General features: G+C 46.8%; 15 protein-coding genes across 15 annotated transcripts; 9 read left to right on the top strand and 6 right to left on the bottom strand.

The window, feature by feature from the left end:
• The first annotated feature begins 3,731 nt into the window (after positions 1–3,731).
• On the top strand, positions 3,732–5,143 carry HD556DRAFT_403317 (terpenoid synthase). The gene is made up of 6 exons (XM_041310512.1): positions 3,732–3,955; positions 4,012–4,050; positions 4,109–4,283; positions 4,336–4,618; positions 4,669–4,934; positions 4,993–5,143. The coding sequence occupies exons 1-6, from the start codon at positions 3,784–3,786 to the stop codon at positions 5,096–5,098; spliced, it is 1,041 nt and encodes a 346-aa protein (XP_041160833.1). The 5' UTR covers positions 3,732–3,783; the 3' UTR covers positions 5,099–5,143.
• Positions 5,144–15,446: 10,303 nt separating this feature from the next.
• On the bottom strand, positions 15,447–16,935 carry HD556DRAFT_1307805 (uncharacterized protein; the record flags this gene model as incomplete). Its single annotated transcript, XM_041300060.1, has 4 exons — positions 15,447–15,806; positions 15,857–16,472; positions 16,524–16,597; positions 16,648–16,935. The coding sequence occupies 4 exons, from the start codon at positions 16,933–16,935 to the stop codon at positions 15,447–15,449; spliced, it is 1,338 nt and encodes a 445-aa protein (XP_041160832.1).
• Positions 16,936–18,008: 1,073 nt separating this feature from the next.
• HD556DRAFT_1307804 (uncharacterized protein) lies at positions 18,009–18,560 on the bottom strand (the record flags this gene model as incomplete). The annotated part of the gene is made up of 2 exons (XM_041300059.1): positions 18,009–18,407; positions 18,456–18,560. The coding sequence occupies 2 exons, from the start codon at positions 18,558–18,560 to the stop codon at positions 18,009–18,011; spliced, it is 504 nt and encodes a 167-aa protein (XP_041160831.1).
• A 1,457-nt stretch (positions 18,561–20,017) lies between these two features.
• HD556DRAFT_1236415 (uncharacterized protein) lies at positions 20,018–20,731 on the top strand (the record flags this gene model as incomplete). Its single annotated transcript, XM_041297822.1, has 1 exon — positions 20,018–20,731. A coding segment is annotated over one exon (714 nt), but the record flags the coding sequence as incomplete, so codon positions are not given.
• Positions 20,732–21,416: 685 nt separating this feature from the next.
• On the top strand, positions 21,417–23,950 carry HD556DRAFT_1442566 (uncharacterized protein; the record flags this gene model as incomplete). The annotated part of the gene is made up of 11 exons (XM_041306469.1): positions 21,417–21,444; positions 21,498–21,536; positions 22,274–22,377; positions 22,431–22,549; positions 22,604–22,738; positions 22,798–22,909; positions 22,966–23,159; positions 23,211–23,349; positions 23,400–23,594; positions 23,651–23,805; positions 23,857–23,950. The coding sequence occupies 11 exons, from the start codon at positions 21,417–21,419 to the stop codon at positions 23,948–23,950; spliced, it is 1,314 nt and encodes a 437-aa protein (XP_041160829.1).
• A 3,883-nt stretch (positions 23,951–27,833) lies between these two features.
• On the bottom strand, positions 27,834–29,183 carry HD556DRAFT_1367113 (uncharacterized protein). Its single transcript, XM_041302831.1, has 4 exons — positions 28,664–29,183; positions 28,424–28,615; positions 28,279–28,375; positions 27,834–28,221 (listed from the first exon to the last, which is right to left on the bottom strand). Exons 1-4 carry the CDS (start codon positions 28,937–28,939, stop codon positions 28,043–28,045), a joined length of 744 nt encoding a protein of 247 aa, XP_041160828.1. The 5' UTR covers positions 28,940–29,183; the 3' UTR covers positions 27,834–28,042.
• A 1,150-nt stretch (positions 29,184–30,333) lies between these two features.
• Positions 30,334–31,457, bottom strand: HD556DRAFT_1367108 (uncharacterized protein; the record flags this gene model as incomplete). The annotated part of the gene is made up of 5 exons (XM_041302830.1): positions 30,334–30,493; positions 30,562–30,730; positions 30,786–30,882; positions 30,940–31,131; positions 31,185–31,457. 4 exons carry the CDS (start codon positions 31,455–31,457, stop codon positions 30,564–30,566), a joined length of 729 nt encoding a protein of 242 aa, XP_041160827.1. The 3' UTR covers positions 30,334–30,493; positions 30,562–30,563.
• Positions 31,458–36,725: 5,268 nt separating this feature from the next.
• Positions 36,726–37,959, top strand: HD556DRAFT_403081 (WD40-repeat-containing domain protein). Its single transcript, XM_041310511.1, has 3 exons — positions 36,726–36,827; positions 37,086–37,688; positions 37,746–37,959. Exons 2-3 carry the CDS (start codon positions 37,093–37,095, stop codon positions 37,750–37,752), a joined length of 603 nt encoding a protein of 200 aa, XP_041160826.1. The 5' UTR covers positions 36,726–36,827; positions 37,086–37,092; the 3' UTR covers positions 37,753–37,959.
• Positions 37,960–39,415: 1,456 nt separating this feature from the next.
• HD556DRAFT_1236346 (uncharacterized protein) lies at positions 39,416–41,150 on the top strand (the record flags this gene model as incomplete). The annotated part of the gene is made up of 3 exons (XM_041297818.1): positions 39,416–39,731; positions 40,143–40,545; positions 40,604–41,150. The coding sequence occupies 3 exons, from the start codon at positions 39,416–39,418 to the stop codon at positions 41,148–41,150; spliced, it is 1,266 nt and encodes a 421-aa protein (XP_041160825.1).
• Positions 41,151–45,543: 4,393 nt separating this feature from the next.
• Positions 45,544–47,328, top strand: HD556DRAFT_402633 (uncharacterized protein). The gene is made up of 6 exons (XM_041310510.1): positions 45,544–45,687; positions 45,754–45,923; positions 45,977–46,149; positions 46,209–46,722; positions 46,783–46,821; positions 46,873–47,328. Exons 2-6 carry the CDS (start codon positions 45,840–45,842, stop codon positions 46,885–46,887), a joined length of 825 nt encoding a protein of 274 aa, XP_041160824.1. The 5' UTR covers positions 45,544–45,687; positions 45,754–45,839; the 3' UTR covers positions 46,888–47,328.
• Positions 47,329–52,822: 5,494 nt separating this feature from the next.
• On the top strand, positions 52,823–54,502 carry HD556DRAFT_402315 (uncharacterized protein). The gene is made up of 4 exons (XM_041310509.1): positions 52,823–53,223; positions 53,277–53,449; positions 53,508–54,121; positions 54,173–54,502. The coding sequence occupies exons 1-3, from the start codon at positions 53,140–53,142 to the stop codon at positions 54,046–54,048; spliced, it is 798 nt and encodes a 265-aa protein (XP_041160823.1). The 5' UTR covers positions 52,823–53,139; the 3' UTR covers positions 54,049–54,121; positions 54,173–54,502.
• Positions 54,503–55,821: 1,319 nt separating this feature from the next.
• HD556DRAFT_402279 (uncharacterized protein) lies at positions 55,822–57,176 on the top strand. Its single transcript, XM_041310508.1, has 4 exons — positions 55,822–55,993; positions 56,047–56,219; positions 56,278–56,782; positions 56,838–57,176. Exons 1-4 carry the CDS (start codon positions 55,910–55,912, stop codon positions 56,910–56,912), a joined length of 837 nt encoding a protein of 278 aa, XP_041160822.1. The 5' UTR covers positions 55,822–55,909; the 3' UTR covers positions 56,913–57,176.
• A 1,377-nt stretch (positions 57,177–58,553) lies between these two features.
• On the bottom strand, positions 58,554–60,190 carry HD556DRAFT_402272 (uncharacterized protein). Its single transcript, XM_041310507.1, has 4 exons — positions 59,810–60,190; positions 59,494–59,755; positions 59,173–59,432; positions 58,554–59,126 (listed from the first exon to the last, which is right to left on the bottom strand). The coding sequence occupies exons 1-4, from the start codon at positions 59,933–59,935 to the stop codon at positions 58,653–58,655; spliced, it is 1,122 nt and encodes a 373-aa protein (XP_041160821.1). The 5' UTR covers positions 59,936–60,190; the 3' UTR covers positions 58,554–58,652.
• Positions 60,191–60,520: 330 nt separating this feature from the next.
• Positions 60,521–60,984, top strand: HD556DRAFT_402267 (uncharacterized protein). The gene is made up of 3 exons (XM_041310506.1): positions 60,521–60,637; positions 60,696–60,807; positions 60,873–60,984. Exons 1-3 carry the CDS (start codon positions 60,562–60,564, stop codon positions 60,901–60,903), a joined length of 219 nt encoding a protein of 72 aa, XP_041160820.1. The 5' UTR covers positions 60,521–60,561; the 3' UTR covers positions 60,904–60,984.
• HD556DRAFT_1366987 (uncharacterized protein) lies at positions 60,671–61,292 on the bottom strand. Its single transcript, XM_041302829.1, has 2 exons — positions 60,873–61,292; positions 60,671–60,807 (listed from the first exon to the last, which is right to left on the bottom strand). The coding sequence occupies exon 1, from the start codon at positions 61,276–61,278 to the stop codon at positions 61,066–61,068; it is 213 nt and encodes a 70-aa protein (XP_041160819.1). The 5' UTR covers positions 61,279–61,292; the 3' UTR covers positions 60,671–60,807; positions 60,873–61,065.
• Between the last annotated feature and the right edge of the window lie 5,351 nt (positions 61,293–66,643).

The following is a 66,643-nucleotide window of genomic DNA, read 5'->3' as shown; positions in this document are numbered from 1 at the left end:
ATGCGTTCCATTCGACAATCATCAGACAGAAGCGAAGAGCCATATAGAAATCCCAACTGCAAATCGGGTAGACATCGATATAGTGAACCGTAAAAGAAAGACGCGTCGATCCAGTATGAACATGGGTAAAAGCAGGTCAGAAGGGCAGCGTATGGAACCATCAAGCTTTCGGGCGTTGCCGGTGGCGTACCTTCTTCCTTCCGCGCACACTCAGGCTTGATGATAATGATATTCGGTATTCATAGGAGAGCACCACAGCTACAAAACTTCAACTACGAGTATGGACTAGGGATTGGGTGTACTCCAAGAACCATAGATAATATCAAACCACGGTTGCCATTGGAGCACGTTGTGACCACTTTCATATTCATAGACCAGACTCACCTGTTTCGTTTGCCCTCGGAAGGCTCAGGAATGCCAAAGCGAAATGTGGCATCACAACCGCCCCCTCCCAGAAGTCAAGTTCTTGAACTAACCGGGTTACCAACACACCTGAAAACCGTCACACGGCTAAGTGAATGTAGGGAATACGTTCAGGCCTGAAGCGACTGGACAGTAAAGGAAGCCGTCTCCTCAGTAGCATTAAACCTTCGCAGCAGGAGCGCGCTTCTGTTCGCATGTGCGTGCATCTGTTCTTCTATGACCGAATGTCATAGGTTCTGCCTAAACTCCGGTCGTGCAGACAGATGATCGACTCACCAAATTGTCATCATCCTTGAAAACCGCTCCATCGCAAGCGGAGCCCTCAAGCTCGAAGTGCTGAATAGGAAATGCAGTGTAACCGACAGCATGACCTACTAGGTGCGCCCTTTTGTGTGTCCAGCTCTGTACAAGTAAATGAGTGAAGGATGTTCAGATCAGGACCAACTCAGCGAGTGTACTAAATGTAAGGGATAGGTTCCGCCTAAACGCCCGCCGCCCAGGATCACACGCAAGGCAAACAATCCGTTCTACCAAGTCTACAATACTGAACATCAACTGTGGCGTGGCGACAGTATAAAAGCAAGTCATCTTTCTACCGTCCACTCCAGTTCAAAGTGACTATTCGAGCACGTCAGCAGTTCACACTACCAGACACAAACAATGCATCTCTCCTTCCTCACAGTTATTGATGCTTTGGCTGCATCTATCTGCGCATGTCAAGGTGCGCTCGAGGGTTGCGCAACAATAAATGACTGCTGTACGGGGTTGGCCTGCTCGACAGTTGTGAGTAGGAATAGTTTGCTTTGCATCAAGTTTTCACCAGGTGACTCACCTTCTGCGCCTTGTAATATCAGGTCGGGGGCGCTAACAGAGTCTGCTCAACCTAGTGAGTCGAGTGTCCACTTCCGCATCAGTGTGTCGTGGTTTCGCTTTCGCATCGGTGATGCTCGAACGATAAGTAGTAAGGTGTAATCCCGGCACTCATGGTTGGTGTCTTTGGCTTCGCGACGCAGGCGAATACTGGTGATCCTACATCTCCCTGTGATTATCCATTGCTATTCCAGACTCGTTTTACAATGGCACTGTAACGAGAAACACGTGTCGCGCGGTGTACACCCAGGTGCTTTTCACTGCGGTGCTCAAACACCTAATCTTTAGAGTCATTCCCACTGTCAATTGTTGGCGCTGCCATCATTATGTCCTTTGCGCCCTCGCTCTTCATCTTTCCAACCCTCTTTGCAAGCGGTCGATTTTTCGTATCTGCCCACTTGTGCCCACCCGCGCCTTGGTCAATGTATTTTAAGGCTACAACATAACACTCTGACACTGTGATACACCTACGAGCGGTCTTTGTGGTTGTGCGCAGCTGCGACACTCGAAGCTCCAAGTCAATGGCGCCAGCCTACATACCAGTGCACCAACTAGATTCGTGTATTTTCATCCAAATCCTCAAACTGTTCATGACAAAAAACGAGCAAGACACAAATTAACATGGTAAGTAATGAGGAGGCAACAAGAGACGGGGGAAGAACCACGTGGGCAGCCTTATGCCTGAATGTTGGAACCGAACTTCTAAGGAAGAGTCTGGGGTCTTTAAGTTGTGAGTGCGAATAATGTTGATACCCTATTTGCTCAGGGATTGAAGGAACCGAGAAAGGTCTGAGTGACTGTACCAAAAACAGTCATACCACCGCGTTCAGATTTAGACTATGAGGTTTAGCCTATCGGCTATCTAAATGTCTAAAAATGATTGGTAATACCCCCTCGGAGGTTCAACACCCCGGTCGTGTCTGGCGCTGGACGTCATCGACTTGCCAAAGTACAATGGCACAAGCAACAAGTATGGTGGTCTGCGTGAATCTTATAGCCAGCTAAAATCGAACTTCCTGGATGGTCTGGTCCGCCATTAGCCTGTTAGGTGTGATACAGTGACTGTACTAAGACCGTGTTGTGTTCAGGAAAGATCCGCGTAAGTGTTAACATTCTCACTAGATCTAAGATCGCATAGCCTACCTGTACTGACGTGTGCCGGTACCGTTCACTCGCAACCTCAGTATAGTAGATTCATTTTTCCATTATTTTCTGTCCAGTTTTCGTATGTATATATATCAAGATTTATAACAAAGACAGTCTCAAACTGAGATATCTCTGGTTTAGTGGATGCAGAAGGTGAAGCCGCATCACTGGAAGCAAGTCTATTGTCTACTGAGTACTCGCAGCGTACAGTGTTTATGGTCTCCAAGACGTTGTAAGACTGTATTACTGACCACTGATAAGAATATTGGGGGCCATTTTTGAGCTTCTAACCGAGCTTAGGCACTACATACTCGTAAGTGATTAGCTCAGGTGGTCCGGGGATTGTCGACTTGTCGATCGCGGAGGACAGTGATCATGAGGTACAGAAGTCAAGAAGCCTCTATTAATTCGCGTAGTATCGATGGTGATCAAGATATAACAATATTTCGGAGGAGAGTATCGATTAGCGTGAGACAACTCGCTCCAGTGAATATTGTACAATGTCAACAATGTATGTAGCAAGTACTGACCAGCGGCGTACATCTGCCGACAGATCACAGAATATACCGGCGAATCCCGATTACTAATACTAGCATGGAGCCGACAAAGCTCGAGGCTCGATTACTAACGCATATTCTAAATGGTGTAGAAAGACACCCATTCCCTGCTTCTCGCATATTGTTTCGTGATTGCAACTTGAAGGAGCTGAGTCGACTCTAACTTATACTGTGTATGCCTCCTACTAGTACTACTATAGACCGCATTTTTTCTGAATTTTGGATTTTCAGATAGAAGAATTTGGTCATTTCGAAGCGAACTCAGTCCACATCGAGTTTATGTATACAACTCGCCTGGATGTGTTTTAAAACTACAAGGGTTATCAGGTAGGTACCACGAGTCCGGACAGCATGTTAACAGGGGGTCTCACAAGACATCGACAATATTGTAGGTATTGTTTACTATAGCACCTAGGGCCTCGGGGCCCCGCCGGATAATAAATAAGGATTAAAAAAAATGACAACATTTTAGGATTGTCAAACTCAAAGCATCAAGGCCTCAGGCTCGAGCTCCGGCGAAACCTGTCGCCGCCTTAGACCGCCACTGGTTACGGATGATTGTTTGCCGACCAGATGGAACCGACCAAGAACATTCTCCATAATTGCAATATTTGGAGGTCAAAGACTTATCAATTTACTTATCGGCGGCGGTGGAATGCAGGTAGGGCCAAATTTCTGTCCTCACATTGTATAAAAGAGACGCTATGTGACATGCCATCTATCCTCAGCCCCCCCCCCCCCCCCACAACTCATAAGCTCTATTACTGATCATCAGAAATAAGAGGTCATGTATGCTCGCCCAAAGACGATTTACCTCCCGGATACCATGACCAACTGGCCATGGCCTCGCGCAGTCAACCCTCATTACGAAGCTGTGAAAATCGAAACTGGTGCTTGGTTTCATAGTTTCGAAACTTTGGATCCAGAGTTATTGAAAGCGTTCGACAAGTATGATTTAGGTTGGAGCTATTCACGATGTTACCTCTGAAGATCGTTGACGCGTATCGTTTTATAGCTTACGCGGTAGCACTGGCTCATCCCACTGTATCAGGAGGTTAGTATCCAACCCCTGGCACACACTACTGAGCCTTGACTTTATTCTTGCCGAGTAGAACATCTTCGAGTCGGTTGCGAAGTACTGGATGTGCAACTCGTTGTAGACGAGGTCACCGATAGAAGCACTGCAGCAGGTGCCAAAGGAATAGTAGACATCGTCATCGATGCCTTACACAATCCTTATAAGATACGACCAGAGGGTGAGTACATCGTTGGAGAAATGATGCGACAGTAAGTACCCTCTGCCGGTGCTTGTTTGAGCATGATTCTGAATTTTGTGTAGATGTTCGGCTCGTGCGATGCAGACCATAAGCACGACTTGTTACCCCCGCTTCATTGATAGCTTTACAACATACCTTCGTGCAGTAGCCGTCGAAGCTATTGACCGCGAACAAGGACATTGTCTCGGTATCGATGACCATTTCAAATATCGACGGGAGACAGGTGGCATGTTACCTTGGTTCGCACTATGTGGAATGGAGATGAATCTCCCTGATGAAGTGTATCACCATCCCGCCGTCGTGGATATGCTTGAATGTGCTGCAGATTTGATTACAGTCGACAATGTAAAGTTGTACTAAAGACCTGGTTTCGAGTATGCTGATGATTTTAATAGGATATGGTCTCGTACAATAAAGAACAAGCGGACGGGACCGACTATAATTCGTTGATAACCGTTGTCATGGTAGAGTTTGGCCTCGACATAGGCAGTGCGATGGGCTGGGCAGCCGCCTATCACACCAAACTCAAGACAAGGTTTATCAATGGTCTTGCGAACATCCCTTCATGGGGCCCTTCCATCGACATCCTAGTCAAGGAGTACCTTGATGGAGTAGGAAACTGGGTGCGAGCAAATTATTGCTGGAGTTTCGACGATCAAAGGTCCTAAGAATTTCCTAATGATATATTGAATGGTCATTTACGATGAATTATTTTGCAGGTATTTTGGCACAATGGCTGCGGAGATACAGGAAAGTAGGCTCGTCCAATTATGGCCAAAGGTCCACAGCAAAGCCGGCATCCTGGGTGGCGAAGGACCATACTGATTGCCGCTGCGGTCAGTAGCGGTTTTTTTGTATTTGTTTCAATCCATTTCCCCTAGATGCATCTGTTAGCTGCCATTTGTCTACATGTTCCTATGTTGTCTCATGATATTGCCTCTCCGAATCCGTTCGTTTGTTATGTCCTTCGTCTACTGTAAATAGCAGAAATGTATTACAACGGTACTCACGCACCAAGCCCCCCACTAGAGCGTATTTCTCTCCTGTTATAGAATTTATGTGTCTTGTAGCTTGAAGCGAACGTCGCATTATCAGCAAAAAAACCCAAGTGCTTCCTAGACCTGATCGATGATCCCTGGATCCGATCGGGCTGAAGGTATCGTAACAGCATTCACACACCAAGCCCCCGACCAGAGCGAATTTCTCTCCTATTATCGAATTTATTTTTGAAACGAACGTCGACTGTGGATTATCACTGCTTTCGTTATTCCACGGTTTTCACCTAGGGGGGCCGCCTACGCATTTGAAGGAACTGGCTGATGGGGAATGGAAATTGACGCTCTACAGGAACTTCCGTTATGACTGTGAGCCTGTGAATGAAGAGGAAAGTTTAACGACGAATAGATGAGATGCCCAGGTAGCACTACCGTGAAGGAGCGCGTTACGATATATGCAAGGAAGACTGCTGTGTTCGCATGCAAGAATCTCTCGCTCTTTATCTCTGCAAGTTCATCAGCACTGCCAGCGGTAAGACATTAAGAAACCACGACGCCTTCAACAACTGCGATATATCGGGATTCGTAGATGCACTCAAAAGTGTGAATTCATCTAAGGTTGACGGGTCAAATTTTCAAATATCGTCTGAGTCTCGGGTTCGACGTAACTTCATGTGGCTGTGCATTAAGGTTTTTTTGCTTATGTAAAGCTGAGCTGGATTTCGCGAACGCACACCTCTTGCAAACATATACTCTTTTTGCTGCCAAAGCTGCATTTGTCACATCCCCTATCTCTGGGAGTTGTCTAGCACTTCCTGTCCAGCGAGCGGCACGTTCCAGGCCCTATCCAATTGCATGGTTTTGCTGTTCTGGGAGTTTCCGGCTATCCTAGTATGTCGAGGACAGCCTGAAACTCAAATAAGGCGACGGCGCTCAGAAATTGACACTGTAGTAGTAAGCTGATTACATCCAGTTCAAATTCCCTTCTTTGCACGCCCTGTTTCATGGTCCATCCGAATCTTGAGCAGACCAACGAGATCACGAGATTGCATTGGCAAGCAGCCCATTCCAGATGGTTTACTCAACTCGTCACGCAACACGCGGATGGCCGGGATCTTCAAGTTCAACCAGCTCTCAAATTTACGCGCACGTAGATCAGGTTCGGTGTAGTGCATCCTTGTCCTCAGTGAACTGATGCCTGTCGTCATATCAACTATAGGTATGTGAAAGGACTTAAAGCCGTTGTTGTTCAACATCAGTATCCAGAGCAATTACGGCAAACGTTGACCGGAAAAGCTCATCCTTTTGTCTTTTAGTTCCACCAGAAACTTCATCGGTATCCACAGCTAGCCTGACGAGCCTGAGGGCCTCGAGTTCTTCCGCCCTATCTCCTTCATCCACATCTCCATCCTGTTCACTGCCAAAGTCAAGCCTACGAGTATGCTAATGGAGACTAAAGACTGGGTGTGTACGCACTGCGCTAAAATAACGATAAATAGTCCAATAATATCAAAACGCGGTCGCCATCGGAGGTCCGCACGGCACATTACGACTACTTTCGCATCGATAGACCAGGTTTCACTCACCTATTTCGTTTGTCCTCGGAGCTGTGGCAAGCCTGAGGAATGCTGAAGCAAAGTGTGTCATCACAACCGCTCCCCAAGAAACTGCGCCAGAACTCGGGTTCGACCAACCTGGTCTTAAAACCGTCATATAGCCAAGCGAATGCAGGGAAGGCGGGAGTAAGCCCCTTGCGAATAGGTCTATGTCCATCATAGGGTCCTCAACCCCAACGGGCAATAAACTCGATTTTTTTTCAAAAAGTAGGGAATACGTTCAAGCTGGAAGCGACTAAATAGTAGAGGAAGTCTCCTCGGTAGCATTGGACAAGCAACCTTGGCAGCAGGAGCGCACTTCTATTTGTCCTGTTGCGCACAAAATATGTGCGTGCATCAGTTCTTCTACGTTAATAACCGAATGCCATATGTTCTGCCTAAACTCTCGTCGTGCAGACTGATCGGTTCACCAAATTACCAACATTGGCTGAGGGGAGCTCTCAAGCTCGAAGTGCTGAATAGTAAAGGAGAGACACGGTGACACAAGTACCCGAATAGCGTGACCTAGGTGCGTAATCTTATTTGAGCTCTACAAGTAAGTGAATGAAGATTCGGATCAGGAGTCATCAACTCAGCGATTACGCAATGAATGGAGGGGATAGGTTCTGCCTAAATATCCTCTGCCCAGGATCACACGCAAGGCAAACAACCCGTTTTACCAAGTCCACAGTACTGAGCTTCGGCTGTAGCGACAGTATAAAAACAAGTCATCTTCCTATCGTCCACCCCATCTCAAGAAGACTATTCGAGCAATTCATACCACCTCACACAAACAATGCGTTTCTCTTTCCTCGCCGTTATTGTTGCTTTGGCGGCATCTATCATGTCTGTCAGTGCATGTCAAAGTGCGTTCCAGAGTTGCAGAGTCAAAAGTGACTGCTGTGCAGGCTTGAACTGCGTGACACTTGTGAGTAGTAGTTTGCTTTGCATCGAATTTTCACCTGATGACTCGCCTTGTAATATCAGCTCGCGGGTAACAGACAGTGCTCAAGCTAGTGAGCGAAGTGTCCACTTTCGCATTAGTAAGTCATGGTTCCGCTTTTGCTTCGGTGCTGTTATTGATCGAACGATGCGTAGGATTTTGCTGATATCAATAAATCGGTAGATACGATATCGAGTTCAAGTAGGCATGTAAAGTGAATGAAGTATAAGCAACCCATGTTCTCACAATTATGGTTCATGGGATCATACATAGCCGGACATCGATCTCGTTGATGCACCAGCACTGTGGAAAGCACACTCAAAAGTCAGCCTTCTGTTTTCAAAGTTGTCTTGTTTGAATGTCAAACCATTACACTGAGTTCTACGTACACCAATTTGTTTCAACGAGATCCTTTGTTTTGAGTTCAATAACAAGTTTGTCGTCACTGGAATATTTATCACGCCGAGTTTGTCAACATGCACTGTTAGAGCTCAAATGCTGGTGCGAATGCAGAGCTTAGCTTGAACGTCTGGGATACCACTGATCGATCGTACATGACCAAAATTAAATAGTATCCCTCTTTTCTGAGTCCATTATCTGGGAGGGTACATTTCTGACTTCACTTCCTACCCGTTTATGCGTCAACTTGTACCCAAGTCTGATCATAGCATTTAGATACACTAGTATAGTCCGTTATCTGGGACTGAGTACTGAGATCTGAAAGTAGAGGAGTAAACATCCGTTGGCAGCTGCCCAGGATCACACGTATGCAGGACAAGTCTGTTCTACCAAAGTTTATAACACTAAAAACTATGGCAATAGTATAAAAGCAAATCATCTTCCCGCCTTCTACCCTATCTCAAACAGACCATCCAAGCACCCCAGCAATTCATACCACCTCACAAACAATGCGTTTCTCTTTCCTCACAGTTGCGGTTGCTTTGGCGGCTTCTATCATATCAGTTAGTGCATGTGAAGGTGTGGGCCGGATGTGTGTAACAACAAGTGACTGCTGTAGAGGCGCGACCTGCAAATTTATTGTGAGTAGGAATAGTCTGCTTTGCATCGAATTTTCACCTGACGACTCACCTTTTGCGCCTTGTAATATCAGGGCGGGGGTCCTGAAAGACTCTGCTCAACATAGTGAGCCAAGTGTCCACTTTCGCATGAGTGAGCCATGGTTCCGCTTTTGCACCGGTGATGTTGTTGATCGAACGAAGAGTAGGATACTGCTGGTGAAATGAGTAGATGCAATATTGAGTTCACATAGACATGTTAAGTGAATGAAGTATAACCTGCCGTGGGATCATACATGACCGGATATCGATCTCGCTGATCTAGTACCAGCACTATGGAAAGCAAACGCAGCCTTCTGTTTCAAAGTCGTCTTCCACCAAGTTTGAATCATTGCGCTAAATTCTACATGCACCAAATTGTCGCAACGAGATCCTTTGTACACCAAGTTCAATAACAAAGTTTAGCATGCTATCAATCGCACCGAGTGTATTACACTGTGAAAGCTTAAATGCCGATGCGAATGTGGAGCTTAGCTTGAACGTTTGTAATACCAACGGCCCAACTCTCGTAGATACTCTCTTCCTTCAGTCTGTTATCTGGGTCGGAAGTCTGATCATAGTGTTTATATTTTACACGCACCAAGTTACTGATGTGCATCGAGATCTGTCGTACACCGATATTTGTTGCATCAAGATCCTTTGCTCGAAATGCGTGAGCAGAGACCGAGAAATAACTGAGCGTGAGTGTCCTATCAAGAGTCATCATTGAAATCAAAGCATTATGAAATGAGCGAAATGAAGGGGACAGGTTCTGCCTAAACACCCGCTGCCCAGAATCGCACGCAATGCTGGCCCATTTTGCTGGCACAACACGAAGGGTCAATTTCGCGACAGCATAAAAGCAAGTCATCTTCCTGCCGTCCACCGCACTTCAAAGAAACTATTCGAGCACCACTTCAAGTTCATACCACCACACACAAACAATGCGTTTCCCCTTCTTCGTCGTCGTTGTTACTTTGACGGCATCTATCATGTCTGTCAATGCATGTCTAGGACAATACCTGGATTGCCTGACACAAAATGACTGCTGTGAAGGCTTGAAATGCGGGATGGTAGGAATAGTTTGCTTTGCATCAAATTTTCACTGGATGACTCACCTTTTACGCCTTGCCCTATCAGTTGTTTGGTCGCAACGTTTGCTATGGTAACGATGGTAAGGTGTTTACTGTTGCATTGGTGCTGCTGTTGATCGAACAATACGTACATAGCCTGACGGTGTTGATCGATATATGGGCAGAGGCAATATCGAGTTCAAGTGGACATATCAAGTGCATGAAATATAAGTGATCCTAACATCAATGTTGCCTCGTTTCATCCGTCATTCTCGCTATTGTGGTCACCACTGAAAACCTCATATCGTGATATGACCTTACTTAAGCTACAAAGCTGAATCATCATGCCTGCTGTTGAGATTTTATTGGATAGTCTGACAAGGGTGGATCATTAATTACACTAACGAGAAAATCTCTCCTTCTCGGTGAAGTATTATACTCTCAGAAATACCCTTGTAACACAGGCTCCAAATTTTGTTATTATTATCAAGCGCTACAAAGTCTATCTGCAAGTAAACTCAAACTACAAACGTGAATCATTGTTCTTGCTGTTGAGATAGTATTGGATAGTCTGACAAGGGTGGATCGCTAATTCCACCAATGAGAAAAGCTACCCTTCTCGTCGAAGTATTATATTCCAAGAAATACCATTGTAAGTTGTAACACAAAGTCCAAATTAAGTATGTTCATTCCCGGCGCTCGCTAGTACCTTCAACTTACAGCTATTTGCAAATGGTGGCCCTGTGTAATGTAACGTTCCCCATGCATTAAAATCTATAGTATAGGTTGTCATCGTCATCGCTGTCATCCTCCCCATCCGAGTCTGACTCTTCAGGCTCATCAACGTCCTCGGTACTACTGTTACTATCCTCGCTGACATCACTTTCGTCGTCATCTTCTTCAACATCATCTTCCTCAACATCGCCTTCCTCAACATCGCCTTCCTCCATGTTATTTTCCTCAATGACATCTCCCTCAGCATCTCCATCCTCGATGGCATCTTCCTCGTCGGATGATTCGTCTCCGCAACTGAAAGCGTCATCCCAATATTTGTTGGAATGTTGCTTGATTGCTGAGGAGGTGTACTGAACCTCGTGTCCAACACCAATCCCAGCAAATCGCGCAAACATATCTCGATCTGCAAAACTACAAAGCAAGGTGAGTGTAGGCTGTAGCGTGATGAGGGCCATTTCTCCTTACATATTTACATAAAAGAACTCCCAGTCGTCAGTTTCATGCTGAAGCCTTGCGAGAGAAGGACCGTGTCTGAGGAGAGTATTTGAACGCCCCTCTGAAAACGCTGGAATGAGATGGCAACCACGGATAACGAGTGACGGGTCGAGGAAGCCAAAAGCATTGTCATCAGTCTCAGGGACAAATCCAACTTTAGGTAGGCGAGCTTCTTTAAGGCCCCAGCGATAAGTAGGATCCACCCCAAGCCATCGAACCCAAAGAACTTCTACACTTTGAGACGAACGATTTCGAGCTTGCGATCCAGTATGCAACACCTGTATGCGAAAGGCACGTAATACCTGCGCGTACCAGAAAGGGTGTGCATTCTCGCCCTCTTCCCTCGATAGTGTCATGACCGTGCAATTATGTCCCGGTCGCATGGAGTCTTGGTCACGCCGGACATCGTAGGTAGTGTAGTTGACTTGAAAACGACGTGGTTGCTGGACTCGAGACAGGTTATTGATGAAACGCAGCTCATTCCTCTCGGAATCAGAAAACTGATGCTCATCGCCATCATATTCGAGATCCAGCAAGCGAGATAGAATATGGTTTTTGAGTTTGAGAACGAAGTCCTAGTATATATCTGTATCAGTATCTGTCAAATGAGGTGCGCAAGGGACAAACTCTGACTTTGACTGCCGGATCAGATGAATGGTCACGAAGGAATGTTGCAAGGTTGATGACGTTGACACATGAATCCGATAGGTGGTGGTGAAGTTCTGGAAATGTCTCGACAGGTTCCTCCGAGTCTATTTCAAGGTCCTGCTGCTGCCGCCTGATATGTGTGTGCCGCCTTTCATGTTTTGCTAGTTGCTTCGGAACATCCTGTTTGTTGGTCATTCGGTAAAACTTCTTGATAAGGCGATGTGCGACTTCTCCCTGCGTCCAAAATGAGCTATAATTCACGGATATACACAGTTGAAAATTGTGCTGACCAGTTGGGTACTGTATGAATCGGTGGTGCCAAACGCTCGTATCGATTGCACATAGTCACCGAGAGCATGTAACTTATACGTAAATAGGTTGAATGACTTCGGTCGAGGTCCTGTTCGGTCAGCCGCGTTTGGTCTGGACTGAGATTCAAACCCATCATGTTGTCTCCTGTGACGTGCAGACACCTCACTCGGAAGTTCCATAGTGCGAAAGGCTGAGCAAGTAAATTTGCTGAACCTTCGAAGCTGAGTTCCCAGTCTTCGAAGGGACTGGCCAAACAATTTCAGGGTGTCGTCAGAATGAAGGCGCATCTTCGCAAGGGCATGCCATTCTGCCATGCGAAACAGGAGAACCCTGATGACGTTGTCGTGCTCTTCTGGAAAAAGCCCCTCAAAAGCTGGTATTGCACACTGGAATGAATAAATCGGTCAGAATACATCTGAGTTGTGTGTGAGATGATAGAGACTTACCTGCAGCATATCTTCAAAATGTCGAGCTGCTCGCTGTTTCATTGACGAAACATTCTTGGGGAACCGTCGAATGGAACCTTTCCCAAAGGAAGGTATTAACCGAAACCTGGTGTGCGAAGGCATCAAAGATGAGAATCAATCAGAACCAAAAGAACACCGTACCTTTCATTGAGGATGACAATCTTCCGCGGGTCAACTGCAAAGAGTAGCCGCATCAAATGTGTCATTACCGCTTTCAATATTCCGAGTTCAAATTCATGCAGCAAATCAACCACAAGGGTGGGAAAAAGATTAAAACCAAATGGTGAGAGGCGATCTACAAAGCTATTCTAGAGAAATGTCAGTTCCACATTGCGAGAGCAAGCATCAAACTTACAACAGTAGGCACCAATGAAAGATCTTTTAGAATACTCTCAACTAAGGCTCCCTTGATGGGAGCACCACACATATATATCGCATCACGGGCTTTGGCCACTTTATTGGTAACATATGTGCGTAGCTGGTTCATTCTTTGTGAGACGTCACGCAAAAATCCAACACGGTTGAACATTGACTTTGGAGTCAGACAGCGAGGGCATGGCCGATTCCCTTTATCACGTATGGTTGCTATAAGGACTCTACAAGTATCAACACCCAGTCAGTGTCAAAAAAGAGACGAGGATGAGAGTAGATGTACTTCTCTGGATAGTCTGCTGAATACGTGAATATCCTAGGGAAAACACGCCGATACACCCCATCATAGCACTTAACCACGATGCCGTTCTCATAAGCATGGACAAACTCATCATCCAGGAGGATACGCCACACTGCATGGAACAGCTCCCGCTTGCAATGTGTAAGTATATCGTCGTAGTTCTTCCTCAGCGAAAAGGTGGATATGAAGCTTGTAATTGACTCTGGTAGCTACATGAGATACAAATCAATAACACGTCACTGGTTGACAGACATCTAGAAAGCTTACAGTGGGAATAAAAGCTATTGGGTGGCAAGCACCAGAGTTAGGATCCGAACGAACATATTTTGATAGATTCCCAAAAAAGAGATATATTGGCCATGCTGATGCACGCCCAAACTGAGTTAGGTGGGTGGCATCGGACCAGAACATAAGGCCTGCAATAACTCTCTCCAGTTTGCAACCATCATCCCTTCTTTGTTTCTGTAACTCGTCGTGAGCCTGAAGCCATGCGTCCAAGGTGTAAAGCTCATCGTAAAGTCGTTGCTCTTGCCCTGTGACTGGTGATTTCCAAATACGCTTGAAAGGCGTCAGATGGAACCATTTCGAAGACTGCTCCGAGAATGCAGCTTGTATAACTGCAGTGAGTGGCCGGTAGAAGAGCCCAGAAACTGAGAATACACGCCCATTCCCTCTAGGATTTTTCTCCTTTGACGGCACCATAATCTCCACGTCTGTCTGCTTCCAACCATCTCATTGCAGAATGTCCAAGGTGTCGGCGTGATCTATAGATGTATCAAAATTCTTCATCTGAGTGTTGGGGTCGAAGTGCTCGAAATCATTGACATTGAAATCCTCCGCTTTTATCACGTCATCGACCAGACGTTTGGCCTCTGTCATCGACTTCCGATCGCTTCCTGTCACCAGCCACGACATCAGCCTCCAGACTGACATGTTTTTCCAAGGCCAAGGTGGTGCCGGTGGACGTGAAGGGTCACCTGAGGGCACCTCACCATCCCGTATGCTGCGGTCACTAGTATGGGATTCAGCAGGACGTATGTTGGAGAGTTCATCTGCCGATACAAATGCATCTGGATCATATGAAGGGCGATGACGATATTGGCGGGCAATGCCAAACTTATTGAATAATGTGCAGATAGAGTCGAAAACATGAAGAATTATGCGGGTAGGACGCGAGGTTGGCTGATCCTGAGCAAAAGGTAGTGGTGCTTCTGGAAGTTCATCCCTATATCGCAGTGGGAGTCTCTGCATGCGCCTTGGGCGTGAATTATGATCACAGTCCAGAGTGGTGGAAGGGTCTGGGGGAGGAGAACTAGTCGGATTGTGGCCAATTGAATTGTTGGTGGATGGGGAAGGAGCGATGCTGTTGGATTGATCCAGTATCTGGAAAGTATGGTTGATTGTTGACTGCTCTAAATCGATGCCTGAGGATGAAGCCACTAAGGTCTTGGATACTAATTAGTCTGTTACCCATGGACGATAAAATAAGTATCACGTACCTGGTCTTCATCCGCTATGGAGGGTTTCATTTTCTTAAACACCTTAACGTGCCGGGGGTCTTCACGAGCTCGACGTTTGAAATTCTGGGCTTGTAAATCCACGCGGTGCTTGTAATGGTTGCAAGTCCTACGATGTCGACCGAGCCCCGTGTAGTCAGAGAACTTGCCTGGACAGGGCGGCCCACATTCCCAGCGGTGATGGTCCATCGTCAGAAGACACAAAGTCAGACACAGAAGTATGCAGAGGGTAGATCTAGTAATGTTCATTTCAGGTCGATCATTTCCCAGCAGTTGACCGTCAGGTCAGCAGTGAAGTGGTCAATAATCAAGAACTGTAGGTGTAGTACTAGCAGCACTGCCACTCTATGTAATAGCTCCACTTCTGTAGCGCGTCACTGCAACGTGATATCGACCTCAAATACTATATGTCTACGTACGTCATGTAAAACTCGCAAAGAATGAACTCAGAGTTGTGTCTTGTGTCGATGCCAAAGGCAAAAGGGCTAATACAACTATTGTATCAATTCAAGAAAGCATCGCACACGAGTGCAATGTGATGGTACATCGGGTATCTGAAAATGGTGTGCTAGAGTACAAGATGACGATGAATGCTAATGGTAGGACTGAGTGACAATGAGTATCAAGGTGGGTTTAGCAGCAGGCATCTACCTGTGGGTACTATATTATGGTAAGCTCTGGCCCCGGACAAGTGCAGCAGTGCGAGCACGCGTGCGTGAACGTGTGTTGTTGGCTGGCCCTGCATCAAATGCTTCCTCTGCCGTGCGCTTGGCTGTCCTACTGCGTGCCATCACACTATGCCAATGCTTATAACGATCATGAGCCATTGTCAGACTTGCGAGGGCAAGCTTAGAAAGCATCCCATCCCATCCAAAGGGGAGAGTGACAGGCGCGGCCAGCAAGGCCGAAACGTCAACATTTGGGCTGACCTGTTGGGACAGCTGTGCATACTGTTCCCTCATCCGGGACAGTCCCCTCTCCATCATGAGTGTGACATTGTCCATTGATTTGTTCGGAAATAATTCCTGTTGTAAGTATGGTCAGTCACGAATCGCTTAGTGCCGGTGGGACTTACGCCACATGCTGTGAGATTTTGGTTCTGCGTGTCTATGTCAATTCGCCCATTGACGTCTTGCACCCAGACCTGGAAATGCACGCTTGACATTGCATGCCAGACGTGCCCTTCAACTTCAATTTCAGCAGGTACATCGAGTGATCTTGGTCCAGTGCGGTTGGAAAGGAAGGTGGTGCGGGAGCGAGCATTCTCATCCTTTTGTAGCTTTCGCCACGCATTGCTCATATGCTTGGGTTGGCTGTAGGTGACGCGTTCATTGATCTCGGCCATGAAGAGCAGGATGATATCTGGGAATGCCTCGACCCTGTCCCTGAGCCTCTGCAGTAGATCAGCTCTGGACTGCAATACAGCCACCTCGCCCATGACAGGAGTGCTTAGGATGGGGGGGTCGGTGAGGGCAGTAACCACGTGGAGAACATCAGGGACACATTTCACCGAGTTCCCGTCAATGGTCAAGTTAGTATGGGTGTCTGAGGACAGTAAATTCTTGACCATGAGATCCTGCAAATAATCGTCTAGACGTTCCAATCCTTTGCCGATAACCTTGATTATAGCCTTGTGTACGGGGGATGGCATTTCAATGACAAGGGTATGGGTATTGCAGTTGTATTCCAACCTAGAAGAATTGTATGTTATAACTCGAAAGAAATTATTGGAATATGTTTACCTTGGTCTTGCAGGGTAGTCTTCGATTTTGCAAGATATATAATTGTAGTCCGCTTGAGTGATATTTTGAAATACCTGGCAACGTAATGATTAAGTAAATGATATGTTGAAGCGCACAGACATACCTCGCAATCTGCCTCACCATTCGATTGTGAGACAAATTTAAGCACCTTGTGTCGTGCAGTAATGGGAGCCTTGGTCAAATTTGGATTGACTTCACGGAGGGTGGCTTGAGATGTAGAAGTGTCCTTGGTCGCCGGCTTTCTCCCCCAGCTCGTTGCTAACCTGGTTGGAGGCTGCTTGTATCGTTCGATAACTTTCACTTTGCAAGTAGGCCTGCCCTGGCTGTTGTTTTTAGGGCTATGGGATTGTGAGGAATGACTCCTGATAGTGATTGTGCTGGTCGTGGACATGACGATTGCGATTGGGCTGAAGGCCTATTCAATTACTGGCAGGTAAAGGTGCGTGCGATTATCTAATTGATCTCCATTAGTCAACAAACAAAAACTCCAATCATGACACAACGACGCAGTGCCAATCGGCCAAGACCCGTGGAGTTTGGATCACTTGAATACCCCAGAACCTAGTGATGACTCAGATCAAACTGGTGAGGCTAATACATGACCATATATTGCAGCTTCTTAGTTTACATTAAGCTTAGCGTGAACCATGCGTAAGTTGATCGGAGTTCACTGAGTCGCATTGAGTCCGAGTCACTGCCAAGTCGCATCATGTTGCGCCCTAGGATCGGAGCTTGTAGCATCCTTGGAGCTTGTAGTACCCTAAGCTCTGTTATAAAGATGCCATGGTGAGTACAGCCGCGCATTAAAGTCTGAATCCAAGTCATTGTTCCTCTATAATCACGACCCCATGTCAGTAACTACTATCACTTCAAGCATACTCATCGATGTGGAGATTGAAACCGACCCATCAATTCCATATCCCACTTTGGAAGCTTTTATGGAGCAGCTCAGTAATGATGAGCCGGCGCGGCAATGGCCAGAGTTATTCCTCACCCCTTTGAAACTGATGGGAGTGAAGACTCTAGATGATATGTGCATCGTCTCTCCAGAAAGCCTTCATATATTTTACAACCTGTGCCCTCTGATGATCATGAATTTCTATGTTCATGTCATCGACACAATAAATGCGCTGCAGCCAGAGCCCACATAGAAAGACTCAGAAGGTAAAAAAAGTTCATGCAGGAACTTCGACAAACACTAACCACTCCACGATCACACAGATCAGAGCATAAGACACTGTATATTAAACTGACAGTGCTGCAGGCGGCGGATACTAGTACAGAATGGGTAGATTAGTGCATTCCCAAATGAAATGTATGAAATTATGGTATGGCACGTTCGTGGTGATCAATTGCAGTAGTGTTGCGAGTTGGAATCAGAGATCTAAGATGCGCGAGAGCATCTGGTCCAGAAACATATCTTCAAGCACAGATCCAGGATGGCTGGACGATCGCCCGCAAAAGCTAAGGAAGACGGGCTCTGAACTGGAGTGTGAGAGAGGTGCTTCCAGATTCGAAGAGGAACAAGAAATTCGTTGGGCGTATGAAGGGGGCGACTGCGGTAGATGATGTGCCCCAGCCACTGACGCCAACAGCAGGCGAAATTGTAAGGTCATGGGACGCCAGAGCAAGGGATTCGAGCTTGTTTAGCGAATGAACAGGAAGTTTGTAGATGAAGTGCTTAAGGGGAAGGAATGGATTCTCGTCAGTGTATTCAGGAGGAGGCACGAAGTGGGTCTCTGCATCATGTTCGAACATGATGTACCCGTGGCTGATCTTCTCCGATCGCTCACCTCTGACAGTGCGATACACGAGGACAGACATTACCCAGAACATGCGAAGCAAAACACCGATTCCTGCAACCTTTCAAGCACATCAGAGATAATTTAGCGATACAATACAAGTACTCACCAAGAACGAACGCGACAGCGCGACCCGAGTCCCATAGGCCGAGGGCCATAATGGTGCAGTGAACACGCCCGAGGAGAAATCCTGCTTTCTTGTGCTCCATGTCATGGTTATGGTGGTGAGGTTCAACTTCATGGTGGCGATATATCTGCACCACAGATCAAGACTGAACGCAGACTGTGGAGGACTGATGCTTAAAGGCTAAATCTGTTAGTCATGACTCAACACTTGAGCTTACTAAGCCCAACTTGTCTCAAGATGTAGGTGCACGAATGATATCAAGGGTTAATTAGGTCACTGGGACACTGCTTCAAATACACGTGCTAGGAGAGCAGTTTGCTCTTGGAGTATCATAACGATTTCTTTTCCTAACCCAGCGAGTCTCTCTTTGTCCCCGTTATCGGTGGTACGCCGCTTCTTTGCAGGTGGAAGTTCTACTTGTGAGGAGTTTGTGATATCGCGAGCAAAGTCCCGGCGACTCTGAGCCTTTTCATGCTGAGGTTGATTAGTACTATGCGATAATTTGAGACAAGACCTCAGATGAGACTCACTTGCAGCCTGTTAGATTTGCAGCCAAGTCTCGAGTCGCTTGACAAGGCACGTTTCAAAATTGTCCGTGGAATATTGACAGGAAAATTTTCATGCTGGTAACAAGAACGCTCATGAGTTATTTCGTCACATGGTATTAGGAAATATTACCTCCTGCTCAGCATCTTCTCTCGTGTTGTGCGTTGGTGATTGTGACCTTTGGGAATCCAATGTCTCCTGAGCATCGAGACCTGGTTTCGCTCTTGATTGAGAGCAGGCTTGACTGTATATGTAGTTTCCTTGCAAATCAGCTGATGCTCCTTGACCATTTGCGGGGAAATGCCATCTTTCAGAATCTGGTGAGTCTCTGACTCCGAGGATTTGTGAAGCACTGTCATTGCGACTAGAGCCTCGAGAGCTATGTTCAGAGCTTTTATCAGGATCATAAGGCATTGTGAAAGATATCTGACAATTGATCGCTACCTCATCCTCCAAGTCAGGCTAGTAGTACCTCTTACCACCCTAATGATATCATTCGTGGAGCATCAATTACATTTCCAAGCACATGATTCACGGCGACCTGACTAGCGTAAGTTTTGCATATGCTGTATGGGGAAGAGACGAACAGGTGGTACTCAGGTGGAGCGCGAACGCGAGGTGGACGCGAATTGGTTCTGCGTGATCAGACGTTCTGTTCTTACATATTAGATTTTCCGAACGTGGTAAGCTGTACGTCAACCGTACTCGGATTTGATGAAGTGACACCAAGGCCAACGGGCCCCAGATCGGCCTGAGGATCGTGTCAGACAGTGGCACCTTTCTAACTTGAAATTCCAAACCTGTAACTCGGTCTTGAACACTGCACTGATAATATGCTCCGTTTGCCACACGAGATCGAAAGGACAGTCTTTCAACTTGCAGCAGGCGTCCATCCTGCAAACGATGTGCACTCGTATTTATTGGTCGCCCCCAGAGTTCATGACTGGTAGGCAAAAGTCCTGAGATATGCTGGATTCAGTTGCGACTTACAAGATGGTAATAGGATTGAAGGATTGATGTATCGAACCGTTGTCCTTGCCAGTGAGGCACGAGCATGCCTTTTTGTTGATTCACTTCGTTCTCGACCAGTGTTTGCTTCTGTGAATGTCAAATCTCTCTGTATTCGCGGTATGGTGCAACTCACCACTGCGGTAGAGGTCATACAACTGTGCAGTGGTATTGTTGACCTCGCCCTCTGGATTCTGCCAGAGGGGGATCATGACATGCTGGATCACCTATTGGATGCATTAAACAAGCTACCTTTATCACGGCTGTCTATCCACTTATCGACCGTCTTCCGTAGAACTGACATGCCATTCCTACCATCCATCTCTCTATTCAGCAAAGTCACCCACCTTGACTTGTTGGAAGGTTGGGTGCTTTGGGGCTCCCCAATCGGCATACATTGCCTAACGCAACTTACACATATTTCCCTTCGACTGTTCACTGATCGGACAGCACCAGCCTTGCTGCAAATGATCCTTGCAGATTGCATTCACCTGAAGGTATTGGTTTTGCGTGTAACAGAGGAAGTTGGCAGGGTAGAAAAATGGTTGCAGGAGCACGACGGTCTCGATGATCATCGTATTGTTGTGACGGCCAAGAGCTCTCGTGATACCTGGAATTGCAGAACAAGTGATGGTATGAGTTTGTGGCAGTATGGAGATTATATTGCAAAGTGTCGAGACGCGATACATGAATGTACAATTTAGGCCGAGAATATCTGCAAGGTATATGATCATATGGCATCATATGGTTGACGTTGTACATTTGATTCGTACATATCCCGATTTGGCTGAGGTTTATGACATCTCCGGCATTTGCCGGAATGGTGCACGCAGACGGTGTTCATGGTCACTCCGAGTCCGAGTCGTGAGTCCCCAATAGGCTGTTGCACATTTGACTTGCGTTTTTTCAACTCTAGCTCCTTTTCAAGTATGATCTAACCCACCCTTTGAACAAGTCCACCATACCCCTCGCGCGCAACTCCCTCCGCAAGCTACGCACCATATGACATCCAGACGTACTTAGATACATCGATGTCGTAGAATCCGACTCAGCCATTTGCGTCACGACTGAAAGGGTTCGCCCTCTACCCCTTGCGCTATCCCAATCATCCTCCAATGTTCCACGCGAGCGAGAGGACTGGCTGATTTGGGGGTTACACTGAATTTCAGTCAGAATTGTTCTTCCCGTCTGCGTTCAGGCCTTAATTGCTGACCTTCTGAGCTAGGTTGCTCTTGCTTTTCTCAACGATTCCGCTTCCTCGACCCACGGAAACGTTCGTCCAAATGCTATATTCATCACTCCTTCCCGTAGCAGCTCCTGCACTCGATAGGATAAAGACATTGGCGCAGTCTACTCAACATTGGGATGAAGTCGTTAGGAATGACACAGATGATTGTCACCGAAGAGTTCAAGAAAGGTGAGTGTCCTCCTCGTAATTCTGTCTTTTGTGGTATTCTCAAGATCACATAGGAGCAGACATCGTGGACAATGTTATTGTCGGGACAGCAAGTTGGTCAGAACTTTTCCAGAAAACCGACTTCTTCCATAAGTATCGATAAAACCTTCAAGTTATCGCATCAACTGGCACTGCAGATCTGCAGATCAATTGGTAAGAGTTCCTTCCGATGTACGGCAAGTCTGCAAGTCCGAACGTCCAGGGCAGGAACCGTCGAGTCTCGGATACGGCAGCTGGTCATGAAACTTGAATACGTCGACTCGCATCCTCCTGCATTCTAGACGTGTTCTGCACTGCTATTGCAAACGTGTATCGGACATGCTCTTCAAGTTGTCCCTCACCATCAAGCAGGCTTATACTCTTATACTAGTGTTTATTTCACAGTTGCTCCGCGCTTCAGGCTGGGAATGCCTGACAAATTGGCAACAAAAGGTATAACAGATGTGAGTCTTGCTTCCGATTCGCTCCATCGTTCTGATATTGTTTGCTGCTAGTTGACTTTGTCTCGTTATTGCCCACGACCACCTTTGATGTCAGTGATGAGCCTTTGCATGGACCCACCATGACATTACAATGACGCTACAAGTTCCGCAATGAGATCCAACTCAGAGTTTCGCTTGCGCTCAATACCCCTTTGCTCTGACACCACATTTCCGTTCTTTTCGGAAACGCCACAAGGGTCCATATAACGATATCATGGTCTGCTCCATTCAAACAGAGTGGAGCATTTTATTAATTATTTGACTTTAGTCCCCGCGCGTATCGTAATCTGGCCATGGTTCCATTGCAGTCCTTCCCGTTAGCGGCTCTGATGAGCGTAAATCTTGTTCTACATCCGTAAATCTTGCTCCACATCAATTTCAAATATTGGTGCTTGAAAAGCTTTCATCTTGGGTACGTCAATCACCCTCGTTTTTTCCTTCAAGTTCCTATTACCCATGTCGCAGTCTCCGAGTCCTTCTGACAACAATTCACCTAATGCAACCCATAACGCTCTCAAACGGCGCATTGCTGCTCTAGAAGAGCAAAATGCTGAGCTGCAGGGAGAAAGCCATCGCAACAAAAGGTGTTGTACTAACATGGATTGCTATATGTATCTGACGCAGCTGATGTCCAATAGCCATGGTGATATATATGTCCCCGCTGGCCGAGCCATCCGGCGCCTCGTGAGCTTAACTGACAGGGTTGAGGACCTTATCGGAGAGCACGATCGAAGGAGCGCTCTATGTGATGAAGATGACCAACACACGGAAGAGTGGGTATTATGCTCGAGTACTTCAGTCGGTTGGTTTGATCCTGTTTTCAATATTCTAGGGAGGAACGAACCTATCAGTCATTTCAACAGCTACTTCGCTGGGTTCCATGTGTCCGCAGCCTTATCAACTCTCAAAGTGACGGATATCAGCTCAACGTTGCTTATCAAAAGGTAAGTTGTCCGTCATGCAAGTAGTCACATCAATGTTTAAACCCAATTGAATTCAGCTCAATAAAGGTGCCGATTCAGCACGGGGCGATGATGCTAGTTCTTTGAAGAAAACAGTGGCTTCGTGGCTCAATGAGAGCCGTCCTACCCCCAACCCACCAATCTCTTCAGTCGACAAGTCCGGACGTGGATTTTATCATGATGCGACCGGGGAACTTCTATGTCCTGTGGATTTCCATTGGGCCAATCCAAGGTATGACCTCACTAACCGGCTTACTACACCTCATACTGATTATAGCCATAGAACGAAGGAAGGGATACGAAACTACGAACCTGACTTCCAAGTCACTGCTCATTCATGGCCGGCATTTTTGTATAGTAACGGCAAATATGACCCTGACGACCCAACGAAAGGGCTGTTCAAAAGTGTTTGGCTCGTCAGGGTGGGTATTAGTATCTGCTTTCAAGGTATTGTACTCACCTATTGGCACAGACTTTCAAACATATTTTTACATCCCCCAGCTCTGCTGGGGAGATACGACCTGACGAAGAAGAACCCCTGGGCTACCAGGAATCATCGCACAAGCGGTCTAGGACCTCAGGTGAACGGCGCACCCGGTCCAACATTGCGACAATATTAGGAATGCGCTCAGTTCAACCGCGAGCCATCGCCTATTCAGCAGTCCAAGTAAGTTTAATAAATTTCTTAGACACGATGATAACTGAAGGGACCTGGAATCCCAGTTACGATTTGCCTTATCAAGCTGTGGTGCCTGGCATATCGTTGATGATGAGTTTGATCATCGTCAGTTTTATATCTACATCATCGACTACTTCGAGCATCCACCTACATCTGCCGCCAAAGCTTCCATCGACTCTCTTCTTGTTTGGTGGAACAGGTGAGTGTGTTGTAAGCTTTCTGTTGTTCGTACATTTCTTACACTTTGTAGAAAGGTCTTTGGGGCTCGCAATGTATCTACTTACTTGCCTCAGAATGTAGCGCAATACTCTGTTGCTAACACTTCTGCCAGACGCTGCCAGTGATACGTTTTACTAATGCATGTACTACCTATCTGTATTATCTATGTACACAATAATTTACATTGTGGGATCAGTATAATGGATGCGCAGCTATTCTAAAATAATCAAAATTGAACAGAAACGCAAATGAATGGCATGGATTTAGAGTGACAAACGAAGCTGGAATTGTCACACACGGCACATTGCTGCCATAGCATCGTGTATCCCCCATGTAGACCTAATTGTGTAACATGGCGAGGCTACACAATTGAGACATTGAATGACAGCCAATACATATACCCTGGAGGTGTCTGGGAAACCTTTACTTTTCATCACTGTTTATGAAATATATGTGATTACTGCCTGAGATTGAAATCGTGCATCAGAACGAAGTAAGTGCAAGAGATGCGCCACAGTAAAAATAGTTTGAAACATATATTGAGAGGGCATAAGTTTGGCTACTGATCTATGGTTACTACAGCTTGACTCATGTGACAGATTGCAACAAACGGGCCATCACATTTAGGATTATAATGTAGTATCTATTATCAAATGAATAGACTAGGTGTATCTAATTGCCGCCATATGATATCCACTGCTCCAACAAATGACATACGAAGTCAAAAGTACCGATTCACAGCGAGATGCTACTTACTGGTGAGTCATAACTTTTGGACGTTATACCATAATTGTGTCATATCGAAGACGCCTGTGGCCAAGTTGTGGCTTTACGGATCTGTAGCCAAAATGATATTGCACAGAAGTAAGTCGCTAGTTTCAATATGAATGAAAGGGAAGCTAAATCATCCTCATCACCCTAGTCATTGGCCACAGGACTTAAACGTATAATACTATTTATGAGTTTACAGACTGACGTGCCGTGATTTTACTAATTGTAGGTGTTAGACAGTTTGTAAGGTGAGTATAAGAGTTGGTCGTAAAATTTATGTTTAAGTGGTGGTTATCAACAGTCGACTCATTAGCTAGAACACTTAGCCTGTGGTGTTATTCCTTGTTTTGACCTAATCAAACTCGTCGAAATCAAAAGCATCTCCTGGAGCACTTCAACTTCACCAATGCTCTGAACTTCTTCAGTGCTCTTCATCTTTTCGAGAGCCACAAATTCAGCAGCAACGTCGTCAGCCAGAGATACTTTCTGGACGAGAAAGAAGGCTATTTACATCACGAATCTTGGTCGAGAGCGGAGGTGTGCACGCGAAGGATGCTTCAAGATTCCGTGCAGTCTCAACAACAATGCCGAACTCTTCATGAGTATGCATGTGAGCATGTCTACGGTAGGTGGACTCCCCAGCCTCCACGGTTTTTACGACGCTGTCTTGTCGAAGGTTTGCAGAAATTTGGCCGAGTATTTCAAATGTGTTCAGTCCCAGTAATGGCAGGTTGTGATATCAGGGTCGTAAGCAATTGAACACGCTATTGGCCCCAGGTTCTACCGAAATTTCCGCCATCTTACAGCAATAACGTTTCTGCCAAATCGATCAGAATCGTGCCCAGCATACGCAGGATATAAAAGCTGGCCGTTGTCCTACGGTGTTCCACTATTCTCAGAGATATCATTCGAGATCGCCCTCAGAAGATTCCATATCACCTCGCACAGAAAATGCGTTTCTCCTTCCTCGCCGTTGTTGTTGCTTTGACAACATCTATGTCTGTTGGTGGCAGCGCATGTAGTTCAACAACTTGCAAAGTAGATGATGATTGCTGCGATTTCATGGTTTGCGAAGATAATTACGTGAGTGTGTACAGGTCGCTGTGCAACCAGGATTCAAGCACATGATTGACCTGTGCGCCTTAGCATGGAGGCAAGGACTGCATGTAGGTTCAAATTTGAGCCAGCGACCCGAGCGGCACATCGCGATAGTGAGTCATGTTTCTACTTTCGCTTTGGTATCATTGTTGATGGTGCAATACATAGTTCGGAGTCAATCAGTACAATTGTTTCTGGACAAAGTGGATGTTTGAACTTGTATGAAAGCGACCGTGCCTAGTCTTGCTCGTCGCCCACTAAGCTTGAGTTCGAGAGGCTGTCAAAACAAGCGATCATTGTTGTTAAGATTAATACTATCGGGAGGTCATACGAAGATGGAACGCACTGCGCAGACAATCTTGAATCTGTTCGTCTAACGTTGGCCTCGAGGACTAGCTCATGGCCTCTCTTTGTGTGTGTGATGGAGCCAACGAGACGTCACTTTGTTGCCGATCGTGATTCGTGACAGATCTGGTATATAGTCGACCCCCAAGGTCATATGGGAGCGCGTGTCATGGATGATGAAAAAAGTGCAAAAAGGGGGCAACATTGGGGCAACAAAGATAAAGATAAAGAGGTTTAATATTACTGCAATGTGCATGTGCGGTACTTTCCATCAAGGGGAGAGTGATTCTCTTCATCGAGCGAGTGTTGGATGGAGTGCAAGTGAAAGGACACAACTGAGAGACTGCACCGTCGCGTAGATTGTGTTGTGCTGGGATTGTTTCACCTGCAATTGACTCAGAGGATCGTCACAGCAAAGACCTTGAGTAGGTAGATCTCAGAATTGATTAAAACAGCGACACAAAGCATCCTTCAGGCTCCAGCGTACACCATCTTATTTTAGGGACGTCGTTTTTCATGTTCTAATGAATTCAAATTGTGTTATAAGATCTAAATGATATCTCTGCGAGTCTCGGCTGGATACCCTGGAGTTCTGTCAGGTTCTTCCATCCTCCCTCCGTGTGAGTTCTGCCGTGGACCAGGCACAACCGAGCAAAATGAACGGAGGAAATAGATTCTGCCTAAACATTCGCTGGCAGTTGCCCAAGATCACACGTACGCAAGACAAACCTGTTCTACCAAGTCTATAACACTGAGCGTCAACTATCACGATAGTATATAGCAAGAGTTTGGTGAGGTCAGTTCTGGCCTGCCACACTGACAATGGATTGAATGCGATGACGTGCTTCTGCAGCACTACGTTTTCGAAAAAGCATTCCAGCGGCAGATACCTTCAGCTGAAACAATGCCCAAAACAACGAGAAGACAAGCGACTCTGCCAAACAGGAGTTGAAGATGCAATTGTCATCATTCAGAAGTGCTGGGTTCGTGGAGATAAAAACAGCTCTGCAAGAACACGTTAGTGCGACCAATTTGAATGGATGATCGACTCACCACGGTACTCACTTGACTGAGTTTGGTCAGATATCGACGATGCAGCTCTTCCAAGGTGTTTCTTTCTTTAAAGAGATCGTCAATTAGTGCAGATGACCGCACTGGGTGAATACGAAGCAGCATATGTCATGAAATAAAGGATTCTGGAGCATCCGAGTCCTACTTGCATGGAAATTTGTCGAAAAAGCTCTCATCTGGGGTAGTATGTGGCCGTGATGACCGTGAGTACCCACTAGCAACTCGAGTAGTCTGACTTGGGTTAGTCACGAACAACAGTAAGGTGGTAACCGACTTCTCTGAGCGAGGAACGATTGCGGGAAAATCAAGGCAACCGAAAGAGTTGATGCTGCCTCATGTTGATCGCAATTTGCGCCTGCGACCTGATGGCACAATACCACTTATCTCAGTCATAGCACAGAAAGTTCGAATACACGTGTGACTTACCTCCACCACACGAGCGCTAACAACCCAAGGAGCAATGGCAGATGTGACTGCACAGCACTGCTGCATGGCGATTTTATTACCCAAAGCATCTCTGAAGAGACAGGAAGTTTTTCAGAGAAGACAAACTATGCTCATATCTTGAATGCCTTGTGTACTCGGGAAATGTTCGTGTGAGACTCTGTAAGTACTAGAAAAACGCGCATATGTGTAATTGACACGTACCGTCCAAGTGAGGCTTGATTCTCAGCCCTGAACGCTACATAAAAAGTCAAAGTGGGAGAACCTGTCGTCAATTGGGAGATTTGTGGAAGCGCCAACGCCACTTTCCTGCACAACGGAAGTCGCGCACTAAATCGAATCGAAAACATAGATCTGATCGAGATTACAATGGATATACACGAGTGGAGGGGATGGAAGAGATATGCAACGGAAAGGCATGCTAATACTTAACACGTGGCTGTAATGAAACTCTCAAGGACAGAAATAAGCGAAGCGATAGAAACATCCTATCCTTGATATCCAGATCTATGAGAGTGAACACCCCACCATGCAATCGCCCAAAATTTTCTAAATGGAGGCAAAACCACGAAGGATAGAAATTCCACCAAGACTAGAGCAGCAACGGTGGTGATCGTGAGAATACGAGTCAGGAGTGATTGTGACATGCACCCGGTGATGACAATAGCTGAAAACATAAAAGTATCAGTGCCATCATTGTTCAAGTGAACAGTCAAATGCGCACCCGCTAAGAGCCAACCTAAAGAACTATTGAAGAGCAGAGCTGGGAGAGCTAAATTGAAGAGGTGACAAAAGATCATCCAGCGTCTCTCTTTGAGTTCCTATGTTTCATTTACTGGGAATATGTATTTCAGCAAGGGGTTACTCACGTCCAATGTTTTCGTGCGTTTATATCGTGGTCCCAAGTAGGCAGAGACAAACAACTGCAGGAACAGCCCGAACAAAGCGAAGACGAGCGACTCAGACAAACATGCGTATGGAATGTCCGCAGCATAATTTAGGATAGATAACGGGGCTGCGGTTGAGATGAAGACAGCTGACGTTGTGAGCAGCAGTCCTTGCTGGTAAGGCATTTAGAATTCAGTCAACTCGATGACTATGGCACGTACCACGGTGCTTATGCGGTTAAGGAAGTCAAAATATTCGGCATGATAGTCCTCCCAGCCCTTCGAGGAGTCTCTACTGACTTTCTTCCAGAAAGTTTGAAGGTTCGAGTCTGCCACGAAAATATAGCAAAGGATGATGAAACAGCGCCTTGGTATTGGCGCCAATGGGGGCTCCCATTCAGTTGGCATAGTAATGGGATCTGGCTGTTTTTCGGGTTCTTGTGATTTGGAACATTGCGTAAGACGTGAGTTCTCGCTGTGTGTGATTTCTCTGGACATCTATTGGAGGAGAAGATCAGTAAAAGCCTTAGTAAAAGCCTGTGGTTGAGGTTGGTTAGTATGGTACGCTCTATGAGCCTGCAGGAAAGTGTTGAACGTTGAGGGCCGAGGCTGCGTTATATATATATACATCCACCAGCGTGCCCAACATGTGCACTACTTCAAATGCCAAGGGTAGCATCTAGTGACCTTGGTCACGGTGCACAAAAGCCCTTCATTTGGGTCAACGGGTGCCGAGGAAATGATATCACTTACATAATGAATCGAAGCGTGTTCGAATTCATGAAACATGCCGAGGTTAGGCCGAGGTAATCCTGCCAGTGGTACAGTGCACGATACAGTGATCTGGATCGAGTATAATATATTCCACATTTGCAGTTTCATTGCATCGCCGTAATCACTTGCATGTTCTTCCGAGTCTGGGATCATCGTCATAAATCTAAAATGTGAGGACTTGTGACTCGGGCAAATTCGAACCCGATAACAGGCTGCCATTTGACTTATACATCACATTAGCAACACTGTATGAATTTTGATGGCGTGTTTGATGAGCATGAGCCTGTGAGTAATGAACACGTGCAAACGTAATAAATGGTTAGAAGATGGCTAGGTCGTCACCACGTACTTAATGGCCTTCCTGAACTGGCGAGTGGAGAAATGTTTCAATAACGAGTAACCTCATTCTGGAGACTGGAATGGTGCAGGGTATGCCCAGACTTGTACCAGTGCTTCGCAGACACCACCCAAGTCAGAAATGCTGAAGTTCGATGCAAACATGAAATGCCCAGTTCATACGAGCAAAATGGACAACAGGCTCCAATCACCCATTCATACCAATCATCGTTGACAAAAGCTGCTCGACGCAGGAAGAATTTTACCCTTCATGACTGTTGTATTGACAGCATGCTCGTATTGCTCGCGTGTCCTGTTTGATTCTACGTGCTCTTATCCTCAGCTGACACAGTATTCCCAACCGTTCTTGCCAGGCTGTACTAACCTTATTACCGCTGAGTGTATCCGGTCTTCCATCCTCTAGCCACTTTAGAAGGTACGGGACTATTTGGCATTCTGTCGGATACAACAACCGAGGTCAACGTGCAAACCTTGACATTGCATGTACTTGTTCGACAAGGAACGCATATACAGATAGGAGTGTGCAGCGGTAGAATATGCCACGGACTGGCAGAGGAATCTTTGAGCGCTGTTATGATACGTCAGTGTTTGGTGTCATGCCACGTTTGGGAGAAAGTAAACCGGAGTCCAAGTCCAAAAGTGTCCAGCGATGTGTACGTGCATCGTGGCATCCCATGAATGAGGGGGTATGGCTTGCTCAAGTGGGATGACCATTCACAGTGGAATCACCTGTCGTCAGCTGGGAGCTTGTAGAAGCGTTAGCGCCATTTTCCTGGACAAGAACGAAAGTCATGCGCAACACTGAACCGAAAACGTGAATCTGATCAAGATTATAACAGATATACAGGAGTGAATGGGATATAATAAATATACATCGGGAAGGCATGCTAATACCATGTACATTTGGAGGTCGTAGTACAACTGTCAAAGACAGAGATAAGCGCGCACATCGTAAAGAGGCTGAATAAAGCGATAGAACCGTCCCGTACCCTCAATGTCTGTCATGGTGAACACCCCATAATGACACTGCCCAAAATTTTCGAAATGGAGGTAGAATCACGAAGGACAAAAATTCCACCAAGACAAGAGCAAGGACGGTGATAATTGTGAGAATACGAGTTAGGAGTGATTGTGACATGCACCCGGTGATCACGATCGCTGGAAATATAAAGGTATCAGTGCCATCGGTTCGAACGAACAGTCAAAATCGCACCCGCTAAGAGCCAACCTAAAGAAGCATTAAAGAAAAGAGCTGGGAGAGCTAAATTGAAAAGGTGACAAAAGATCATCCAACGTTTCTCTTTGAGTTCCTAAGTTTCATGGGTACATTCACTGGGAATATGTAGTTTTAACAGGGGGTTACTCACCTCCAATGTTTTTGCGCGTTTATATCGTGGTCCCAAGTAGGCAGAGACAAATAACTGCAGGAACAGCCCGAACAAAGCGAAGACGAGCGACTCAGACAAACATGCGTATGGAATGTCCGCAGCATAATTTAGGATAGATAACGGGGCTGCGGTTGAGATGAAGACAGCTGACGTTGTGAGCAGCAGTCCTTGCTGGTAAGGCATTTAGAATTTGGTCAACCCGATGACCGTATAGTACCACTTACCACGGTGCTTATGCGGTTAAGGAAGTCAAAATATTCGGCATGATAGTCTTTCCAGCCCTTCGAGGAGTCTCTACTGATTCTCTTCCAAAAACTTTCAAGGTTCGAGTCTGCCACAAAAATATAGCAAAGAATAATGAAACAGCGCCTCGCTATTGGTCTCGGTGGGGGCTGCCATTGGGGTGGCATATCCTCGCATGAGTGTTCACCGGTTTCTTGTGATTTGGAATTTTGTATAAGAACTGAGTTCTCGTTATATGTGATTTCTTTGGGCATCTGTCGGAGGAGAAGGAAGGTTAGCCAAAGGCCTGCAGTGGAGGTTGGTTATGCTACGTTCTGTGAGCTTGTGATAATTTGGAAGTGTTGAAGCTGCGTTATATATGCATCTATCGGCATGCCTAATACAAGGTCAAGGGTACATTTGGCGTACCTTGGCGCACAAAAGCCCTTCGTTTAGGATCAAGATGTCGCCCATCGCTAAGGAGAAGGTATTCACATAATGGATCGTTGCAGAAATGAAGCATGTTCATTGTTCACGAAACCTGCTGAGGTAGCTACATGTTATTGATACGATGAAAGGCAACGGGTCTCTATGCAAAATAATTAGCAAGTCTCCATCGAACATTGTAGTTGGGATCGGCACTCACATCTAAATCCGCATGCATACATGTACAGCCTCTTGCCTGCATGTATCAAGATGCGTACAGTTGGAACGTTGGAACCAGAAAAATTAATCACTGCGGGCGGGCGTTGCCGGACACCGGTATTTACTGTGACGGCGTTTGTTTGTAAGGCTTTTAGATGCGGCAGCAGAAGTACATGGAACGTTCGCGCCCATTAATGATAACCAGATATACCAGCCTAGTTTGATTGGGAGAAATTCTAAAGACACAAATGCTCATGTAGGTAGAATGCACTTGTGATAATCAAAACAGAAAACACTGAAACCAGAGACAGGTCATGATGTAATTTAGATGATCGATTGAACATTGCTGTTTTCGGGCAACTCTAACACAGATTTGTCAAAAGCGCGAACGTTCTCAGTGACTATAACTAAATCACTAGGACCTCCATCGTCAATAGCTAGACAAACGGTAAACACGGTCGTTCCTTCAACGTTTCAACTTCCTGGCATCTCATGGAGTTACATAGCGCCTGCTCCAAGCCTGCCCAATGCTTAACGCTAGTCAACACAGTAGCAAATAAGCATCGCCTCCAGGCTTGCGGTCAAGGCCTGACATCATATTTAGACGACGTTGTTACCCACTCTTCTCGTTCAACGCCTACTTCGCCCACACTGATCTTTAACTATTCGCCATGAGCAACATCAGTCAATTAACGGACTCAAGCCCAGTTCCTCCAGACACCACAGCAGTTGCTCGCGGAAGCTCGGTATGTTGCTCATGTGCATCACTTGCCCATCGCACTGTCAAACACTGACTGTGATGCCCCATTTGTCCAGGTCCAACCGCCAAACAAAGTTCATCGGTTTCTGAGCAAGGTCAAGGATGGTGTAACGAAGAAGGTTCCTGTAAGTCGAGCAACCGAGTTGTATTGGGATCAGACTGAGATCATACACAAGCTCTCGAAGAATTTGCGCAGCCGCGACCCCGTTCAGGTAGGTGACATTCCGACGTCTGCTCTCTGTCTAACTTCTACTGGCTACACCGGGCTCAGGATACTTCTGCTGTTGTGCAACAAGGTGCCGATTTCCAATCTGTGAATAAGGCATTTCAGGATGCCGGTCATAGTGCAGATCAGATGAAATCACTTCGGGGACGTGCGAGACCCGTATTGTCCGCAGGCAAAAATGGATCAGCAGCACTCGATTATGTAGACAGTATAGAGACCACTTATCTTCAACCTCTCAGGATATTCGACACTGTGATCGGGACGATAGCAGAGGTATTTTCTCTCTCTTCCTCTTTAGAACTAGACTAACAACGTCCTGCAGGTGCATCCGTATGCAAAGATGGCATTGGGCGTGCTTTCTTGCGCATCAAAAGTACGTTTTCTTGCCGTTATTCGTACTTCCTGCTCACTTATTCTGCACGCAGATAATTCTTGCTCAAGCGGATCGTGACGAAGCGGTAATTGACCTCTACAAGAAGTTGGGTCAAGTGTATGGCTTCATAACGCAAGACGACACGCTTCTCAAGATTTCGTCAATGAAGGACATCTTTGGACAGATCTCTCAGCAGACCATAGAATGCGCCAATTTCATCAGGGACTATTCAGAGAAGAAAAGCTTTTGTGAGTCACCAACAAGTCGTTACACTTGGCAGATTTTCATTCTTATCATAGGGGAGAGACTCGGAAAGAACATCATCTCGGAAACAAACGATACGATACAACAGTATAACAATGTGTTGGATGCGCTCATGCAAAACTTCCGCGATCAAGTCACTCGCGACGTAGCCACCTATATTCACGATACAAGTAAGTATTGTATTTGCTTCTGACTCGCCATCCATTCATACTTCTATAGGCGAAATACTGGAATTCAGTGGTATGGCTTATGCGGAGGCTGCAGGACTAGATACTAGGAAGCGATGCCTGCAAGAGACACGCACTGACATTCTCTCCAACATCATGGGGTGGATCAATGACAGCGGAGACGATGTTCCACGGGTGCTATGGCTATCCGGACCTGCCGGAACGGGTAAATCATCCATTGCTCACACGATCGCCAGCTCGTTCATCGGGGTGGGCGGACTTGGTGCTTGTTACTGCTTCGACCGAAACACGGAGGATCGTCACAAAAAGGTTTTCAGCACTATCGCGCGAGACCTGGCTGACCGTCATCCGGAGATGAGACGAGCGTTAGCGCATGCAGTCAAGAACCAGACTGCGCTCAAGAATACACCGGATGTCGTACAGCAGTGGCAGAAGCTTCTCGTAGAACCGTTAGGGAAGCTTTCTGAGTCACCCGTGGGGCCCGTCGTGATTGTTATCGACGCACTGGACGAAAGTGGCGAGGCAGTGGAGACACGCAGTGACATTCTTCGCATTCTTTCCGGTAAACTTCGAGACCCAACCATCACCCATATCACGAAACTCCCAAAAAACTTCCGGATCTTAGTCACCTCCCGCCCGCTTCGCGACATTCGGAATTCGTTTGCAGGCGCTCAACACATGCGAGAGATTTCTATGGACAACATTCCATTAGAAGTGGCAGAACGCGATATCTGCACCTACGTATCGGAGAAATTAGAAGGGCTTCCAGATTTTGGGAGCAAAGAGTTCACAGCCCTGGCCAAGAAAGCTGATGGTCTTTTCGAGTGGGCACGTCTTGCTTGTAAATACATCGAAGCACCTCCTCCCGGCTCATCTTCGGTTCGGTTCTTCAATGTCATAGTATCGCGCGATCCTGTCGAACGGGAGCACCTGTTGTATGATATGTATGACTTCATTCTCACCCAGATCATGCCAAAGGATAGACACGCAAGCCTCAAGTCTCAGCAAACACAGCTAGCGGCGTTTCGTTCCGTGATGGGACAAATTCTTGGCACAGCCGAACCCCTCCCTTTGAATTCCCTGAATGTCATGCGAAGCCATTTTCGAGATGAAAGCGAGCGTTACAAAGTGGAGGTCATAGTGGAACATATGGGATCCCTCCTTAGCGGCACCACCAACTCATCCACCCCAATCCGACCTCTTCATGCATCCTTTCGCGATTTCCTGACAGATCAATCACACGCTGGAGAGTTCTTCGTCGACGTGCCGAACGTTCAACGTAACCTTGCTTTCGCCTCACTTGGAGTGATGAAAGATGGACTCTCCTTCAATATCTGCGATTTAAAATCATCTTATCTTCCCAACTCTGAAGATCCCGATCTGCAAGAACGAGTTGAAAAGCGCATCCCCCCACATCTATCATATGCCTGTCGATTCTGGCTTTCACACGTACAAGCCACTAAGTTCGATTCAGAACTAGCCACAGAAATAAAATCATTCCTCGACCATGAGCGACTGTTCTTCTGGCTCGAAGTACTCTGCCTCATCAGTGCGCTCAGCGGCGCAGTCCCCGCCCTTCCACATATTGCCAAGTGGTTGAAGGTGAGCACATGGTTATTGAGCGTCAGATCACATGCCCACTAACGCGCAATCGCAATCACAGGGTCACACCGGATATGAAGATGCCTCGTCCGCTGCAATAGACGTGCAGAGATTCATTCAACTCTTCGCCGGCATCATCCTGCACAGCACACCTCATCTCTATGTATCAGCACTTCCATTCTCTCCTCTCAACTCTGCACTATCCAAAACGTTTTCTGCACGGTTTCCGAACTCTCTTCGTGTAGCATCTGGACGTGATATCAACTGGACGGCTGTTCAGACTGTGATCAGAGGACACACTGATTGGGTTAACTCAGTCTCCTTCTCGCCGGATGGGACTCGCATTGCGACTGGATCGTATGATCGCACTGTGCGGTTGTGGGATGCAGCAACAGGGCAGCCAGTAGGCGAGCCCTTGCGGGGGCACACTGCGTCAGTTAGCTCAGTTTCATTCTCGCCGGATGGGACACGTATCGTGTCTGGCTCGTATGACAAGACCGTCCGGTTGTGGGATGTAGCAACGTGGCAGGCCATTGGTGAACCCTTATTGGGGCATACTGAGTCGGTTAACTCGGTTGCGTTCTCACCGAACGGGACTCGCATCGTTTCAGGTTCATACGATGAGACTCTACGGCTATGGGATGCAGTAACGCGGCAGCCAGTTGATGAGCCCTTGAAAGGGCACACTGGTTCGGTCAATTCAGTCTCGTTCTCTTCGGATGGGACACGCATCGTTTCTGGTTCGCACGATCGAACTGTCCGGCTGTGGGATGCAGGAACGGGGAAGCCTGTCGGTGAGCCCTTGCTGGGGCACACTGATTGGGTTATGTCAGTCTCGTTTTCTCTGGATGGAACTCGCATCGTTTCTGGTTCGGAAGATAAGACTGTCCGGCTGTGGGATGTAGCGATGGGGAAGCCTGTCGGTGAGCCCATGGAGGGGCACACTGATCGGGTGAGCTCAGTTTTGTTCTCGCGGGACGGAGGTCGCATTGTGACAGGTTCGCATGATCATACTGTCCGGCTGTGGGATCTAGCAACAGGCAAGCCAGTGGGCGAGCCCTTGGTGGGGCACACTAATTGGGTCAACTCAGTCTCATTCTCTTTGGATGGGACTCGCATCGCGACTGGTTCTGCGGATAACACTATCCGACTGTGGGATGCATCTACAGGGAAGCCAGTTGGTGAGCCCACCAATTCCACTTACATTACCTCAGTCTCGCTATCGCCGGATGGGACCCGCTTCGCCACTGGTTCTCAGGATGGCACTGTCCAGCTGTTGAACGCAGCTACAGGTCGCCCAATTGGCGCGCCCTTGTTGGGGCACACTGATCATGTCCGTTCAGTCTCGTTCTCTCCGGATGGGACTCGCATTGTGACTGGTTCGAAGGATAAGACTGTCCGCCTGTGGGACGTAGGAACGGGGCGGTTAGTGGGTGAGCCCTTGCTGGGGCACACTAGTCAGGTTAACTCAGTCTCGTTCTCTCCGGACGGGACTCGCATCGTCTCTGGTTCGGGCGATAAAACAGTCCGGCTGTGGGATGCAGGAACGGGGAAGCCTGTTGGTGAGCCCTTGGAGGGGCACACTGAGTGGGTTCGGTCAGTCTCATTCTCGCTGGACGGAACTCGCATCACGTCTGGTTCTAAGGATAAGACCGTCCGGTTATGGGACGCAGCGACGGGGCAGTTAGTGGGTGAGCCTTTCCTCGGGCACACTGATGAGGTTTACTCGGTCTCGTTCTCTCTGGACGGGACTCGCATCGTTTCTGGTTCAGAAGATAAGACAGTCCGACTGTGGGATGCAGTAACGGGGAAGCCTATTGGAGACCCCTTGGAGGGGCACACTAGCAGTGTGATGTCGGTCTCGTTCTCACCAGATGGGACTCGCATTGTATCTGGCTCACAAGATACGACTATCCGGCTGTGGGATCTAGCAACAGGCAAGCCAGTCGGTGAGCCCTTGTGGGGGCACACTCGTGTGGTTGACTCAGTATCATTCTCGCGGGATGGGACTCGCATCATTTCTTCTTCATGGGATGGAACTGTCCGAGTATGGCATGCGGTGATTGGGAAGTCACTGCAGGACCATACCGAAGAAGACTATTCACCATCATCCTCACACTGCAGTTGCATCCTGCATCCAACACCGGTCGTCCCCACACCCAACACTGCAAACGACGATTTCATTTCCTTTTCATCAAACCCAACGACACATGCACTGCGCGACACTGCTGAGCTACTCGCGGGCACCTCCTATGACGACCACACATTTGTGCTAGGTGAAGATGGATGGGCGATGGGACCGAATCGTCGTCTCTTGTTCTGGGTACCACCCGCTTCCCGAAAACTATTCTATAATCCTCGGACTGTATTAGTGATACCCAGAGGCGGTGTTGAGCTTGACTTGAGTTGCATGGCACATGGGACACGCTGGCAGCACTGCCGCAAGAAGTGAGTCTCCAGTTTTTTCTGTCCCTCGCAGTTAATCAATTCGATTCTTGTACATAGCTCTTGATTGCGATGATCTCGTTCCTGTAATTAAATTGATTTGTAGAGATATTTGTCGAGTACGATATGGAGTGTACGGTTACATAATATGGAAGTACTACGGCGCTGTTCTTTTTTGATTTTCAACTCTGCGCTCGCTTTCGGTTCTAGACCTTTGCTGTGCTCGCATCTCGATCAATCATACTACTATTCAGTCTATTCTGACCGCTGCTTGGTCTTTTCACACACGAACATTTCTGGTCTAGTAAACATAGCGAGCTCCTTTGACAACCAGTCACGGCTTGCGAGTCTGCCACTCAATGAAACGCTTATTCCTGAATCTCTATTTGCTTCTCACAAATTTCATATTGTAACTTTATGCAAGTTGGCAACATTATCATAGCTCTTCGATGCACAGTTTTCAGCTCCCCACAGCAATCACATGGACCAGACCGCACAAGAATGGTTGATCACTGCCTTATCTTTGACTTTCACCTGTAGGCATCGTGTGCGCTGGATTCGCGAGAAAGCTGTCGCACTAGGCCCACTCCTGGCAATGAAATGTCTTGCAATTCACCCTTCTCTCCCAAGCGCGTTGGTCTCAATCAACGAATACAAGGCTTCCAGTGAGTCTTGTTCTACTACCTGATCACCCTGAATATCGCTGAACTTGTTGACGCTAGATTCGGCTGCCTTTTCACAGAAAGTTCTATCTAGGCTTGTATCGATCACATAGCCAATGGCTCTCAAGACGGCAGGGAATTTCTCAGTCGTCTACATCATCCAGAGTATCATAATCGTTACCTTCTCCGTACGCTACACCCTCTCTGTCTGGTTCGCGCTGATCGCCGCATGCGAGCAGGTATAAAACACCCTTTCATGCCCACAGATACTTTCAACTCCGTGCGCAAGTCACAATTTTTCATCAAGGAGTTTGCAAATGCGTCCTAGGTGATTACGGTGCATTCCGCCCTCAACTATGTTGAGAGCACAATTTATCATCTCCCCACCTTCACCATATTCGTTAATGGCTCTTCCCCCAGGTCCTTGACCGCGTGCAGAACTGCCAGTCGCTGGTCTTACAACCGCTGAAGGAACTGAACTTGCCCAAGATCGTGCTAAGGTATCGAACGTTACATGCACTTTTTTTTTTGGCGAGAATCATGGTGTTGTCGAAGGTGATCACGATGTGAAGTGGAGTATTTAAAGTCGAACGAGTGGAGGGCGAGGAGACTTACATGGGGTTACAAAAATATTTGAGACGAATAGGAGCAAGCGAGGAAGAAATTGAGGTGAGACAATTTGCAATGACTCAGTACTCAGAGTTAACGAGCCTAAATCCAAGGGCTCGTGAACTTATGTTCTCCCTTAGGCAGACTATGTAATAGAGGGAAGACAGTTTGTCCCTTTTATAAATATAAACTTATATGAGTGACTGTTTTCGTTCATACATCATGTAGTCTAAGGCGTCTTTGCTCTACACTCGTATTCGATCATCCCAACTACCGTCCGGGTGCGGCCTTAGCCACTGCTTCATGGATCGCCCGTGGGGAGCGCTCAGCACCGGGCAGTGCAGTCAATGCCGTCATGTATTTCACTGCCATTAGTGTTAATACGGTACAGCATCAGTGACCTGTCCTTAAAGCCTGAGAGAATAGGACAGACGCCATGTCCTCAACTTCACCATCATGATGACCCTCCTTCCCAGCGCAGTTCTCTTATGCGTTCCGTTCGTTTACGCTTCACTCTCCAGTCTCAACAACACCAGTCCCCATATACTCGATGCTAGCAACTGTCCGTCCTGCAACACCAGATCCTTGTGGGACATTCTCTTGAGCTGCGGCTTAACCTTGTTTGCCTGCACATGGACTGCCGTCCATCCTAACATCCCGGGTATGGACGAGGGCAAAATTGCCATTACTTCTCGTCGTCTATTCATCATGGCCATGGCGCTGATCGCCCCAGAACTCATGATTACATGGGCTACGCGGCAGTTTTTCAGCGCTCGTGATGCTGCAAAGGACTTTAGGGACAACGGGGGTATTATAATAGTACGACATGATGCGACCCACGGCGCTGATCGAGTTATACCAGGAAGGACATCTGCGGTGGTTAGTCATGGTCACAGCGTCGATTTCCCCAGAACTCATGATCACATGGGCCACGCGGCAGTTTTTAAATGCCCATGACATCCCTCATGCCGAAGCTGCAGAGGACTTTAATGACGCGTTTAGTGCACACAGTGCCACGACTCTCGGCGATGATCCAGATATATCAGAGAGCCCAACTATTTTAGTCGGTGACGTTTCAGAAGTGGGTAGAAGTTTAGGCGTTCCTGGATATGTAGAGTTTAAACGTCAGTTATATGCTCGGACTCTTCAGTTATGCAGGACTAACATGTAACCAATCCCTTCATAGGATGGACAATAACCCATGGGTTCTTCGCATGGATGGGTGGATTTATGCTCTACGTTGATGGCATGCCGCGAGCTACTCTTACTCCCGATGAACTCCTGGAGTTCGTTCGTAGGGGATCCGTGGACATGCCAGTCATCACAGAGGCAGAGATGGAAGATCGAAGTAAGGGTGATGGACTATCCAAAGGCATCGCTATTCTTCAGTTGGTGTGGTTTGTCGCACAGCTTGTCGCTCGTTACATCCAGAACCTTCCGATAACCCTGCTTGAAATTGACACTCTGGCAGTAGCTGCCTTGACCTGCATTCCTTATGCTTTGTGGTGGAAGAAGCCTAAGGATGTAGGACGTCCTTATATTGTTCATCTGAAAGCAACTGCAGCTCCGCCAGGCCAGTTACGCTATGAGTATGTTGTCAATATCATTGCCTGAAATTATTCTGATTCATCTGCATTCTTACAATAGAAAATTTAGCCATATCTCCAGGTCCTACTATAGGCGGATTAGGGGACATATCATCTATCCCTTTGTCTGTCTCATGGGCATTGCGGTAGATCCTTCCCCCCGTGCTGCCCGTTCTCGTCGTGTGCCATCCCTAGGTGGCTACGACAGAGGCTTTGTTTTTAAGTTTGACCACAACGGGGGCCCACTGACTAGGTATCGTGTTGGTAAGATTGTACTTCTTATTGGATGTTTCAGTGGGATGGTGTTTGGAGGGATACACTGTCTCGGTTGGAATCACTTTTCCACAGCCATGCAGAGCACATTATGGCGCACAACCTCCCTTTTGGTAATATGTGCACCAGTAGTTATTTCGCTTGATACCCTGTCATTCATGCACAGACGGAGGCCTTTGATGATGATATTCGGATTTCTTCCTGGACACATCGCCGCTCTCATATATATAACTGCACGTATTACGCTAATTGTACTCATAATTCTGAGCTTACAATCACTACCTACTGGGGTATACGATACAGTAGCTTGGACTAGGTTTATTCCGCATTTGTAGTTTGGTTTCATTGACTAGTAACAGGGCATGCTAACTTACCTGATGGATCACTGTTGTAATCGGAAGTGAGAGTATGACGTTCGAACAGCCCAAGCTGCCACTTGACTTGAACACGGACGTTTCCATCGAATGTGACTACCATAAAATCTAGCTATATACTCCCATGTAATCTAGGAGTGAAATGTACATGCAAAAAGAATAATACTGGAAAGTTTACGAACACATGTGAGCATCACACCAATCTACTTCCCTTTGGAAAAGTCTGTCAGTATGACCCTGCAGCCACAGCGGTTCGAAAGAAAGTCAGGGGCTTGCGGGCGGGGAAGATATGTGAAGAAGGCATATCTTCTATCAGGGACGAATGCACTCGGCAAGACGTCATCGACGATATCAATATGGTGACGTTTCAAGCACAATAGTCACGCCCATTTTACAACAAATTGAGCCAGGGTGAACATACGCGAAAGCGGCTGTGGTTAGGACGTGGCTGAGTTGTCCCAGCGTAAATTTAGGGACCGGAATGTCGAGGTGTATGCCTGCACTCGGGCCAGTGCTTCAAAAAACACCGCAGTCAGATTCAAACATCAAAAATTAATGCCCTGGTGAGTTCGCTTCTTGTCAAGGTCACTTGTATCGTCAAGGGTACAGTCCAACCCATCAAAATGACTGCAGTCTCAAGAGTCAACAGCTCACCATATTGTACGCTAACTAGTCGTCAAACTCAACATACGCTCGAGTAGCTATATCTACTATAATGTATGATGGGTTTGACGGCCTGACATTCAGAAGCTGTGTCACGAGCTTGATCAGGAGTGGGAAGCATCTACTAAATTACCATCAGCGGATCTGCAGCAATGAAAGATACGAAAACAAACGAGAGCTTCTGAATCGGGAGGGAAATATTGATTACTCGATTAAGTTGCGATTAAGCAAAGGCATGCCTGTCGATGTTGTATGTCACACATAGGTGAACTATCCTGCGATCATGCCATTCGAAATGAAGCGTTCTGTTCACGTACTGGTCTGCCGAGCTTTAACTATGTAGGCTGCCTGTGAGATGTCAAAGAGTGATCATGAGCATTGTATAGTTAACACCTAGCATTTACTTTCAGTGGGGCATAACAATCCACTTTCATTCTTAGACTCTCTTCGTGTTTGAATCGCTCGCTCGGCCCGTCGGGTGGGCGAGAAGTCGTTGTGAAGGATGTTCTTGAATATCTAACGCGCTGTGCAGAGGGATACAGAGATTTGACATACGAGTGTCAGGTTACAAGTGTCGACTATGCTAGAGGCGTCTTCATATTATTTCTCGGGCTATTGTAGTAACTGGATGTTGTAAGTAAGTTTTTGGGATAGGTGGGGAAAGACAAGAGAAGACAACAAATAACTTATCAGAAATGTGCATAACACTCTTCTTGTCGAGTAGAGTCGTGACACGAGGTTTTATTAACGGGAGGAAGGCCATCGAGTCTGGATTGTTTCTCGCAATGCGTTGAAGTAGCGCTCGAATCCGAAAACGAACGGTCCGAAATTGCTATCGGGCGTTGCCGGTACCTTCTGGTTGAAACTGTCATGTTCAAGTTGTTATGATCGACTCCAACGTCGACCACCACGCCGCTCGATCTTTTCCCCAAACTCCTTGTCTCTGCCAATATACAAACAATTATGATCATTTGCGGTGATTTGGTAGCCAAGCTCGAAAAGCTACGGGCTTCACTCAGCAAAATACTCATACCTCTCCCCGGTTCTCTCAGCTTCAGAGCGCCAGGGATGCGGATCCTCTTCGCTCACCTGTTTACAACTATGTTGTGCCTGATGGAGGCACTGAGCATGTGTCGCAGTGTTCCCATGGTCATGACTCATGGAAAATACTATAATACATACTCGCTGGATGTCTACTCGATTGCCCCCCACAAATTTTATTCGTAACTTTGTACTGGCAACATTAATATTGTCAGTGTATCTCTACGAGCAGTGGACCAGACTGCGTATGACCGGTTGATTATCTGGTGTATAGGCTGCCTTATCTTTGACTTTTGATTTGTAGGCGTCTTGAACACTGGATTAGCATTTAAATGCTGTAGATATCAGGCCCCATTTCAGGCCAAGAAAAGGCTGGCAATCCCCCTTCCCTTCTCAAGTACGCATGTCCGAATCAACGAACACAAGGCTTCCGGTCCTAGAGTGAGTCCATGTTCTGGCTGATCACCCCGGATATCTTTGAACGTGTTTACGCTAGATTTAATCGCCTTTGAAATCACAAGTATTTTGTACGCTTGTATCAATCACGGTAAATGGGTACGGGATGGTGCCAGAAAATTTCCGAGTACTCTACCATCCAGTGTATGATCTCGATTGGCAAAGATAGAAGATTGAAATAAGGGTGATGGACTATCCAATGGCACTGTCATTCTTCAGCTGCGAGGGTTGGTTCTCTAGATTTTCGCCTGTTTCAATGAAGCATAACGATCCACTTGCCTTCTTCGATTCCCTTTCATCTGACCTTTGAATCGCTCGCTTAGGTAGGCGAGAAGTCATTGCGTTGAGTGTTCCGTGCTGAATGGAGACTGTGGAAATCGGAGTTCCTCAGAAGTGACGCGGCACAGGCGTTCCCCTTATCGACGTTGTGCTTCAGCAAACTGTCATGAGAGTCATACCTGGAGAGATCTTGATCACGCTACCTTCACTACACTTCGTCACAGCAATAAATTCTACACTAGAGCTCGACGAGCAGCGTATCTGTACAATCAAGAGTCAAAAGCATGGTGGCGTACTATTCACTTTGACATGATCATCAGCACACGTCAAGACTGCATATACGTCGTCAGAAAATACAAAACCTTTCAGTCATGTTCGTAGCGAATCACGTAAGTAAAATGAATAGCAAGGTGCCAGTCAGGACGGCTGCGTGCACCCCTCGGAAGGTGCGAGACCAGTGGGGGAGGTCCGCTGTGAAGTAGTGTGATTACAGACAAGGCTCGAGCGTATGGTGTTGCGTGACATGTGGGAGTGGTTAGAGGATTGATGACACCCCGTAGACGAAGGACATAGTTGTATCGAGCACGTGCATCAACGTTGGAGCTTTGATGAGATATGGATGCGTCTGCGTTGTCAATTTATTGGTTGGTCGCTCCAAAGGAAGACTAGCAGGATGTTGTGCGCATATATAGCGAGGGACCCTATACAGCGGACCCTAGCCTTATATGCGTACGACACGCGCTAGAGGGTTGAATATATGCGTCATATCATAGAAAGCAGGATGTATGCGTGTTGTCCCTTGTCGTTTGGACATTCGGAAAGGGTATATGCGCTTCATTAACCGCTAAAGGTACCCCAGCAGGACTTCCGGAAGGTGGCTGAATGCCTATGCACGCCTTCGTGAGGTTTGCAGCTAATTTGAACGGCTCGTAGGTGCTGGATACCTCCACTTTAGATATATACGTCTTGAAATGTAGCAGAAAACGCACCACGCAATATCTCGACGAAAGCGACTATATATGCATGAGGTGTCTTCGTATTTTGTTCTCGAAGTTGGGTGCTATAGGTGAAGGATGAGAACATTGGAAGGCATATCCGTTACACTCTGTCCGTTGTCGAACACGCTCGGGACGAGCGTTAACGCGAAGGTGTGTTGAGCCGTTCCCGTAGAATGAGATACGTCGAAAGCAATTGTGGGGATGAGCTAATGGCGAGGGGTCGTGAGTCCATGTACATACAAGCAAAATACAAGGGCAGCGTTGAAAGATCCACCGACAGCAGCGAGCACCAAATATGACACATGCTAATTAGCCGACAATCGTGTCAGAAGCAAAGCAGTTCATGTTGGCCACATAGAAATCCTGCAAATAAAGGTGATAATAATCCGAGGACATCCGAGTCGGTGAGCCGAGATGCTGTGTATACGTAAGCAGGTCTGATCTTGAAATTTTCAAACTCTCTCCTCGATCGCGTTAAAGTTCAAGTTGTTCTGATCACCACACTCACACTTGGATTTCTTGTATTTTGTCATACAACTAAATGGTGACTTTATCGCGGTTTGATAAATACAAGGAGCTCTTCACTTGTGACTTATTACATTCAGGACAAGGTCGCGGCTTGTTCGGGCCTTTTCCTTGAATCTGATGCTATCAGTCTCAGAGCGTCACTCTTTCTTGATCCTTTTTTGATCTTCGTGCATGTTGTACCCTAATGGAAGCAGCGTTTATGTATGTGGAGCTCGGTTCTTGTGAAATATGGATCCTTGCTGCATTTCTTACTCGCTTCTTACGACATGGAATTCTAGGCAACCGTTCTAGCCCCACAGCAATTGAATGAATCAGAAGGTACCTGATTGCCTCGTGTTCAAGCTCTCTTATCTTTGAGTTATCGAACTTCGATTTGTAGGCGTCGTATCCACTGGATTCGCGTAAAATGCTGTGCGATTGTTGTATCAAGCTCCATCGAACTCTATCGATGGTGGTCGAAAGTCGCCTTTCTTTCCCAACGCTTCTCCAAGTCGACGAACACGAGGCTTCCAATCCTGGGATCACGCGAGTTGGTGCGTGTTCTAGCGGATCATCCCTGGATATATTCGAATGAATCAGTGGCTGTTTGGTTCTTCAAGCGCCAGAGTCGCACATAAAAGGCCGCGTCGTGGCCGCGATCTCCGACCATTTTTAAATCCACTCTCGCCCACAACTTATCTGCACCATGGCAAATCGATCCAATAATGGCGTATCGCCGGTACACCACCATTCGGAATACTATCTGAAAGATGGTAATATCACTTTTCTAGTACGCCACACCTGATCTATGTCTCTGTCGTGCTGATCATCACATGGGAGCAGGTTGCAGACACACTATTCCGTGTACATAGACACTTCTTCGAAGTCGAATCGCAATTTTTCGTCAAGGAATTTGAAAGGGCTCCCAAGGAGGGAACTTCCGATTCCAGCGCGTTTCGACTTGAGAAAGTAACCGTCGACGATTTCGCAAAGTTCTTATGGGTCTGGTATAGTCCGTAAGCATTGATCTAAATCATCATATCCCGCACGCATCGTCATTAATCACTGCACACAGCTCGTACAGACGCGAACCCAAACCAAAAGATCACTGGCTCACCATCCTGGAGCTCTCGACAGTATGGCAATTCCCAGAGATGAAAAAGCTTGCTGTCGACGAGCTCCAGAAGTTGGACATTGAACCCATCGAGAAGATCACTACCTACGACAGATATCAGATCGACAAATCGCTTCTCTTGCCCGCATATAAGCTCCTGTGCAAGCGGGTGGGCCGAATGTCCATCGTGGAGGGTGAGCAGCTCAAACTGCACACTGTCCTCGGGATACAAGAGGCTCGCGAGCGTGCAATCAGGAGCGCAGCGGAGGGCGGGTGTCGTAGTCCGACCTCCGCTGATGCAGATGACGAGGAGTTGGAAAGGATATTGATCGATGTATTCAGTCTCAAAGGTCATAACGCTAACCGACAAGGCACGCAGCCGTCAACAAAACCAGAGGAAGTGCCATTCATAAACACTCCGAAACCGCATGGGAATGGAACCCCCAATGGTAACAAGACGTCTACATCAGGTTCGGTAAGTAACATTCTTCGGCTTGGTTGACTGTGCTGTGTGGCTGATTGAAGATAATCTTAGAATGACAATAAACAGAAAGACAACAAAAATGCAGGATCGGTATGTAATCCGACTCGCTAAATGCAATCCACTGATGCCGGAAAAATGTAGGGAAGAAAAAACTGAGAAATGAACCGACGAATGACGAAGGTTGTTGCTCGACTGTCCGCTCGACAAAATTCGTGACGGAGCAGAGAATGGAGCGTGTACTTGTTTATCTCATCATTCCAGCATTCATTGAGTCAGTTACCGCAGCACTAGCCATGTACTTTGTATGATACCATAGTCTTCATATTCTTGTTCAGTTATATATTCTGCAATATGCTATCGAAGCGCCAGACTGAAGAGAAGTGTTGCTGTCGGCGTGAGTTGAATAACTCCCTGATGTAGAGCAGCATAGGACGTGAAAAGGTTAACAAGGCGGTCAAATAGAAATCGCAAGTGCGGATTAGGGAGATATTCACAGGACATCCGTATCGCGAACTGTGTAGTGATCTGTATAAGTATCAAGTATAAATAAATTCAGAGACACGTCGATCCAGCACGAACATTCAATACATAAGGGTGAAAGCAGGTTAAAAGGCGATCAATGATTCAAGTGCGTTAAATATACATAGTCCCAAGAAGGCACAGCACTGGATGTGAAAACACAAACCTACGAAGACTCAGCGGGATAACCGGCTATAAAGGCTACAACCCAACTCAAGTTGTTCGTTTCGATTGTCTTAGATTCCTATCTACCTCAGTTTATACTCAGACGTCTATTGTTACCTATCCACCTCTTTATTGTCAATTTTCACTAGGAATAGTCACCAGTGTCGCCAACACTGGTCCTTGTCTCCGAGCAAGTACGTGGTCATCAGGGTACGCCATGGTAACTTGACATAGTCGTGATCGTCTAAAACTTTAGAGGGAGCTGTGAATATTGGGCCACAGCACACACAGGTATCTTTAACAAATCGAATACCAAGAATGAGAATTGAGCATCAAATTCCAAAAGATACCTTGTTATATCTGAGCAGCAGTTGCAGGGTTACTGGACGATTGGCAGAGCCGAGTTGCAGGTACTATTTTGACGAGTGAGTGAGAGAAAAACGAGTACATATCGGGAGTATCGATGGAATTCATGAAAATGAAAGTCAACTTCTCCATTTCGTCGTTGTGCATGGTCACTGCAGGTTCAAATGATGAAGCGATGAGCGAGCCAGACATTGGGTTATGATACAGTGTGGCATGGGAGCCCGCTCATGCCCGAAATTTCTGCAATCTGACAGCAATAAAAATCAAAACGATAAGAATCATTCCCATTAGTATATGAATGATACTTATGATATAAAAGCTGGCCGTTGTCCTATAACATTTCCCCATCCGCAGAGATAGCCCCCTCAGAAGATTCCATATCACCTCGCACAGAAAATGCGTTTCTCCCTCGTCGGCGTCGTCGTCGCTTTGACAGCACCTATGTTTGTCAGTGCATGTAAAGGCGCTGTAGAATCTTGCGAATCACAAAGTGATTGCTGCAGTAACTGGAAGTGTGTCTATGATCCCGTGAGTATGAGCAGGTCGCTGTGCGACCAGGATTCGACGACATGACTCACCTGCGCGCCTTAGGGTGAGGGATTCATCTGCCTGTAGTAGTCGGTTGAAAATTCAGCCAGCAGCATGAGTGGCACGTCACGACAGTGAGTCATGTTTCTGCTTTCACCTTGTTATCATGTTTGATGATCCAGTACCTAGTTCGGAGCCAATCAATGCAGCTGCTTTAGACAAATTTTCGTACTGCTCGAGCAGCGATGTGAATGTTTGAGATTGATTTGAAAATGATCGACTGTTGCTCGTGGTCCACTAAGCTCGAGTCTGAGAAGCTGTCGGAACGAGCGACCATTGCTGTTGGCGTTACGATGAATGTGAAAAAAGGTGGCGACAAAGTTAAAGGGGATAATATCACTGCCTGCGCGGTAATGGATGTCAAAGGGTAAGCGTGGGAGCTCGAGAGTGGTTCTCTTCATCGAGTAAGTGTTGAATTGGGTACAAGGGATGGTTCATGAGGAAGATAAGCTTGGAAGAGCGTTGGTTGGTAGTCACTAGTAATTTCGTCCACGAAGTATAGGGTCATGTGATGAAAAGGACGGTCCGGTTGTTTCCGATCCTTCGCACCCAACTTCAAGTAGTACGTGGTCCGGTTCGGTCCAGTTCAGAGGGTGTGTGCATAATTCTTGCTTTCTGAGTGCCCTGAGTGTCTGTACATACATAAACACTGAAAAAAATTGCAGTTCAACAGATATTGGGTATTTACTGGGTGGTCTGTGAGCGGCATCTGTACAGATTCACGAGCTGCTGAGATGAACTAAACCAACTTATGCACTATACAGCTTTGATACAGCTCTACACAAAGCATTGTAGTTTGCTTATCTTCGTTATCTCTGCACAGTAGTTGCAGGGTCACTGACCTACAATTGGCACAGACAAATTGCAAGTACTATATATCAGGGAGCAAGTGAGAGAAAAACAACGAGTACATATTGGAACTTCTTATCGACGAGATCAACTTCTCGATTTCGTCGCTGTACAGGGTCATTGCAGGTTCAAATGATGAAGCGATGAATGAGTGAGATATGCCATCGGGTTATGATACAATGTGGCATGGTCGTGATCGATAGAGCCCGCCCCTACAGGTTCTGCCGAAAGTTCTGCAATCTGACAGCAATAACAATTCTACCAAAGCAATTAGAATCGCGCACATTAGTATATAAATGATATAAAAGCTGGCCGTTGTCCTATAATATCCCCTCATCCTCAGAGATATCCTGTAAGGACCGCATAACCTCGCACAGAAAATGCGTCTCAGCTCCCTCATTGTTGTTGCTTTGACAGCACCTATGTTCGTCAGTGCATGCAGCTTTCAACCTTGCGGATCAAGCAAGGATTGCTGCGGTGGCTTGACGTGCCACTATGTTTCTGTGAGTATGAGCAGGTCGTTGTGTGACCAGGATTCAACGACGTGACTCACCTGCGCGCCTTAGGATAAAGGTTTCCTCTGTATATAGTAGCCAGTTGAAAATTCAGCCGGCAGCCCGAGTGGCACGTCGCAACAGTGAGTCATGTTTCTGCTTTCACCTTGCTATCGTGGTTGATGGTGCAATACCTAGTTCGCAGCCAATCGATACAGTTGCTTTGGACAAATTTTCGTACCGCTCGAGAAATGTAGATATTTGAATTTATCTGAAAATGATCGACCGTGCCTATTTTTGCTCGTGGTCCACTAAGCTCAGGTCTGAGAAGAAACGACCATTGTTGTTGGCGTTATGATGAGGAAAAAAGGTGGCGACAAAGTTAAAGTTACTGCCTGCGCGGCAATTGCCCCTTATGCACTATACAGCTCTATACAAAGCATCGTAGTTTGTTGATGTTCGTTATCTCTGCACAGCAGTTGCAGGGTCACTGACCTACAATTAGCACAGACAAATTGCAAGTACTATATATCAGGGAGCCAGTGAGAGAAAAATAACGAGTACATACAGGTACATACTGGAACTTAGTATCGACGAGATCAACTTCTCGATTTCGTCGCTGTACAGGGTCACTGCAGGTTCAAATGATGAAACGATGAGTAAGTGAGATATGCCATCGGGATACAATGCGGCATGGTCGTAATCAATAGAGCCCGCTCCTACAGGTTCTGCCGAAATTTTTACAATCTGACAGCAATAACAATTCTACCAAAATAATCAGAATCGCGCACAATAGTATATGGATGGTATAAAAGCTGGCCGTTGTCCTATAACATTCCCTCATCCTCAGAGATATCCTGCAAGAACCGCATAACCTCACATAGAAAATGCGTCTCTCCCTCATTGTTGTTGCTTTGACAGCACCTATGTTCGTCAGTGCATGCAGCTTTGAACCTTGCAAATCAGACGGTGATTGCTGCGGTGGCTTGAAGTGCCACTATGCTTCTGTGAGTATGAGCAGGTTGCTGTGCGACCAGGATTCAATGACATGACTCACCTGCGCGCCTTAGGGTCAAGGTTTCATCTGCTTATAGTAGCCAGCTGAAAATTCAGCCGGCAGCCCGAGTGGCATGTCGTAACAGTGGGTCATGTTTCTGCTTTCACCTTGCTATCGTAGTTGATGGTGCTGGTTCGCAGCCAATCGATACAGTTGCTTTGGACAAATTTTCGTACCGCTCGAGAAATGTAGATGTTTGAAATGATCGACCGTGCCGATCTTTGCTGGTGGTCCACTAAGCTCAAGTCTGAGAAGAAACGACCATTGTTGTTAGCGTTATGACGAGGAAAAAAGGTGGCGACAAAGTTAAAGTTACTGCCTGCGCGGTAATTGCCCCCAAAGGGTAAGCATGGGAGCTCGAGAGTGGTTCTCTTCATCGAGCGAGTGTTGGACGGGATACAAAAGACGGTTGACGACGAAGAGGAGCTTGGAAGAGCGTCGGCCGATAGTCACTAATTCCGTCAACACAGTTCCTTGTCTTTAAGGAAGTATAGGGTCATCGGAGTATGCCATGGAATGATTTGATATCGTCGTGATTATCTAAAACTTAGGGGGAGCGGTGATGACTGTGACCATGACTACTGTATCAGGGATCTTCGACCAAGCTCATGCCAAGAATGAGGAGTATCAATTTCCGAAAGACACTCTGCGCAGCAGTTGCGGGGTCAGCTGGCCTACTGATAGCATAGGCAAATTGCAGGTACTGTATACAAGGGAGCAATGAGTGAGTGAGGGGAAATTGATGTGAGATATCGACCGAGTACAAACCAGAAGTATCGAAGAGAATGAAAATCAACTTCTCAACTTTGTTACTGTGCTCGCAGGGTCACTGCGGGTTCAAATAATGAAGCTATGAGCGAGAGATTTGGATGAGAAGACCGGTGATTCGAGCGAGCATTCCGCGGTTGCGATTCGCGGAGATGCTTTAATATTCAAGGGTCGTAATCAATTGAATAGGTTTTTGCAGTTTCTGCCATGTGGCAGCAAGAACAATTCTGCCAAATCGACCAGAATCGTGCTCATAAGCATATGCAGGATGTAAAAGCTGGTCTTCATCCTACAGTGTTCTCCCATCTTCAGAGATATCAGACAATTTTTGGGGGGTTCAAACTTGAACCGAACGCCAAAAAAATCCAGCGAAGCGAAATACATGATAAAGTCAGCATTGAAGGGTTGGACAACGAGGCGAGTTATCGACGATACCAGAATTGTCATTAAAAACACTAAACGATCATCCATTTAGGCCGAACTAATTTTGAATGCTGTGTTCCCTGCAAATATGATCGAATTGTGGGAAAGCTTCGAGAGTTTGCTGGCTTTGTTTCATCGAAAGAACGCTAGTAAAGTTCATTGGTATATTGTCGATAGCTTCTAGTACAGACAATCTGCAACAAGAAGGGGCAAGTATGAACGAAAACGAGCAGGTGCAAATGAGTACCGACTGATGCAAACAAGCAGTGACAAGTACTGGCAAATTTGATCGTAGTTGGGTTTTCAAGTTGTGGTCACAGTGCTGTGTAAGCAAGTCTTTCGGGTGTTGCCGGTGGTACTGTACCGTTTTCAATATCAAATTTCTCTCGCGTTCCGTCGCTCAGCGACTTCAATCATATTTTCACGCCTGCTCAGAGCTCCTTGAGTGTACCACAGACCAGTATAGAAACTACTGGTGATTTGGTAGACACAAGAGCTCTTCATTTGAATGATAAGCCCTAACTACGGCTTCCGAAATTAAACCTCTCATGTAATGCCCTTGATGGTCTCACAGAACGCCAGGGATGCAGATTCTCTTTGCTGGTTGGTCTCTCCATACGCTATGCCTGCACTGCCTACGGGTGGCAGCGAGTATTGTTCCAGAAGGTTGAACAGGACGCATATGTACTCGTTGCCCATCTCTGTCGCCTTTTACGACATTCATATTGGAAAAACTAACTATTAGTGTGTCTCTTCGAGGCAATAGTTCTAGCTCTCCGCAGTAATTGAATTGGATTAGAACGCACATGACCGCCTCGTGTTCAGGCTGTCTTATCTTTGATTTATCAGACTTCGATTTGTGGGTGTCATATGCACTGGATCCACTTGAAATGCTGTGCTATCGTAGTATCGGTCTTCATTGGGCCCATCGATGGTCCTGACCACGGAACGGGTCACAATTCGCCTTTCCTTCCCAAGTCACTTGCCCAAACAACACACACGAGGCTTCTAAATCCTAGGAATACGGCAGTTCCAACGGATCGTCCCGGTACATCTTCAAGCGAGTCACAGTGTTGTTTTGACTCTTCAAGCGCTCGAATCCCACATAAAACGGTCGTATCATTCCCGCGAACTTCGATAACATCATAGCACACAACTATCATCTCCCTTATATCAACCATGGCACACAGTTTTCAGAACGGCGTGTCCCGAATGAACTGTCATCCTGAATACTATCTTAGAGATGGTAATATCACCTTCCATGTACGCCACAACTTTTGTGCGTCTCCCTCGCGCTGATCGCCATGTGCGAGCAGGTTGAAGGCACTCTATTTCGTGTCCACCGATACTTCTTCGAGCGCGAGTCGCTATTCTTCTTGCAGGAATTCGCAAGGGCTCCTCAGGGGGGAACTACTGATACCAGCGCGTTTCGACTCGATGAAGTAACCGCCACCGACTTTACGAAATTCTTATGGGTCTGGTATAGTCCGTAAGCATCCATTTAAATCATCATATCTCACAGGCATCGTCATTGATCCCCGTCACAGCTCGTACAGACGCGGAAGCCTGAGTGAACCAAAAGAGCATTGGCTCACCATACTGGAGCTCTCGACAAAGTGGCAATTCCTAGATATGAAGAAGCTTGCCATCGATGAGCTCGAGAAGCTCGATATAGAACCCATTGAGAAAATCACCACTTACGACAAACACAAGATCGACAAATTGCTTCTGTTGCCTGCATACAAGCTCCTGTGCAAGCGGACGACCCGAATAACCGATGAGGAGGGTGAGCAACTTAAGATACCCACCCTCCTCAGGATATTCGAGGCTCGTGAGCGTGCGGGGAGCGCAGCGGAGGGCAGGCGCACAGGCCCGACCTCCGCTGATGCAGACGACGAGGAGTTGGAAAAGATTTTGATTGATGTGTTTGAACTCAACAGTCGTGCCACTAATCAACAGGGTGCGCAGTCGCAGGCAAGATCAGACGCAACTTCGACGCCGAATGTGAATGGAGCCGCCAATGGCCATAGGCCATCTGGATCAGGTTCCGTAAGTGAAAAAAAAATTGCTCGAGACCGTATGCCATAGGGCTGATTGACAAATAGTCTACCCACTGACCCAGAATGGTAATAAGCAGCAGAAAGATGCGGACAAAAGTAAAGTATGTTATGCGACTTACTATATGTATTTCACTGACGCTCAAGGCATATAGGCAAGGCAACCATGAGGAGCCGACGGGAGGTGAAGATTCCTCCACTGGGCTCTTGGCTTTTGTTGTAGAGAGGAAAGTGGAGCACGTTCTGCTCAATTTGTACCTTCCAATGTTCATCCAATCAGTCATGACAGCAGTATTCGCATATATTGTTATCTCTGTATAGTATCAGGTGTCTTGATGCACAGCCTATGTAGTTTGCAATGATACGCTGTTGAATAAACTTTCACGCTTGAAGCTCCAACAGCCAGTGAGAATTTAAAGTCCAGTCGAGCACCGTTTCACCTGGACATAAGTCGATCTAAACCGTACCCTCGCTGCCAGCACCTGTACTTACTCCAAGCGTCTTCCAGCTGCAACATTTCCTGTACCTTGATTTCTCTGCACCCGCCACACTGTTTCCTGGCTAGTAGTCGAACTGAACCATAGCCCGGTTCAAAAAATAGTCGAACCCAAAACCAGATCCTCGCGAACGGTTCAGAACGGTCAGGTTCGGTTTTTTGAGGGGTTCAAATTTGAACCGAACGCCAAAAAAATCCAGCGAAGCGAAACACATGATAAAGTCAGCATTGAGAGGCCGGACGACGAGGTGAGTTATCGACGATACCAGAATTGTAATTGTTAAAAAAACACTAAACGATCATGCATTTAAACCGAAATAATTTAGAATGTTGTATTCCCTGCAAATATGATCGAATTGTGCGGAAGCTTCGAGAGTTTGCTGGCTTTGTTTCATCGAAAAAACGCTAGTAAAAGTCCATGGGTATATTGTCGATAGTTTCTAATGCAGACAATCTGCAACAAGTAGGGGCAAGTATGAACGAAAAAACGAGCAGGTGCAAATAAGTACGGATAAGTGGCGGCAGATACAAATGAGCAGGGACAAATGAATATAATGGTACGCAAGTCTTTCGGGCGTTGCCGGTGGTACTGTACCGTTTTCAATATCAAATTTCTCTCGCTCAGCGACTTTAGTCATATTTTCACGCCTGCTCAGAGCTCCTTGAGTGTACCAGAGTCCCATGTAAAAGTTACTGGCGATGTGGTAGCCACAAGGAGCTCTTCATTTGAATGATAAGCGCTAACTACGTCTTCAGAAGTTAAACCTCTCATGCAATGCCCTTGATGGTCTTAGCTTTAGAGCGCCAGGGATGCAGATTCTCTTTGTTGGTTTGTCTCTCCATACGCTATGCTTGCACTACCTACGGGCGGCAGCCAATACTGTTCCAGAAGATTGAACAGGACACATATGCACCGCTGCCGCATCGCTGACTCGCCTCTTACGATATTCATATTGGAAAAACGATCAGCATGTTCATTCAGGGCAATAGTTCTAGCTTTCCGCAGCAATTGAATCAGATGAGGACTCACATGAACGCCTCGTTTTCAATTTGTCTTATCTTTGATTTATCAGACTTCGATTTGTGGGTGTCATATGCATTGAAATGCTGTGCTATCGTAGTATCAGGCTTCATTAGGCCCATCGATGGTCCTGGCCACGGAACGGGTCACAATTCGCCTTTCCTTCCCAAGTGCACTTGCCCAAAACAACGAACATGAGGCTTCTAAATCCTAGGAATACGGCAGTTCCAGCGGATCGTCCCGGTACATCTTCAAGCGAGTCACAGTGTTGTTTTGACTCTTCAAGCGCTCGAGTCCCACATAAAACGGTCGTATCATTCCCGCGAACTTCGATAACATCCTAGCACACAACCATCATCTGCACTCATATCAACCATGGCACACGGTTCTCAGAACGGCGTGTCCCGAATGAACTGTCATCCTGAATACTATCTTAAAGATGGTAATATCACCTTCCACGTACGCCACAACTTTTGTGTGTCTCACTCGCGCTGATCGCCATATGCGAGCAGGTTGAAGGCACTCTATTTCGTGTCCACCGACACTTCTTTGAGCGCGAATCGCAATTTTTCATTCAGGAATTTGCAAAAACACCCCAGGGGGGAACTTCCGATACCAGCGCGTTTCGACTCGATGAAGTAACCGCCGCCGACTTTACGAAATTCTTATGGGTCTGGTATAGTCCGTAAGCATCCATTTAAATCATCATATCTCACAGGCATCGTCATCGATCCCCGTCACAGCTTGTACAGACGCGGAAGCCTGACTGAACCAAAAGAGCATTGGCTCACCATACTGGAGCTCTCGACAAAGTGGCAATTCCTAGATATGCAGAAGCTTGCCATCGATGAGCTCGAGAAGCTCAATATAGAACCCATTGAGAAAATCACCACGTACGACAAACACAAGATCGACAAATTGCTTCTGTTGCCTGCATACAAACTCCTGTGCAAGCGGACGACCCGAATAACCGATGAGGAGGGTGAGAAACTCAAAGTACCCACCCTCCTCAGGATATTCGAGGCCCGTGACCGTGCGAGGAGCGCAGCGGAGGGCAGGCACCTGTCCTCCGCTGATGCAGACAAGGAGTTGGAGAGGATTTTGATTGAAGTGTTCGCACTCAACAGTCATGCTACTAATCAACAGGGTGCGCAGTCGCAGACAAAATCAGACCCAGACCCGAATTCGAAACCGAATCCGAATGGGAATGGAGCTGCCAATGGCCATAAGCCGTCTGGATCAGGTTCCGTAAGTGAAAATCCTTTGCTCGAGACCGTATGTCGTGGGGCTGATTGACAGATAGTCTACCCAGAATGATAAGCAGCAGCAGAAAGATGCGGACAAAACCAAAGGCACGGTATGTTATTCAGTTTACTAAACGTACTTCACTGACGCTTAAGGCATGAAGGCAAAGCCGAGATGAGCGAGAAGCGGACGGAAGGCGGAGATCGCTCCACTGCGTTCTCGATTCTTGCTATAGATAGGAAAGTGGAGCGCGTTCTGCTCAGTTTGTATCTTCCAACATTCATCCAATCTGTCATAACAGCAATATTCGCGTAAATTGTTATCTTTGTATGATATCAGTGTCTTGATTAGCCTATGTAGTTTGAAATTATACACTGTCCAACGCTTAAAGCTTGAAGCTCCAACTCCGTTTCACCTGGACATGAATCGATCTAAAGCGTACCCTCGCTGCCAGCACCTGTAGACTACACCCGCCAGACTGTTCCCTAGTTAGTAGTCAAATCCGCGTCCAATCGAGTGGGCACTAATTTTACCTGCAGGAACCACTACACAGATGCAACAAGCATCTCCGTCGAATTCAGACTCACCTTTTGCAGGCTCTGGGGAGACGTGAAAACCAACTGCAGCCGTAAAAAGCTTGGCGAGAGGCATCATGGTTTTTAAGAAGTGCTCGCCAGTATGCTATATATAGGGGAACGCGCAGCGCGTCCCTCACGTATATTCAGATTTCAGCATAAATTTAGTTCGCAGGCGTTAATCGAGCGCAAATTGGAAGAAAGAAGTTGACCTAGATATAAAGTTCGAGTGAGAGGTTTAGGGTTTATGACGGCGAGTCAGACTCACGATCCATATCCAAGTCGATATCGTCTCGGCTCTATCGCGACTTTGACTTGGTAGCTTTAAGCTGTGTCTGATGAGATCCTCGAGCTCTTGAGGCCTTGATATGACCCTGCTCGGCAGTAGCGATATCATAATGGTGCGATCACGACCCGTCTGATGCTTACGATCCTGTAAAAATAGTATAAGGGCTCACGACAAGCGATGTGAATAAAGAGTCGTAGAGCCTCAGGCCTCATGCTGGGCAGGGGCCGGTGGACCTCTAGCAAGGCCCTGAATCAAGGTGTGTTGATCCGGGTATGCTCCGGCTCATATCAATACGCCATCGGATGTAGTACTGAGGTCGGACGGGATTCAAACATTAAACTTGTTTCAATAATCGGGACTAACCATATCGCACCTGGCACCATGAGCACGTGGAAACGAGCAAGAAGCCTCTTTATCGAAACCACAAGTCGATCTTCATCGATGGAGTAGAGAGAGATGAAGACGAAAACTAGGAAGAAATAAAATGAGGCCCGGAAAGAACATCTTTCGAATCAGAGTGCATACCAATATTGTATGTGACATATATGGCGGAACTCTATCCAAGTAGCGTGTCTTCATCAACACTGTCGGATCCTGATCATGTCAACGGCAAGTCAGTGTGTTTCTACTTCCATCTCATCAAAATGATAGCTGAACGGAGGCCGTACTTTCTGTCTCAATTCGATTTCGGTGCATGGATTCCCGCGGTCACAGCGATCGCGATCAGAGGAACAGTTCAAGTCTAAACTTTCACCAACTCGCAGGTGGAGCAGGGCGTCCCATCAGACCTAGGCAGGTCCGGGCGCAGTAGCAGGTGTCCTAGCGCGGTGGCAGGAGTCTTGGCTCGTAGTCGGTAGTCCTGCGTGTGTGATAGCTGTCCTCGATAGATAGAGCCGTAGCCTCCCGCTATAGAGGTTTGGCCTTGGGTTCCCTTGCAGTCCTTCCCGTTACACAGGTAAGTTCAGAAGTAAGTCTCATGCTCGAATCCTTCGATCAGTAGTAACTAGTATTAATGTGTGCCTTTACAGGATGGGACCATTACATGAAAACCTACATTACCAATATTTATAGTCCTCGTCCGAATCATCGTCGACGTCCTCCTCACAGCGATACACTTTCTCGAACAAAGGCTGCCGAAAACTTTGATCAGAAGAGGACGTTGATGAACCTGGATGGGCATCAGTAGTGACAGAAAACACGTGATCGATCTGTACGCACTGTTGTCAGAGAAATTGAATTCATGGGTATTGTCGATGGCGAGGGTATATAGATCTATCTCGGCTTTGGCTCGGCGCATTTTTGCTTGCAAGGTGAACGAATCCCGCTCGCGAGTGCGCATATAACCGCTGTCACGCATGTTCGCAAGAGACTTTGCCACCAGTTCCGCTTGACTGGCCTGTTCTATTTTAAATGCCTTGCAAAAGGCTTCTTTAGCTGTAGTGGTGACCCACGTGCTCAACAGGGGTAATGAAGGGGTGATGTGCTAGAGAGATGGTGAGCGCAGCTAAGCAGGCTGTTACAGTACTCACGTTCAAAATGGCGGATTTTGGTATTTCTTCTTGCACAGTGGTTGATAGATCCTGTCCTGAGGTAGTAGAATCGTCCGAAGGTGAGATACGTTCAATGAAGGGTTCTGCAGCTGGGATGAGGTGGGCTTCGCTCCTAGTTATCCAAGCTTCACACATCTCTTGCGTAGCTATCGGACAGGTCAAAGGTGCAACCTCTTTCTTCGACATTGCTGAGGGCATCCTGATGTTATGCGTGGCTGAATCGCCGATATGTGGTAATGCTACAGAGCAAGAAGGTTTGTTTAGACCAAAAATCGACATCCCGAAGTCAAAGAAACTCACGCGTCCGGTATTGCTCGAGGCGTTCGATGGCCTGGCTGTACAGAGACACCTCTATCTGGCACCGCTTCCTCCTCTCTTCTATGAGAATTCGCTCCACAATTGCATGACTTCCGTCATCTCCACCAGTACAAGAACTCTGGTGTAATCGCAATGTTTCTTCTTGCTTCGTTTCTATACTACGCTCCCCAACTAATTCCCAAAGATCGGCAGGATAGACTCGATCTTTGAGTAAAAACGACAAGACGAATAATTCAGTCCGAAGCTATGAGATACAGATCAGGATGTAGAGGTTGAAATTCGCGGGGTATGGACTGACCTTTTGATTTGCTATGAGTCCGATGTAATCATCCAACAGTTCAGTGCCTAGTGAGTTGGAGATTTGAAAGATGCTAATACGAGCAGCTGATGAATCGAATAGGGCGGGTGAAAGATGGGATGGCATGTTGAATGAGTGACGTACTGTGGGGTGGATACGATTATATTCAGGTTGAGCTTGGCGGCGGGCGAGATTGAGGATCCGTTATCTTAAAGTCTAGAATGTTGACAATGACAAGTCTACTATAATCGTTCCTTCTAATGCATGCTTGTGGCGATGAAGTGTCAATAACCATGGTGTCACATGACACAAAATGAACTATAGTGGCCGGATCACAGCTACTAGTTATATTTGTCCCAATGCTTCGTCTTGTCACTTCAGTTTGGGACCGAAATCGATTGAATTCGAACTATTATCGAAAGAAGGAATGATACAAACGGCGAGGTAGACTGGCCTCAAGGCAAGACATGACAGGAACCACAGTGTGATTGAGTAAAACGCCGGAGACAGGGAAGACGTCCATATGGTGAAGTAGTATGGAGAATGCCGCAACGCAAGTTGGCTCGGTGATGTCCGATATAGCAGTGCACGTCTAAAAACTGTGTTGAGTCAGCCTTCCTGGGTCGGAATGCGTATCTATTGAGAGAGGGATATTCTTAAATCCAGCCTGACTGAATTCAACCTAGAACACATATGGGGAATGTAAGTTAAAAGTAACCATCCCGACCGGAACTGAGCCGCATGAAAAGGGCATGGTGAAAATGCTGCGCCACTGCTGCGACTGCTGCGCGGCACCTGCCGCGACCACTGCTGCGATGTTCCTAAACCGTGCGCGTGAGTGCGCATTAACTACACTTACTTACTACTAATCACTGGAACCTCCCAGTACTTGTCCTCCGAACGAGCCATGGACTCGAGGGTGCTCCGATTCCTTATGTGTGTATCCACGCTCCCAGAGTCACGGTCAGGCGATATCACCGAGATTCGCAGTACTCCCGGTCTGCAAGTCAGGTCTCTTAAACAACTATCTTGTTACTAAACGATCTTTCATACTGCATTGTAGTCTGATTCCTCTGCATACAATGTTTTTTTAATGAGCGACTGCGTAGTTGCGGGCATTTGTCTCAAGCCTGATGCGGCCATTGGCACCTTTCTTCACGTTCTCGGTCCTCCATGGAATTTTTTTACCTGTCGCTCCTGAGCGTTGAGGGATAACGGTAGCTATAAATGTGCTGGATTAAGCCCTGTTGTCCTTGTCAGCCTCGCACACAGAAGATTCGAAGACATACTAGTAGACTGACAAATTTGACCATCGCTAGTGCATAATCTTGAGGATCAAACGACACAATTTGCTCAAGCCATCGATAACAGAAATGTAGGATGATTTGGAACTGGATACGAGTTACTACTGACATTCTGGCACTAGTAACTGATCTGTCGCGGGCGTCGCGGTCGTCTTCTTTTTCCATATTTGGGTGGTGCTGCGACATGGTGCCCGCGACGCCCGCGATGCCCGCGACGACTGCGACGCCCGCGACGACTTGGTGCTGCGACACTAGTGTAGTACTTAGTACTTGCTGAAAATGAACTCGAGCTGTGTAACACATGGTCCTTTAAAGCTTCAGTAGTTATGTTGCGCATCATAGTATTGCAGACTCGCGTATTGGAATACATACTTCAGTGGCGGATTTGCGTTTGTGTATCATTTCAGAAACCAGAATGCACAAGTCTGAAATCTGGGACTCGGAAGTTGGAACACACTATAGATCAATCTTCAGTAACACAGTTCAAGATAACAATACCCAAGTGACTTTATATTAATCATGTGAAGCCCTTCAAGGCAGCGATGCAGAGTCCAGAGTATGTGGCAAGCAACAAGCAAGTGTCGTGAATCAATTTGCTACTTAGCGTAATTTGTAAATTTGGAACCGTCGCGGCAGATGCCGCAGCAGTCACAGCAGTGGCGCAGCATTTTCGCCCGCATGAAAATAACCACCTGTGTAAGCAAGTCTTTCGGGCGTTGCCGGTGGCTCAGCGAATTATGAATGACATCGAACAACGTGTCCAGCGGCTCCAGTCAATGATCTACTTCACATCGCGAGTCAATCTGACTAGTCCACACCCGTTCTGCCTTCGGCACAGGAAGCAAAAAAGAGTGCTTCGCACTCTTTTTTTAGCTTCCTGGCCTCAGCTTCATCCCAATAATTCAGAAGGCTCCTGATGAGCATTGTTCCTTCGTCACAGGAAGCCAAGGAGGGCTGCGCCCTCCTTTGGCTTCCTGGCCTCAGGCTGCATCCTAATAAATTGTGTATTTTGAATAAGATCATGCCCTGATAGTGGATTTTGAAAATACATTTATGAGCAGCATTTCAAAAAAACTAAAAGTAGTACATATAATAAGATCAGTCAATTCTACATTTTTTGAGCAGGAGTTTGACAGAAGTAAAATTACAAAAAATATGTAACAGTATCATTAAATGTATTTATTTTCCCATTTTCCCTGCTTCCCGTCTCCCGTCTCCTGTCTCCTGTCTCCTGTCTCCTGTCTCCCGTCCTCTGGTTCTCCCATTTTCCCATTCCCATTTTCCTGTTCTCCCATTCTCCAGTTTTTGAGTCTCTAAGTGGTCTTTTTCTCCCTTTTGTTATTTTTTCATAACCTTCTGTCATTCATCTCCCAATCTCTTTTATTTCATATGTGTTTTCCCATGTATTATATGTTGTTCCATTATTTGCTGTATCACTATCATAACAATTACAGTAGGGAAATCTAATCACATATCTGCCTTGCCCTGCTCAAACACATATTTTTTCATTATTTAATGCCATGTACATATACAGTTACCAAGGTCGTGCTAAGTTCTCAACGGGCGACACCATTTGAGTCGGCGCTCGAGGGCACGTGACAAAACCACGCGAGTTGCCAAATCGAGGTTAAGCGAGCTAAGCGCAAACCACATGGCCTTTGGTGAAATAGGCGAAAGCCACGCGAGCGCCCGAACGTTCCCGCAACCATCGCACTTTACTTCTTAGACTAGTCCACACCCGTTCTGCCTTCGGCACAGGAAGCAAAAAAGAGTGCTTCGCACTCTTTTTTTAGCTTCCTGGCCTCAGCCTCATCCCAATAATTCAGAAGGCTCCTGATGAGCATTGTTCCTTCGTCACAGGAAGCCAAGGAGGGCTGCGCCCTCCTTTGGCTTCCTGGCCTCAGGCTGCATCCTAATAAATTGTACATTTTGAATAATTTTGAAATACATTTATGAGCAGCTTTTCAAAAAAACTCAAAGTACAATCTATCACACCACATAAAAGTACATAGTACATAAGATCAGTCCATTCTATGTTTTTTGAGCAGGATTTTGACAAATGTAAAGATACAATCTACTACACAACATAAAATTACAAAATATGTAACAGTATCATTGAATGTATTTATTTTCCCATTTTTCCCTGCCCCCCATCTCCCATTGTGTCCCATGTCCTCCCATCCTCCCGTCTCCCGTCTCCCGTCTCCCGTCTCCCGTCTCCCGTCTCCCGTCTCCCGTCTCCCGTCTCCCGTCTCCCGTCTCCCGTCTCCCGTCTCCCGTCTCCCGTCTCCCGTCTCCCGTCTCCCGTCTCCCTGTTCTCTTATTCTCTCAATTCTCCCAGCAATTCTCCAATTTTCTTATATCTTTCATCTCCCAATTCTTCCCTTCCCCAGGTTTTGTCCCTCCATTGTCTTTTCCCTTCTTTTTCCCTTTTTATTTGTTTATTTTTGTCACTACCTTTTGTCATTCACCATTTCATTTTGACTATTTACTTTGTGTATATACAGTTGCTACAATACTTGCAGGAAAACACTCAAATTTCATGAATAAATGTGGTGCTGTTCTAATGGGCAAAGGAGATTGAGTCGGCGCTCGAAGGCCACGCGAGAAAACCACGCGAGATTCCCAAAAAGAGGTTTAAGCGAGGTAAGCGAGGCAAGCGACATAAGCGCATCTAAGCGCATCTAAGCGTATCTATGCGAAAGCCACGCGAGCGCGCGAGTGTTCCCGAAAACCGTCGCACTTTACTTCTTAGACTAGTCCACACCCGTTTTGCCTTCGGCACAGGAAGCAATAAAAAGAGCGCTTCGCGCTCTTTTTAAAGCTTCCTGGCCTCAGCTTCATCCTAATAATTCTGAAGGCTCCTGATGAGCATTGTTCCTTCGTCACAGGAAGCCAAAGGAGGGCGCAGCCCTCCTTTGGCTTCCTGGCCTCAGGCTGCATCCTAATAAATTGTGCATTTTGAATAAGATCATGCCTTGATAGTGGATTTCAAAAAGAGGTACATTTATGAGCAGCATTTCAAGAAAACTAAAAGTACATAGTACATAAGATCAGTCAGTTCTATATATATAAGTATGTCAATCATTGATACGATCTGTGAGTCCTCTAAGCACTTCTGTATATACTGCATTGGTTGTATTTGAGCCTTCTTCATGCTCCGGAAAGATAGCAAACACCCTGTCTGGGTGGGTGCAGCGAGATAAAGCCACATAGAGTTGTCCATGGCTGAAGACAGGAGTCCGCAAATTAAGGCCAACCCACTTGACACTTTGACCTTGCGCCTTGTTGATTGTCATAGCGAATGCAAGACGAACAGGAAACTGGCGACGCTTGAGGGGGATTGGGTTCTCTTCAGAACTGGATTCCATAGTGATGCGAGGGATTAGGACTGTGTTCTCATCGACCTGCTGATCTTCATCATCTCCATCCCTAAGAACACGGCACCTAAGGACACGGGTGGTCCAAGACAGGAGGATCATGCGAGTTCCATTATAGAGTCCCTGCAAGGGGTTCAAATTCCGCAAAAGCATCAGAGGAACACCTGCTTTGACCTCCAATTTGTGCAAAGGGAAGCCTGATGGGGCGAGGGTATGAAGGAACTCTGGGGGAATGTAATCGTATTCTCTCTCCGTGACTGAGTCTGCGCTGGTGAAGACTGCTTTTTCTCCAGGGAATGATTCGAGGATAGTGGCATTGATTTCATCCACATCAGTGTTCTTTGCAGAAAGAATGGTGCGATCCAGGAAGTATGAATCATTTAAGGGAGGACGATCAGGGAGCAGAATTTCTGAGTATAGGGCATTGATGAGAGACTGGAGATCATTGTTGCGACACCGCATGCGGGCAGGGAGGGTCACAGTTCCATCTTCATTTGTGCCCCTACCAGCTCCAATCTCAAGAAGCCACCTTGCAAAATCGTCGGAAGCGGGATCTTGACCAAGACGCATATTTCTCTTGAGATGGAATATATGAAGCCTTGACCAAATGCGAGATCTGCAAAAGGTAGCGCCCACTATCTGCTCCCTGGATCCATGAGGCACCACCGGCAGGGTCTGTCTGAAGTCTCCTCCAAAGAGCATGGTTATTCCTCCAAAATCAGCATCAACATTCAGAAGATCACGTAATGTGCGGTCAAGGCATTCCAGGATGTGGCGGTGTAACATCGGAATTTCATCACAAATGATTAGGGAGGTGGCCTTGAGAAGCTCATGAAGAATGTCTCCTTTATTTATGTTGCAAGAGCTGTCTTCATGAATGGGAATAGGGATTTTGAATCGCGAATGAGCTGTACGTCCACCTGGCAGGAGGAGAGAAGCGATTCCAGAGGAAGCCACACATAGGACGATCTTGCCTTCAGCACAGAGTTTTGAAGCGATGAGCTTGCAGAGATATGTTTTGCCACATCCACCTGCACTGTGGACAAAGTATGAATGTCCTGGTCTGCGCTCATCCCGATGCATTGCATCATCGACCACTGCATCAAAGACCGCCCTCTGCTCTTCATTGAGAGAAGGAACTCCTCTATCCACCACCTGCTGAAGCTCTTCTTGATTGTACTGGAGCTGCTCAGCAATCAACTGGTTACCCTCCATGGCCCCCCATCTTGCTGCCATTTGAGAGACAGGCATGTGGGGAATGGCATCCAAAGACTTTCCATTTTTGCGAAGCACTCCATCGATGAGATAGAGACCATAGTCATAGACCTCCTCCTCAGTAGCATCTGGCATGTTGAATGGCATGCGAGCAAGACGACGGCGCAGATCATCGCAGAGATTGTCCTTGAAGCGGTTCCAAAGGTCGTCAGGGCTTGTAGGGTTGCAGAAGAGGAGGATGATGGCAAATAGATTTCGTGTATGGTATCCAGTGCACATATGAGAGGCATCCCGCAAGCACTGAATCCATTCATTATCATCATCTAGCAGACCCCTGAGCTGACACGCGTCCTTGAAAGTCTCACAGACAACATCATCGACAGTCCGCAGGTGTTCATAGGAGGTAGCGCCTTTGAAAAAACACATTAAGTTTGATTCATACAAATCATCGCAGAAATCATACCTTTCACTACGGTCAAAAGCAATCTCAGATAAAATCTCTCTCCAGAGCTGGGGGCAGCAGAATACATCCTTCCAATTGCAACTCCACGCTGACGTATCTTCCAAGCAACTTTTTGCCACACAAACTTTGAGGGGAAATCCTGGTAGAGGAGATCACGGGCTCCAGCTGCCACCATGTTTTCATCAGCATTGGCTTTGAACCATCCAGTGAGGTGAGTCTCCTTTGCTGCTGCACGCTCGACAACTTCCTCGGGATTATCGTCAGGATCATAGACAACCATGTGTTCACCTGGGAGGTGGACTGGCAAGCGGTAGACAGCAGGCCATTCAAGGTGCATATCATTTTCCATGATGCGCCATGCAGCCTCAATCGAGCTAATATACCTGGAGTCAAGATATGATTTGACCTCATCCACCGGTCCTTCCATCTCCAAAGTCGCACGGTCATGTCCTTTGTAGATATACTTGTGAAT

Source organism: Suillus plorans (assembly GCF_016647745.1).
Source record: "Suillus plorans strain S12 chromosome Unknown HD556scaffold_24, whole genome shotgun sequence".
NCBI classification, from domain to species: Eukaryota; Fungi; Basidiomycota; class Agaricomycetes; order Boletales; family Suillaceae; genus Suillus; species Suillus plorans.
Note: the sequence above shows the minus strand (reverse complement) of the source record. Positions and strands in the feature narration are given on the sequence as shown.

Coding starts and splice junctions, on each gene's coding strand:
- HD556DRAFT_403317 (XM_041310512.1), top strand. CDS start 3,784: ATGTATGCTCGCCCAAAGACGATTTACCTCCCGGATACCATGACCAAC. Junction 3,956..4,011: donor GTTCGACAAGTATGATTTAG/GTTGGAGCTATT, acceptor ATCGTTTTATAG/CTTACGCGGTAGCACTGGCT. Junction 4,619..4,668: donor ATTTGATTACAGTCGACAAT/GTAAAGTTGTAC, acceptor TGATTTTAATAG/GATATGGTCTCGTACAATAA.
- HD556DRAFT_1367113 (XM_041302831.1), bottom strand. CDS start 28,939: ATGTCCAGAGAAATCACACACAGCGAGAACTCACGTCTTACGCAATGT. Junction 28,616..28,663: donor TTAACCGCATAAGCACCGTG/GTACGTGCCATA, acceptor ATGCCTTACCAG/CAAGGACTGCTGCTCACAAC. Junction 28,376..28,423: donor AACGCACGAAAACATTGGAC/GTGAGTAACCCC, acceptor AATGAAACATAG/GAACTCAAAGAGAGACGCTG.
- HD556DRAFT_403081 (XM_041310511.1), top strand. CDS start 37,093: ATGTCGGTCTCGTTCTCACCAGATGGGACTCGCATTGTATCTGGCTCA.
- HD556DRAFT_402633 (XM_041310510.1), top strand. CDS start 45,840: ATGGCAAATCGATCCAATAATGGCGTATCGCCGGTACACCACCATTCG. Junction 45,924..45,976: donor ATGGTAATATCACTTTTCTA/GTACGCCACACC, acceptor ACATGGGAGCAG/GTTGCAGACACACTATTCCG. Junction 46,723..46,782: donor AGACGTCTACATCAGGTTCG/GTAAGTAACATT, acceptor AGATAATCTTAG/AATGACAATAAACAGAAAGA.
- HD556DRAFT_402315 (XM_041310509.1), top strand. CDS start 53,140: ATGGCACACAGTTTTCAGAACGGCGTGTCCCGAATGAACTGTCATCCT. Junction 53,224..53,276: donor ATGGTAATATCACCTTCCAT/GTACGCCACAAC, acceptor ATGTGCGAGCAG/GTTGAAGGCACTCTATTTCG. Junction 53,450..53,507: donor TTATGGGTCTGGTATAGTCC/GTAAGCATCCAT, acceptor TCCCCGTCACAG/CTCGTACAGACGCGGAAGCC.
- HD556DRAFT_402279 (XM_041310508.1), top strand. CDS start 55,910: ATGGCACACGGTTCTCAGAACGGCGTGTCCCGAATGAACTGTCATCCT. Junction 55,994..56,046: donor ATGGTAATATCACCTTCCAC/GTACGCCACAAC, acceptor ATATGCGAGCAG/GTTGAAGGCACTCTATTTCG. Junction 56,220..56,277: donor TTATGGGTCTGGTATAGTCC/GTAAGCATCCAT, acceptor TCCCCGTCACAG/CTTGTACAGACGCGGAAGCC.
- HD556DRAFT_402272 (XM_041310507.1), bottom strand. CDS start 59,935: ATGCCATCCCATCTTTCACCCGCCCTATTCGATTCATCAGCTGCTCGT. Junction 59,756..59,809: donor GACTCATAGCAAATCAAAAG/GTCAGTCCATAC, acceptor TGTATCTCATAG/CTTCGGACTGAATTATTCGT. Junction 59,433..59,493: donor CCTCGAGCAATACCGGACGC/GTGAGTTTCTTT, acceptor CTTGCTCTGTAG/CATTACCACATATCGGCGAT.
- HD556DRAFT_402267 (XM_041310506.1), top strand. CDS start 60,562: ATGGTGAAAATGCTGCGCCACTGCTGCGACTGCTGCGCGGCACCTGCC. Junction 60,638..60,695: donor TGCTGCGATGTTCCTAAACC/GTGCGCGTGAGT, acceptor GGAACCTCCCAG/TACTTGTCCTCCGAACGAGC. Junction 60,808..60,872: donor CGAGATTCGCAGTACTCCCG/GTCTGCAAGTCA, acceptor ACTGCATTGTAG/TCTGATTCCTCTGCATACAA.
- HD556DRAFT_1366987 (XM_041302829.1), bottom strand. CDS start 61,278: ATGGAAAAAGAAGACGACCGCGACGCCCGCGACAGATCAGTTACTAGT.